The sequence below is a fragment of the Helianthus annuus genome, chromosome 4, assembly GCF_002127325.2.
Source record: "Helianthus annuus cultivar XRQ/B chromosome 4, HanXRQr2.0-SUNRISE, whole genome shotgun sequence".
NCBI lineage: Eukaryota > Viridiplantae > Streptophyta > Magnoliopsida > Asterales > Asteraceae > Helianthus > Helianthus annuus.
Window position 1 is genome coordinate 86,477,594 of NC_035436.2, and position 72,089 is coordinate 86,549,682.

A 72,089-nucleotide genomic window follows, 5' to 3' on the forward strand; every position below is an offset into this window, starting at 1 on the left:
AGCTTATAGATTAAACCTGCCTGCAGAGCTGAGTGCAGTGCACAACGTTTTTCACGTATCTAACCTGAAGAAGTGTTTGTCGGATGAAACACTTGTGATTCCTTTTAAGGAACTGACGATTGATGAACAGCTACACTTTACTGAGGAACCGATTGAGATCATGGATCGAGAGATCAAAACCCTCAAACGTAGCCAGATACCCCTTGTGCGAGTTCGTTGGAACTCACGGCGCGGCCCAGAGTTTACCTGGGAGCGGGAGGACCAGATGAAGTCCAAGTATCCCCAGTTATTCCCAAACGAAAACCCCAGCACTGAAGCTACAACCGAATTTCGGGACGAAATTCCAAACTAACGGGGGGATGATGTGACACCCCGTTGAAACACGCTAGCTTGGCAGTGGCTGCTTCAACTTTCGGGACGAAAGTTCTTAAAACTTGGGGATAATGTGACACTTGAGGTTTTTCCGAACGAACACCTTGTAATATTTCGTGTACATAAATATTATTAAATGAAAACGTGACCTTTGTGCATGATATGTGATGTATGTATGTATTATATATATATATAAGAGCCGAAACCACGACCCGAGACCATGACTCGCAACCGGGCGGTTGCGAGTGGGCCACTCGGTCTCGAGTGGGCCGATGAGCCGAAACCGGTTTGGGCCGAAACCCCAAGCCCAACCCGAAACATCCCCTTGTATATATATCCCACCTTTCCCCCACTTCTTCCATTTTACACACACAAACACTCCTCAAACTCTCTCTCTACTAGAAACCCTCAACAACACACCCCAATCCCTTCCTATTTTCGGTTCAAGCAAAGATCCCGGACAAGAAACTCGGTCAAGACTATCACTCGGACATTCCATCTTCTCGGTTCTCTTTTCTTTGTTTTCGGCTCCTCCTTTCATAACCGGTTAGTGCTATCTTGTGTGTTATCTTTTGTGTATAAGATTATGTGGGTTAAATGAACTAGAAATGTTTGGTTAGTAGTTTTTGGTATGACTTTTAGGTTGATTTGTAAAAGTTTGACACCATGTGGTTACATGTTTAGAAATGGTAGTGTAGGAATGTTCATGCCAACCAAAACTATGTTCAAGATTATAAAAATGAATGCTTCATTGTTCTTGCAAAATGATGTTGTTAAATATGAGATTTCGGGTATATAATGCATGATTTCTTATTTTGCATCATGATCTTGTTGTAAATATGAAATTTTTGGTTCATAAATGTGTGATTTGTTATGGTGAAAACCCTAGAAAAATATGAAGATAGGATGAACTTGTTTGAATATGGTTTGAAGATGCAAAAATGGCAAAGTTTGATCTATCTTTACTAATGTTCAGATTAGGCAAAGTGTTAGTGAAATATTATTGGTTGTTTCCTTTTATGGGCCTGAATTCTTGGTACAATTTGGACTGTCATATCTGCATCATCACGTGTATAGGAAAGTGACAGACTACGACTCGCAACGACAGCATTCCGACTCGAAACCGCACCGTTGCGACTCGCAACCAAAGCATGACAAGTCGAAACCACGTGATTGCGACTCGAGACTACGTCGGTTGCGACTCGCAACCACAGTATGATGACTCGAGACCACGGTTACGACTCGCAACCACAGCGTGACAAGCCGAAACCACATGGTTGCGACTCGAGACCAGCCGGTTGCGAGTGGGCTGTTCATTTTGGTTACTGGGCCCATATGTGTTTAACTTGGACTATCTGTTGACTGGATTATGTGTTGCTGTTGACTGCTTAATTTCTTAGGCCGGCCCAGTAACCCACTGTTTACTTATATATGCTTGATACGTGCCTATATGTGTTTTACGTGAATGCTTGTACACCGAACCTGACCTATACCGGTAACCATGTTAGGACGTGGTGACCAACGTGATTGACAAGTAACCTAAACCTACCGAGCAACCCAAGGTGAGTTCACAACTTAAAAGCATGCGTCCCGGTGGTTTGGGACACGAGACTAACAACCCTATCCCCTGGTAAAAGGGGATACCATTTACATACCTTCCCTAGTTATTGGGAACAAAACCTACTTTTTCTTCCCGGGTATTGGGAAACCTTTTGGTTAATTACTGTTTATACGGATTGCAACTAACGGCACTAAACGAAACTCTATCACTCAAGTCCCTACTACAAATACCGATTAGTCGCCGGGTTAGGCGAACGGGTTATTAGTTGATAGCGCTATTTAGGTGTTTACCAGCCTCACACCGTGCCCTGGTTTGGGACGGGCGTGAACTAATGAACTCAGAAATCCGTCAATGATGATAGAACATTGACATCGGGGCATCCTGCGGATACGCAACGGTTACCTAGTGTTCGGTATTGGAAAAACAGTTTAGTCGCTAACTTTTGGGGTAGCTCCCCAGGGCATGTATAAACGGATAAATTAACCGGTGAAACAGGTTTTTGGAAATTAAAACTGGACAACTAGTGAACTCACTCAGCATTATTGTTGACCCCTTACTGCATGCTCTGCAGGTAACCAGTGACGAAGGAGCTTGCAGCTTGGGAACGTGTAGTGTCTGTTCACCCTTGTGTTGGGTGTTACCTTATTTTGAATCATGAACTTTGTTTTAAACTACCGTACTTATGCTTCCGCTACTTATTACTGTTTTGAACTTAAAACTTTAAACTCTGAACTTAATATTTGCTAAGCTTATGAATAGTAAGTATTACTTTTGTTATCAACTTAAGTTTTCGGTATAATTGGTGGCTGGATCCTGGTCAGTCACGCCCTCGAAGCGGGTGTTATCCGCAGGTGGATTTTGGGGGTGTGACAAAGTCGTGGTAATCTTAATCAATTGCTAGTGGGGTATTGTGCACATTACTAATTTCTCACGGGTTAGGCTAATAAGCCCTAACACAGGTTAGGCTAATAAGCCCTAACAGTGATATATCATCACTAATTGGGTGACAGGACTCAATAGTGGTATGACCATCGTCACCAGAAGGTGACACGGCGCCATATAACAATAAGATAGAAACCATTGTAATCGCTCTTATGCTGTAATTTATAACTAAGGATTATTTTATAAAAACATGAATGAACTCACTCAGTATTTCCTGCTGACAAAACCTTTTTAAAACGCGTTTCAGGTAATTACAGTAGATCGGAATAAGAGTTAGATACGGCACCAACAAGGCTTACAGAAGTGGCTTGATTTTATCAATTGAATTAAATTAAGAATTTTCATTTTATGTAATCAAATTATCTCATATTAAAAGCTAACTTTGTAAAAACATGGGTTTTATCCCATCTAATTAATAAATAAAATCCGGTGTTTTTAAACTCTGATATTTTTCCTAACTCACGGTTCTGGTGAAATTTCCGCTGCAATGTTTTTTTCTAAATAACCACCGGTACCACTTGGATGTTCGCGGCTCCCGATTCCATCCAGGGTGGGGTCGGGGTCGTGACAGCAAGTTAGGGAAAAACTGATGAGAGAATAAAGATAAAAAAAATAAGGAAGTGTTTTGGCATCATCTGTTCTAGGGGGAGATTGTTGGCCCATGCATTCAAGCCCAGAAGAACAGATGATATGAAAAGCCAAAACTGGTTCTCAACAGTTGATCTTCATAAGCAGTGCATGTCCTAGACTTTCCCCATGACAGTGGTTATCTATAGCTGATGACTTCTAAGTGTTTGATCCTTCTCAACAATTGTTTGTCAAAGACCTGATCTGGTATAAAGACTGAAGCCTAACAACTGCTGTCTCTCAAGTACTGATGAAGATTAAAGCACTGCTGACTCAAGGTCTGATCATCCTTTGAAGAAAGCACTGATCCTTAACATCAGTTGTCACGCCCCAAAAATCCACAAGCGGAGTATCACCGCAGGGAGCGTGACTGACCAGGATCCAGCCACCAATCATATTGAACAATATAAGTAAATAAATAAAAACCCAAACCAAACAATATAATTGGTGTCAAAAATAGTTTAACCATGTCTAAGTTATCAGCGGAAGCATTAAGTTCAAAACCTAAAACATAAGTTTAAAGTTCATAAGTTTAACATGAACACGCAATGGTCCATGTTCCACAATGACTCCTCCCGCACAAGCTCCTGCTGAGTACCTAATGACCTGCAAGGGATGTAACAACGAATCAACAACAAAGCTGGGTGAGTTCACAGTTGGTTGTCCATTTTAATGTTGTTCCAAAAACCATAAGTTATTTCGAAAACCATAAGTTAACCAGTTCCTTGTTTCCCAAACCATAAACCGTGGGGGCTACCCCATGTTGTAAACCACTAGACCCATTACCATATCGACTACTGACTGGAGTTATGTTTATGTGCCCTGCATCAATGTCTATCATCATTGACTAAGTGCCCAAGTACATTAGTCCACTCCCGTCCTTTGCGGCACGGTGTGAGGCTTGTCAAACCTAATAGCGCTATTTAACAAATGACCCCTTCACCAATGGCCCGCGATTAAGTCGATATAAAAACGAGGGACTTCATGATAGAGTTTTGTCTAGTAATTTATATGTTGTCATCTTTCCTACGGAGGATGGAGGTACGTATTTTACCCAAGGAGAATACGCAGGATTTCATGTTGTCATCCTTCCCATGGAGGATGGTGGTACATATCCTACCTAAGGAGAATATGCAGGTTTCATTTTAGTTCCTTACCCCGTTCCCAAACCACCGGGAATCCCATGCCTTGTAGAAAGTGTGAACACACCTTAGATTAGCTCGGCAGATAAATAGAAAGTCACTTGAGCTAAGTGTGGTCAACCACGTCCTAACATGGTTACCATACAAGTCAGGTCTATGTTCAAGTAATTCACATAGGTTTCACATATATACTAGCAAGTTACATACACAGAAGGATCATGGCGTACACGTATTATCATGGCAACTGACTGAACATCACTTAGCATGTTAAACAGTAATAATCGTGTTCACAGAAAAGGTCCAATTGTGCGATTCAAGTGATTGGGCTAATGAAGGTGTGCGAGCCCAACAGTGTTGTGCGAGTCTACCTTATACAGCTCAATGGGTGCCCGGCCCACAATCAAGGATTGTGCGATCCGTCCTTGATTGTGCAATCCGGGTTGTGCGATCCTACCATTACCCAGCCCAAATAAAATGCGCGGTCCAATAACATCCAACTGTCCCATTACTTGTGCGGCCCAGCATGTTGTGCGATCAACACTGATTTGTGTGACCCACAACATGTTGTGTGGTTATGCATAAACGAGTTGTACAGTGTGCCTCAACAGTGGTACTATATGAAATTCTAGCTTGTGCGATTGAACTTGTGCGATCAGGAGCTTGTACGGTTGCTATTGTGCGATCGGTACTTGTGCGATCAGTTATGTGGTGCCATGAATTTAGGAAATCAGTTACCCCATTCTAACAGTTTCCATCTTTCTAACTAATCGATCAAATCAAGCATTTACCAAATTAATTCTCATGAACCCTAATTAACCCTAATCATAAACAATAACCTGTCATATAATTCAATCACATTATCAGATTCATGATTTCGTATTCTAACATGCAACCTAAATCATCATACAATTCCTCATGCCAAAATCAACTAATCAATTAAACATTCAATCAAGATCAACAACCCATCAACATGAATTCAGTCCTAGATCAACACAGATCATCATACAGTCCATCAACAAAACAGTTCCATTATATATCTATATTGAAATCGAACATATACTTCCAATTCATGATCATAATTTCCATCAACATATCTACTAGCATGAAACCCTAGTTTTCATATAGAATCATAGCAATCACAACACCGTGTATCATAAGAAACTAACAACAAAAGAACACTAACCGTGATGTCCGAGTAGGTTGGTTGGATCGATGGAAGGGACCTCGAATGGAGATGTCGTCGCACAAGGAGGAGAGGAAAAGAGAGAGCTTAGGGTTTGTGTGTGTTGAGTATTTTGTAGAATATGAGGATAATACACCCATCTCCATAATGTTATGCAGAACAAGGAGGGGGCTGAACCCATACTTGGGCTGCCCTTTGATATCGAGTACAAGACAGGCAACATTGGGCCGAGAAGAGTGTGTGCGACTAGGGACAAGATGTGTGGCCCAAGTGCTTGTGCGATCAATCATATGTTGTGCGACCAAGCTTAGTTGTTATATACACATACTCACAATACATTCATATAACACCTAACATTCAAACTCATCATATTCCATAAAATCAAACATATCAATCAGTCACGTAATGTTCATACAAGTTACATCAAGCACAAATGAAACGTTATAAAATACAAGTTGTCACATCATCCCCAAGTTGAAAGAAATTTTGTCCCAAAATTTAGCATGTAGTCACTGAGGAAGCTAGTTAGGTTGCGTGGTTTCCTGGGGTATCACATTATCCCCCCGTTGGTTTGGAATTTCGTCCCGAAATTCCGCAGTAGCTTTAGTAGTGGACTCACCTTTCTTAAACAACTGGGGATACTTGCGTTTCATTTGGTCTTCATGTTCCCATGTGAACTCTGGGCCATGACGGGAGTCCCAACGAACTCGAACAATGGGTATCCTGGTACGTTTGAGAGTCTTAACTTCCCGGTCCGCAATTTCCACCGGTTCCTCGACGAACCGCAACTGGTCGTCGATAGTGAGTTCCTTGAAAGGAACTATGAGGGTTTCATCTGACAGACACTTCTTCATATTCAACACATGGAATACGTTGTGAACACCATTGAGCTCTTCGGGCAAATTCAGTCTGTACGCCACTTTGTCGATCTTCTCAGTGGTTTAGCTTGTACTATAAATAGAACAGTACCTGTACTGTTCTATTAGATCTTTCTCAACAAGTCATCTTGTACGAACAAATCAGTGAGCTCAGGCTGAGGGGGAGTTTAGTTGCACACATGAATTGTTGAATTTTGTAATAGATACAATCATTCGACTAATGGAAATCATGTTTGCTGAAAACTATTCTTCTTTGATTATGTGTTAAAGTTTATTTCCATTTCCGCTGCACATTAAATCTCTGTTTCATCTTCCATTTCTATTAAACAACATCATCTAAAGAAACTCATATCCTAATATGCGTGATTAGGTTTTTATCTCATTGTAACACCTCGAAAAAATTTCGTCCAATAATGTCTTGACACGTGTCATAAGGGTCCGGTATGTGAAAACATACCTTAGAGGGACTAAAAGTGACAAACAGTGAAAACTATGGAACGTAAGGGTCCAAAGTGTCAACAATGGATAAATAGGCTCTATGATAACCCCACATAATGTTTATAACCTTAAACGGATGGTTCATGGATCATACGACGCGGAAATTGCACAAAAGTGATGTATTGCAAACTACAGGGGCCAAAAGTGTCAACATGTTTAATTTATACCTCTAAGTGAACTTTTGGCAGACCCGAAGCTTTGAGAAGCTAAAATATACTCACTAGAATATGTGGTTAAAATTTCATGAAGTTTCGTCAACGTATGAGAAAGTTATGGCCAAAACCGTACTTAAGGGACTAAAAGCGTCAACGTCGAATTTCATGGCTTTTCGGTTGAGCGCAAAGTTATCCGAGGACATTACCATGTTGGTAAATGTCCCAAGGTTCCTAGAAACCAAGTTTGGGGGTTTACGAGTCAAGAAAAGTTGCCAAAACCTCGTAACCAAAGTGCAGGGACCAAACTGCAACCTTTAACAAAGTTTTGGGGATCAGACAAAGCCAGGCGGCCCGCCTGGCACCCCCAAGCGGGCCGCGTGAGACCCCCAGTAACAGAAAAATGCGAATTTTGCACTTTGGGTCAGTTTGGTGAGTGTATAACAGCTTGCAACACCTCCGTTTGCACCAATTAAATCCCTTGCATGCCTAGGACTATAGTAAGCTCTCTATAACCTCTGATTTCATCCATAAAACAAGATCAAAAGCTCATTTCTTTGAGCTCATACATTGTGATCAAGAACATCTAACTTGTAAAACTCTCAAGACAACTTCCTGGAGCATTTCTGAACATTAAGGCCGATTCCTAGTAGTAACTAAGCATCTATAGGACCTTTGTAAGCTTCCAATTCGTTCTCTAATCCGTTCTTGCTTTGATTATTGCTAAAAGTCAAAATGTTTGTTCATAAGCTTTGACTTTCTGATTAAACGGATTTCTTTCAGTCATTTCTCGAATTGAAACCTGATATAGGTTGGTATTTATGTGGGAAACAAACCCTCTAAAGGGTACTATCTGAATCCCACTATATGCATGCTAATTGCCGAGTCAAATATGTTTCCAAAAAGTCAACAGAAGTGATTTTTGCAAAAATAAGCTTAAATGTTAATATATTAGACATGCAATCTGATTGATCATCATAAATAACTTGTAATACATATAAGAATGTGTTTTACCATCATCAACTCGACAATATATAGTATAGACACGAATCGGAACCGAAAGTCTTGTAAAACGATTATTTCGTAGACTATCGATTCGGATTCGCACATGCATGTTCGAGATCTGTATTGGAAAGTATTTTTGACCATTTTTATTTTGGTAAAACTTTCTTAAATTTTGTTGATTGAGTCTATACTTAGCCGATTCAAATGCATGTTTCCGATTTATACATAAAGTTGACTATTTTGCCCTTTTTGAGATAAAACGTGATTTTTGGAAAAGTGAAAGAGTAGAAATCTTTATTTCTAATATATAAACTTGCACCGAAAATTTCGGATCAGTTGGTGGTCCAGATTTTGAGTTATGGCCATTAGCGTAAAACTATATCTTAAAGTTACATAGACGGCCCTTTTCGCGTATAACCCATTTCTGGCCACGTTTTGATATAAAACTTTTTACCCACTGATGTATTATAATATTTTGGGATTTTTGGTGATTTTTAATTAATTTTTGGCTGAACGGATCTTAGATCGCCTAGTTATTTCGGGTTATGTCGGTTTTGACCGTTTAAGCCATAAAATGAGTTTTATACATTCTTTTGACCCGAAACCTTTTCCTACTGTTTTTATTTGTTGAATAAAGTATATTAAGTATTCTGGAAATATAAAAAAAATCTCAGCTTTTCTTTGAAAACCCGAAAACGCCCTTAAATCGCATTTTTAGCGTTTTAAGCGCATAGTAAGCGTTATACTCGTTTTAAACATATAAGACTTATACCTACTGATGTAATTAGTATATTTTCATATAATAACAGTAAGTATAATTATATGAACTCAGATTTCCAGTTTTGGCATTTTTAGCCCTTGTGAATTTACTAAAATACCCCTACGGTGCATAGTTTGATTTTAAATGTTAAGTTTGGTATATGGGTCATACCCTACTGTTATAACATGCTAAATGAAGTATATTTACTGTATAAACCAGACCCGTAACTCAGATTTACAATTTTGCTCTTTTATAATCTTTTAAATAACCAAAATGCCCTTCTAAGGCATAAATTGAGTTTAAAACTATTCGGGGCATAATAGAACATAACTTACTGATATTATGTCATATTTAAGGCATATTATCTCAGGGAACTTGCATTTGACTCTTTTGGCTACCCGTAACGCCCTTTTTGCGTTCGGTTTGGTTTACGTAACTAGTTTGCGTAAATTGACCGAAACGGGTCAAACGTTATCATTTTTGTCTCAAAAATCCAGAATGTATTTAGTATACCCATATTATACAAGTATTCAAGCTTTTCGGGTCTAAATCACATTCTATCCGGTCTTTCGCTTAATCGTGCGCTTGAACCATATATTTCCTTAAAACTAACCGGTCTAAGCTTAGGCTTAATTAAAGACCCGTTAGTATCCTAATTGGTGATTTATACCATCGTTCCAGACTAGAGCTTTCCGGTAAATTGTACCTACGCTTACTTAGGAATACGACTGAGTTATTATTCTTGCTATTTAAGACAGGAGCTAGCTCAGGTAAATACTTTTAACTTATTTTCCCTTATACGGGCTTGGGATACGGTATTATAAAAATACCGCTTGGTCGGGTGTAGAAACTGTTTAATCGGAGATGATTAAATTGCATAATCCCGTTTTAATCTGTGTTGATTGATAACAAATAACATTGGGGGTTAATGACCGTGTCCTGGATATCCTTGGCTCATTTTAAAAAGTGAATGACCACGACGTAAGCACAAGGTGTAGGCAGAACACCTCCTGTTGCATATGTATAACGTATACTCACTCGTGAGATTATCTTCTTGTGAGATTATATTTGTGGTGTGTCGATTAATCTTGTCCGGCTTGTATTGTATAATCACCGGCCCTAAATGTTGGACAACCATGTAAATCGGATACAAGATTTTTATTAATAAAATTGTCCTAAGTATAAAGATTAATTTTGCCTCTGTGCATTTTAATCGATGTGTCAAGATATTTTGTGTCGTTTGCACTCGAATCACTTTTCAAACTCTTTTTCCAAAATGAGTCAGTTAATTGTATTTACCAGTGTAAACTGACGTATTTTCCAAAAGGTTAAGTGACAGGTACTATGCGTAATTGGCTGGGAGCTCGGGGCGTCACTAGGGAATCTTGCAAGTCCTAGATGCCTAAAGTCTATTGAACAGTTTTCTATTATTGATCCGCCTGTGGATCCTTTACCTTCCGTTGTAATACTTTGACATTACTTATATTCGAAATGTAATATATTTATCTTTTGCTTCCGCTGTGCATTATTATATTGTGTTGTTTGTCTATGATGACGCCAACTACGTCACTATACTCCCCACCGGGCCCACCGGTGACACGTGGAAAATTGGGGTGTGACACTCATGCGTGATTTCTGATTTTGTACATGCGTTGTTCATGCATGATTACGGTTTTCAACATGCGTGATTTATGGTTTTTCACCATACGTGATTAGTGTTTTGAGTTTTATAACGTGCGTAATTTCATCTCGTACGTTAAAAAATATTGTATGTTAACTCACCCTTATATATTATAATTTTTTATGTTTTTTATTTAAAAAATTTAAAAATTAAAGGATAAATAGGTAAACTGCCAAAATCGTACATGTGATTTGGGAATTGCCAAATTGTCCATGAGTTAATGATACATTTTAACTGAATTAGTGATTTGGATGATGTGACAACTCGTATTTCGAACCTTTCGTTGTATCTTGATATAACCAGTGTGAACGTTATGTGATTATGTGACACGTTGATGTTAATGGAATGTTATGGTTATTATGTTATGTGGTTATGTGTGTTGTATGTATATATGTTATGTGGTCGCACAACGCTAGTACAATCACACAAGCTCTTTTGGGCCACACAACTCGATCTTACACCTGTTACTCTTGGCTCAGCATGTGTTCCGAATTCATGGCCCAAAGGGAAGCCCAATATGGGCCGGCCCCTATGACTTTCGCATAACACACCTAAGAGGATTGGTATAATCCTCATAACTCTCAAAACACTTAACAAACACCAAACACCAAACCCTAAATCCCTCTCCCTCTCTCTCGAAGCCGACGACAACATCACCTCTTCCTCGAAGACTTTCTTGCTCGGATCAACCCTTGTCCTACCTTCTAACCGGTTAGTGATTCATGGTTATTGTTTGTTAGATGATATTGTGCAGTATGTGATGATTTACGAATGATATGTGATTGATTATGATATGAAATCGGCCCACATGTGTAACGTGTTAGTTCAATATAGGGTTGATAATCATGTAATGAAAATAACGATCTAGAACTGAATGAATGTAATCGGCCATATGTGTTTGGATTCGGATGGTTTGGTTGTGTTATTATGATTAGGATGTCTGATAGTAATCAAGAACCGAAACCGTGCAAATGTGTTTAATTGATTCTGGTTGTTGTATATGTTGAATGATGAATTAAGGGTCTTGATGTTAATTAGGCTAGTTGATTTGATGTAATGATGATAAGTTGTTATATGATTAATTAGGGTTCATAAGAATGTGATGTTGAAACTCTAATTGGATCGATTTTTGTATAATTGGAAACTGTTAATTTGATCAAGCGAATTAATTGGAATTAGTAACTGAGTTGCATGATTTAAGGAGATGTATTACGAGTCGCACAAGTTTGTCGGTCGCACAAGATCAGATCACACAAGATTTGATCTGAACGTACAAGCTCTGGTCGCACAAGTGTAGTCGCACAAGCTAGGTACAACCGATAAAGCATAGTGTACAACCTAGAACTGAATGATCACACAAGACAAGTGGATCGCACAAGGTGGTGCCGATCGCACAAGTCTTGGGCCACACACATATATTGAACCTTATTTTGCTGTTGGGCCTTAAAGCCCAAACCCAGCCGCACAAGATATCTCGGGTCGCACAAGGCCAAGTGCACCGCACAAATTGAACAATGTTTACTTGTTTGGGCCGTATACATGTTGGATTGCTTAGGTTATTTGGGCCGGGTATGTTTGGATCGCACAACCCATTGTGAGTCACACAAGGATGTGCTGGACGCACGACAGGTTGGGCCGGATACAATTGGGCTTCATTTGGTGAATCGCACAAGGCTTGTGGGCCATAAGATTGTGCGAGCCCAATCATTTGAGTCGCACAAGTGCGGATATGAAATGTACTTGACTGTTAACGTGTTTGCCATGATCATTACGTGTTGTAACCTGTTAGTTTATTATGTAACCTATGTGCACTACTTGAACCTAGACCTGACTTGTATGGTAACCATGTTAGGACGTGGTTGACCACTAGCAGCTCGATTGACCTTTTCGTTTATCTGCCAAGCTAACCTAAGGTGAGTTCACACTTTCTATAAGGCATGGGATTCCCGGTGGCTTAGGAATGGGTTAAGAAACTAAAACGGAACCTGCATATTCTCCTTGGGTAGAATATGTACCTCCATCCTCCATGGGAAGGATGACAACATTAAACCTGCGTATTCTCCTTGGGTAGATTACGTACCTCCATTCCTCCGTATGAAGGATGACAACATATAACTTACTAGACAAAACTCTATCATGAAGTCCCTCATTTATATATCGACTTAATTGCAGGGCCAATGGCGAGCGGGTCATTAGTTGATAGCGCTATTAGGGTTGACAAGCATCACACCGTGCCGGTAGGACGGGCGTGTACTAATGGATCTGGGCACTTAGTCAATGTTGATAGACATTGACGTAGGGCACAACTTACTTCAGTCAGTTGTCGATATGGTAACGGTCTAGTGGTTAACATGGGGAAGCCCCCACTGGTTATGGTTTGGGAAACAAGGAAATGGTTAACTCATGGTTTTCGAACGAACTTATGGTTTTTGGAACAACTTTAAAATGGACAACCAACTGTGAACTCGCTCAACTTTGTTGTTGACTCGTTGTTATATGCCTTGTAGGTCGTTAGGTGCTTAGACGGAGCTTGCACGAGAAGGAGAGGTTGTTGTGGGACATGGACTGTAGAGTTCCATGTTAAACATTTGAACTTTTAAACTTAGGATTTGGTTTTACACTTTATGCTTCCGCTGATAACTTGAGTTTGGTTAACTTGTTTTGGACACCAATTATATTGTGGTTGGTTTTATCTTTATTATTATACTGTAGGATCGTTTGCACGACCAAACAAGTCGTTCAGAAGAGTTATTTCTCAATACGAGAGGCGGAAACAAACGTATCGAGTTGATTCAGCTTGTGTAACAACTCTCACTAAAAACATTATGTATTATATTAATTATCTAATAAGGAAACCCTAATTGAGCAACCCAAGTAATTCTGCATAAACCCTAAAATTTTCAAAATAATCAGAATCAGGATCAGGGCCCCTAAAACTCAGGGGGGATAAACCCTAAATGATATTTATCCTCCGAATTCGTTGTCTAAGTAGAATTTTCATTGTACGACGACTCAGCAGGGCTACCCAGGTGACAAGCCTACCCTAGGCTAGGGGGACTTGCCCCGTGATACGTGACAGGAGTCACGTATTCTTCCGCGACACACGGGAGGTACAAAATTCGGGTATATATAGGGGGCCTTGGGACTTGAAATCTGACACTTGTTCGACGTAAAACTTCGAAGTATACGTTAAATTATACACTGTTTATTATAAAACACACACTGCACGGAACGCTGCTGCAACAAACAGGGTAATAACTAGATCGCTATTACGATTCAACGTCCGATCGATTGAAACTATCCAACGAAAGTGCCGTGAAGCATTACCTGCTTAGAGAAGTGGCTCAATGTAAATGAATAAAAGAAACATGTTTTGTAAAATAAAGATTTCCCAGTGAAATCACCTTATTGTAAATTACAAGGTTTTATCCCTAAATTATATAAACGGGCAGTTTTAATATTACAAGATCCGGTATTCAAAGACTTCCGCTGTCACTTAAATTAATACCACGGGATTTCCTGCCTCGCGGCTCTGGACCGGGTCAAACCGGGGCTGAGGGCCGTGACAGGAAAAGGTGGTATCAGAGCCACTGATATAAGCTTGCCACTGATTTAAGTCTAAGAATATTTAAATTGCCATTTTGTGATTATGTGTTTTATTAACTAGTCATTTGTTAGTTACAGTATGGGTAAACAAAGACTTTCTGCTATCTACCACAAATTAGATACTGCACCCAAAGAAAAAGGAACCTCTTCCTCTTCACATAATCAGGATCGTGACCTGGCTCTCTCTTCAGGCATCAAAACCTGGCTAACCTGCACAATCTCTACCTCACAATAAATTTCACAAATTTAAAATTTGACAAATTTATATATCACACGTAAGTATTATTCAATCAACGAATGATTTTACAATTTTAATCTCTGATGAACCACTTGTAAGAAAAATATTCTTTTAAACACACTCTCCCAAACCTGTTCATCATGTTTAGCACTTAGAATTTTGAAGATCAGCTTTTAAACATCAGTTGTCAAAAATCTTTTTGGATTTTTCATAAGTTTATGTTAAAGCACACTGAAAATCTTTTTGGGTTTTTGTTTTTAAAGAAATGCAAAAATATTTACAGATAATATTTTTGTGAGTTTGTGTAAGTGGATCATATCAGTTTTTGAGACAACTCACTAACACCGTTAAGCCTTAGACATTTTAAGTTCTAAACGATTCACGTAGATTGTCAGTATACTGATCCACTTAAATTTTTACACAAAGTTCAACTGTTCCGAGATACGAAATTAGTGTTTTAAGCACTTAAACTTATTCGCGTGTTCCACCTCAGAATATACTCCTGTATCCAGACTTCTATATTCAGTCTTACAGGTGAATGTACACTAATGATATCTGTAAACGGGTAAATGCGAAACCATGAGAGCTCAGGTTAGAACTTCCGTTCAGACAAAGAGATGATGGCTCGACTTTAGGTGTGTCCCGTTTGAGGATATTTTCTTCAACAACACATGATTAGCATTTTTCAATGTTTCATCATTTTTTTGGTACTGAGGGCTGGCTTTAAGATTAAAGCTATGCAAAGTATTATACGAGGACTAGGCTATTGCTCCCACAAAATCAGAAGTCCTGGTATAATACCCCAGATATCATCACACACAAAGACCTAGAATGTCAGAAATAGAAAATCTTTCAAACAAGATTTCGGGGGTTACCCATATATCCGAGAGTGTTCCCCACGAGATAAGTAAGTAATGATATTTATGTTTATATCTCGAAAACAATCTACTGAATGTATAAAAACCTACTGACATATCCTCAGTGAGATCGTTTATCACATTTTTGACTTTACAATTCTTTAGCGTGTTGTGATAGTCCACTGATGTACTATCATTTCCTCTTTTTCACAACAAAACTCTTTTTCATTTTTTGATGTTTTTGGCTTTTTCTGATTTTATCATGTTTTTGGCTTTTTCAAAATTTTCTAATGTTTTTAGATTTTCTTGAAATTTCTTTCTCCCCCTAAAATTCAAAATCATTTAAAAAATTTGAAAACAAACTGTACAAGTAAAGTGACAACTGAGTTTCAAGCTTCAATTCGCCATCCACTTGGCATAAACAATCAGAACTCCCCCTACAACAAACTATTTTCCCATTAAGATTTCAAAACACTTAAGTTTGTTTTAATCAAAATGGTTTTTCGGAAAATTAGTTTTGTTAATTTTACCACTTGTAGGTTGGGGATAAACTCATCACATTGTTTTCAACCACTTGTAGGTTTATCATAAAAACAATTCCAATAATCATACCATTTGTAAAATAGTTAAATCAAGTACAACTTAATGACCTTGATTAACCACTTGTAAATCAAAATATCATTTAACAACCATCATTCACATCTGTGATATTTTTCAAGAAAGATGCTGATTCCTACTCCACACTTACCAACCTGGGAGTTCCGGCAAGTCAGGTTTTTCAATTAAAGAGATTCTCCCAAGCCTGATAGACCTTGGGAGATTCCGAGTTATCAACACTCGGTTTCTTTCCTTTCATTTTCTTCTCATAAAATTCCTTTACCCCTTTGACCTTTCCATCAATCATTTTTCCAAAAATACGTTTCACTTTGGGGTTAAAGGCTTTTTCAACATCAAATTCTTTCTTTTCAGAAAAGAATTGATTTGAAATTTCAATTTTTCCAACCTTTTGTTTAAAATTCTCAGCCCGCAATGGTGGAAAGTTTGCATCATCCATTGGCGGTACTGATTTTTCAACTTTTGAATCAACATGTGGCTTCTCTGATTTTGTGGAATCAGATTCATCGCCAGACGACAGCTCCTCTAATTTTGATGAATCAGAATCATTGCTAAAACTATCATCGGATTTCTTAACAACCCGCTTTTGGTTGTCAAGATTTGCTTTTCTCTTGTAAAACCTTTTTGAACATTCACCAACCTCAAATTTTGAGTTTTTGAAAACTATAAAAGGTTTGGTTGGCGGTTCATTTTCAACTATCTTCTCTTTTAGTTTATGTGACACTTCCTGTTTTGGTTGAATTGCATTAGGACAATGCTTTGCAATATGACCAACTGTTTTGCATTGAAAACAAGTTCTCGTATTGTGACAACCGGTAATTTACGCCCTTAATTACGTGATTAACAGACAATTAACGTGGAAATAAATAAGGTTTATGACGCAAATTAACTTGATTAGGCCTTTGGAGTGCCTAGGAACGGCTATACGACTTTTCAATACGCGAACGATGGTTTACAGAGAAACCTGCTGAATATTACGCGACAACAAACTGATACCGTACAAGATACTGACAACGCCGACAAATATTAAATTTTCTTTTTACGATATATTCTAGCTTCGTAATTAAATTTTAGCAGTCGTAACTGAAACTGGCTCGAAAGACGGTTCAAAACAGCGAACGACGTAATTTTACACAAATTCCTATCGTAAACAACGAACAAAAGCGCGAACGTCTACTAACACTGTGTTATGTACATTTAGCCCAAACATATTATTTTACGATCTTAGATAATGATCGGGTTTTGAAGACGGGCTCGTAGGAGAGACAGGCCACTAAACACGGGGATTAGGCTTGTGGGCCTTGGGCCCAAGCCCAAAGCCCACTAATTAAAAGAAATTCTATATAAGCTGACCAATCCTTCATCATTTCTCATTTGTGCAACAAGCAGACAACAACAACAACACACACACTCACAATCGTTCACTATCTATCTCCGGTGTTTATTCCGACGACGAACCGGCTCCGATCGGAGCTCCGGCGAGCCACACCCACACCGGTAAACCCTCACACCAACACCCCTGATCCATCTTCCTCTCGAGCTCCGGCGATCGGAGCTAAATCCGACTGTTTTCCGGTCGTTGACTGTCACACACACACCCCCTTTCTTCTCCGGTGAACCACACCTCCCCTTCTCTCTATTTTTACAGGTCGTACACCCCCACCCACCCCTGATTGAGCAGAAACGACCACCACCACAGTCGGGTGGTGGTGAGCGGCGGCTGAAGACAGAAGCGGAAGAGAGAGAGAGAGAGAGAGAGAGAGAGACGAGACGGAGAGATAGAGGCAGGGAAGGAGAGAGAGAGAACCGGCGGTCTGGCGGTCGGTGCCTTTGACCGGCGGACATTGCTTTTATCCAGCGAGTTCACCGGTTTCGGGTTCAACTTGGTTCTGGTTCGAGTCAGTTTTGGGGATTCAAGCAGCAGAGAACGAGATGGAGACTCGGACCACCGGTCAGTTTGGTTATCCGGCGGTCCTCGACATTATCCGATGGGTTTTATGGTGGGTGGTTCAACGGTTCGGCTTCGAGGTGTATTGTGGCTCGGTCCAGTTTCAGGTGAGTGGTTCAAGTTCAGTATTAGTTGTATCAAAGTTTGGTTCGGGTGATGTTTGACTCGGGTTTTCAGGTTCGGGTTCTAACAGATCAGATTTTAGTTCAACTCAGTTCGACTCGGTGCATTTCGGCTCGACTCAGTGCATTTCGGCTTGACTCAGTGTAGTTCGGCTCGACTCGGTCTGACTCGGTCAACCGAGTCAACTCAGTCAGACCCGGTCAACTCAACGAGTCAACGCGGTTGACTCGGTCAACTGTCAAGCGGCTCGATATGCGACACGAAGACTTGGTAAAAGTAAACGATGCGTTTAATATTTATGATTTTATAAAGTTTGATTAAATACACGATATCGAGCTCAAACCGAACGAATTAGTGTTTAAGTTATATTTTGTCGCCTTTACAAGAATTATGTATATTGGTGGTTTGAACATTGATTGAACGTTGTAAAAATAACGACAACCTGTGTTGTCGAGGGCGTCCAAAAACAGAGGAAACTCTGCCCGTTTTTCAAGAAAAATCCGTAAACACGACACGTATTATAGTTTCAAAAACGACACTTAATGGAATTCGAGTTTATAATATTTCAAACCTTGATATTTCCAAACGCTTTTACAAATGAATATAATGTTATATTTACTTCAAACGTCGTTAACTCGTATCCTTTTATAAAAAAATAAAAATACAGTTTATGTATTTATTTCGAACATCAAACAAAACGACAATTTGGATATTACTTCGACAATGCTTTTATGAAATAAAACGTGAAATAATATTTTCAATTCTTTTATTTCTTTCGACAATCCCTTCGAATATCAAACAATACGAAATCGTTTCGTAAAAACAAATATAGTTTATATTTATTTCAAAAATCGAACAATACGAGATTGTTTCATAAAACAACTATAGTTATATATTTGTTTCAAATAGCACACTACACGACCTCTTTCTATAAAAATAAATATAGATTATATTTATTTTCAAACGACAAACAACACGACTCCTCTTTATGAAAATAAATATAGATTGTATTTACTTTCAAAAGCAACTAGACGATTCTTTTGTAAAGCAAATATAACTTTTCAATATTTATTTAATACGCCTAAACGGCGTGCACATATCTTTGACGAATATATAAAGACACAATATATGTTGCGAAATTGTTATATGTTATTTTCATATAAACAATCTTTTTATACGCGTACAACTTCTCGGGGCGGCTAACATTATTTTGTCGATATATTGATATTTTTGTATAAATATTTATATATGTCGAATTTCTCAAAAACTAAGTACTTTCTAGACTTAGTAAGCTATTAACGGTATCAAACGAGACGTAACGCGTATAACTTAGTCATTTTCATCAAGTTAACCAGTTACCATCGAATCGTTCGATTAACGGTTCGGTAGAGCTCGGTAACACGTAGATTAGTTACCGCATTAATTAGAAACTTATTAGATATTCCATGATTAGGAATATTGTAGAATGCACGCTAGCAAGTCAAGTCTTGGAAACGACATCATAAAGTCGTATATAGCTAGCTTTGCACAGGAATATCCAGGTGAGTTCATAACCCCACTTTTTCACTATTTTACATTTTTCTAAATGTTTTCGGGGTGGAAAGACATGCACTTTTTGCAAAACATACATGAATTACATATTTCTAAACCATTTTACAAGCAAGTTTTAACATACACAAATGGTTTTACGAAAAGCTTATGTTTTATACCGGTTTTTCAAACAAGCGTATTTTTCGAAATATGCATACACACAAATTCTAGTTTTCTAAACTACGGGAAAATACAAATACAAGAGCTTACAATACATGTGTTATGGTATGATGGAGTACAAAAACATTCAAGTGAAACATTCTAGATCATGTCTCGAATAGGGTACCATAAGCACCATTAATCAACGTATACATTCAGACCGCCGGAACAAAAGGTTAGATCTAATGGGTTTCAGGCAACCCCACTCTTGGCCTACTTCTACCAATGAGTGCTTCTGTGTCTCAGTCAAAGTTGACAAAAATGCCTAGGTTTGGTGGCTTCCTATGTCGTGACACATGTTAGTGGCCTTGCAAACCACTAGCGATCTCAAACATTCATAATACTCAGTTACAGATACGTTTTACAAGTTACATTCAAACATTCATACATTTTACAAGTTACATACCATGTTTTCATTCAAGTATGGGAATATGCCACAGAATAGTAATGAAGTTTTAGGAGTGTTCCAATTAGGTCACTAATAAAATTTATTGTTCCAATTAGATCATTCTACTTTATTTTGTTGTTCTAATGCTAGATATTTTACCTGAATAGCAGGTCATAGTCCTACATGGCATTTATTTAACTTTTTTTTTTAAACATGATGAGATGAAATCAAATAAAAGAAATATAATAAATAAAAAAAATAAAAACCCAAAATGATCAAATATTACAAATCGTAGAATCAAATCAAATCAAACAAATAACAATTGTAAACCCTACCCTCATTCGTACGTGATTCTACGTTATTCGCTGCCGGTTTGTGTTTCGCACGAGATTCAGATCTCGTTTCGGCAATTTGCGTGGAGAGGGAAAGCTTTAACGATGGCGAATCAAGAACAATCGTCAGCAACCAACGTTGATCAAGCGTTCGATTGTTCAGTACCAATCGAACAATAGGTAATCTAGAATTGAAACTGATCATAACTTCATTTACACTTAACATGCATACTGAGGACGGGTTCTTCACATGTTTTATAGTTACAAATGCATCATTATTATACAAATATAATCATTTATGATGATACAGCATGTGTGAATGCTTTGCTCCAATAAATTGTTTCTTGGAAAATACATATTGATATAACTTAAATAGGAAAATACATAACAAAGTACATGGTGAATGTGTGAATGCTTTGCTCCAATAAATTGTTTCTTGGAAGCAATGGCAGTGAGTTATGCAAGAAGTTAATTAATATCAAACGTGCAGTCTCAACGGCTCACCACGGTGACCGCCACTCGTGTATCTCCGTGGTGCCGATGATCGTCGGCTTAGCAACAATTTTCTTTTTTATCGGGGCATGAGTTGCTTGAGTTCTTTTTTATCGGGGCATGACCGCCACTCGTGTATCTCTGTGGTGCCGATGATCGTCGGCGTAGCAACAATTTATAACTTTTTAGAGATTTTGAAAAAAAATGACATTTTTTAAATTTTTTTCCGCACTTTTTAAACTTTTCTACAATTTTTTAAAAATTTTTAAACCTATTTCGCATTTTTTTTTCTAATCCATTTGGTATTTATATGCCATGTCAACAAATTTTTAAATAAAAAACCTAAAGAAATGCCATGTAGGATGGATGACCTTCTATTTAGGTAAAATATCTAGAATTGAAACATCAAATGAAACTTGAATGACCTAATTGGAACAAAAAAAATTATGAGTGACCTAATTAGAACACTCTTGAAACTTTGTTACTATTGTACAAAGTTAACCCTTCAAGTATTTAAACATTCAACAATGCAACAAAAACCGGTCATTCAAAAAGATTTATTTCAAATCTTTTACAAACAAACTATGAACTCGCTCAACTTTATGTTGATTTTTCGCATGTTTCTTTCTCAGGTTGCATTTCAGAAAATCATGGCACGGTTGGAATAGGAGGACCATGAAGAGTCGAGTACTTAGTGGGCGTTCACTTTCTAAAAGACTTAGATTATTTGCTTCCATTGTGCAATGAAGATACCAGTCCAGTCACGCCAATGCTCTGATAATTTCGGGGTGTGACACGTATCTTTCTTTTGAACAGCTTCATTCTTCATTTCTTCTTGCTTCTTTCTAGCAAGGAACTCCTTGTTTGATTGCTTTCTGAACAACTGCTCCTTTTCTTCTTCCGTTGATGTTCCTAAAACAAATACTATTTTTGTTTCAAAAATTTTCTCATTTTTATAATTTTTAGGTGGAATAAAACCAAGTCCTTTCTTTTTAAAATTACCGTTATGGTTGGGTTTCTTTCGATAACCAGAACCAGAACTGTAACCTCTTTTCTTATTTTTTCTTTGTTGAACTCTTGAGGTGTATTTTTTAGGTTTTTCAGAAAGATTTACATCTTTTATTTCAGAAATATTAATTTCTGTTAGTTTGAAAACCTTTTTGATCATTTCAGTTTTGACGCCTCTTATTGGAAATTCTTCATCAGTATATAATTTGTCTAAATCATTCAAAGTATATGCCACTTTGAACATTTCATCATTCAAATTAGATTTTGATAACAAAAATTCTTTATTGTAAACCCGTTTGCCCTTTTTGACGGTTTGACTTGGAGTGCCGGACTCAGACTTTGACTCTGACTTAGACTCCTCCGTTTCATCGTTATCTAACACATGATCCACCACTTTCTTCATCAATTGAGATTGTTGATCAGTGTCAGACGATGTGAAAATGACATCAATATTTTCTGGCAAATTATCTGATAGTTTAGATTCCCACTTTAAGTTGGTTGGCTTTTCGACTCTTTCAGGATTTGGATTTCGTGGCGAATATCTATTTTCAAGCTGGGGCGGAAAATTTGTATAACTTGCACTATGTTTCTTACCAGAATGCTTTTCTTCAGTATTCTCTTCTTCAAATGCCTTCATGCCTTCAACGGTTGGATAAATCCTGTCAATAACATACGAAGTACATGAGTAACTTTTCAACAACCTGTTTACCCTTTCTGCTTTAATTCTTTGGGTTTCCAGTTTCTGTTTAAGCACAACACCCCCAATGTAATTATTGACGATTTTCTGCTTTGTCATGAAAGCTCCGTGAAGTGTCTTCATAGCTGTTGCTTGTTCACTGCTTGATTGATTGTACCGATTCATTGCTTTGTTTAGAACATCATAGGATTCTTTCAATCTGTTCATATTATGAATCAAAGTACTGTTTTGCTTCTTCACTGCTTCACAATTTTCACATTTCACCGGAATCTTTTGTGCATCAGCTTCTGCTTTAACTTTGAAAGCTGGAACTTCTTTTACCTTTTTCTTTATCACACAAACTTCTTCATCATCACTGCTAACTTGTTTTTTAACTTTCTTCTTTTTCTTTCGAACTTTTCCATCATCACTGTCACTCTCTTCTAGCATTCTTAAATGTTCTTTCATTCTATTTGCATAATAATCATCATCATTATCACTATCTTCAGCAACTCGAGCAAACAAAAGCTTTATGATTTGAAGTTTTATTAGGATCATAGTCATCCCAAGTAAAATTTTCCCAACTAAACCCTTCTAGTAATTTTTCATCATCTTGATCTATCAATTTGTTCATCAAATAAGCTTTCTTTGATTCTTCAATCTCTTTCCTAGCATGAGCAGTTTGTGTTTGTTGTTGAGCAACTTGATGATAGATCGCTTTCCGATAATAATCATTGTTATTGAACGGATTTTGAGCTCCACTTGTTTCGCGGTTTGTACACTCTCTTTTGAAGTGTCCTTTTTCCCTGCAACGAAAACAAGTAACTTTAGATTTATCAAAACCTAAAGTAGAAACATTAGCATCACGGAAATCAACACACTTGCCAAACACCACTTTATATCCATCAACTCCATCTCCTTAGCATCAATTTGATCGTAATCCTCTTTTGTCAACATTGGATTCCCGATTCGACCTGCAACTAAACTCTCATATGATTCTAACACAGTCACCAATAAAGACATGTGACCTTTTGCAACCTCTTCCGAGAAATTTTGACCATTCTCAAGATCTAAAGCAATGTTGCATTGTAGAACTTTGCCTTTCTTTGTTGTTGAAAAATTTGTATCAAATGATGGATATGAAGTGTGACACCTGTGTCACCGCGACCATCAAACAAATTCCAAGCCGATGAAATATCGTATTTCATACTTGGGATCTTGTATAAATATGTGTATCTATTGCACATATCAATTCTGGTTCAATTTCAAACTTTACATCGCTTTCTGGAGAATTATACGCAACCTGGTGCGAAAACGTACTCAGTTTAATGCGACAAATACTCCGGGACATCAACATATACTTAACATACCTTAAATAACCTTTACATAACTTAGAAATAAGTTTTGAAGGCTTTGGTATGGCAAAAACAAGTTAATTCGCTTACAGGGACTAAACTTGACAAACTGCGAAAGTATGCCAATTTGAACTATAACGAACATTCCGGAACATGTCCATAAGTTAAACATACCATAAATATCCTTTACATAGCTTAGAAATAGGCTTTGAAGGGTTTGGTATGCTAAAATAAACTTTTGGATCATTCAGGGACTAAAAGTGTCAAAAAGTGCACAAGTTTGCACTTTCGCGCATAACTTACGTTCTGAATACATCCGGACATCCAAAAATTTATGTAAGCATCCGAATATTATGCCTTAGTGTTAGGCATGAGAAAAATCCATTCGTCGCATCATTCGGATCATTTTTCGCGCTTATGCGCATTCCGTCGTAATTAACCGAACATCGCGATCGTACGGCCAAACGAGCCAACATCCGACATATTTCTGAGCATGTTTCATGTCCACAATGTTTAGGCATCATTTTAGGGCCTTAAAGTTGGCTTTACGGGCCTTAGAAGTGTCGGAAATGGCTTAAATACGCAACAGGGACCAAAACTGCCATTTTTGAAAGTATGTGCAGACCAGACAGGCCCAGGCGGCCCGCCTGAGTTTTGACAGATCCTGATGCGGGCCGCATGGCCCCTTCAGTAACAGAATTTTGTCTTTCTTGCACAACTTGGCCTTTCAAACAACCCAAAGGCCAAGGGTCACATTAAGCCACCACAACTTTGTGACAAGTGTATGGCTTGGATCGTGGCACGATATTCAAGAAACGATCCTAACGGCTCTACTTTTCCTATAAATACCCCCCCCCTTTGATGTAAAACCCACACAAATCTGATCAAAATGCTCTAAGTTGATGCCATTGCTTCATACCTGAGCTCTTTGATCTAGATTAGCATTCGGGGACCCTCCGTAAGTATTCTTTCATTCTTTTATTCGCTTTTCGAGTCCGAAAGTCAACGTTTTGTTGACTTTCTGCATTGACCAGCCTATGGTCAACACGAAGTTCATGGAACTTCATAACGTGAGCGTGATCACGATGGTTATAGTCCGTAGTGACTATACCTACTGATTACCACGTTATCTAGGCTCAGTGACGAGTCGTAGTTTCGGCCAAAATGTGCATTCTTGCATATTTTGTAACCAAACTACTCGTGAGCATCAAAGCTGTTTGTTTTGGTGCCAAACCTGTTTTCTAAACTTAGTTAAGCATGTCCTAACATGCTTAGCTCGTCACTTTTAGTTTAGTGCATATATAGGGTCGTAAGGTAAGCGATCTAAACCATCGCTTATACTTTCGAACCCGACCCATTTGGTCAATCAGTAGGATCCAACCAAACACATTAGGTGACCATAGCTATAACCTTCCGAGGTTATACCTTGTGGTCACGATGTTAGGCGTTCCAGACACGTTCTACGCGAACGACGCGTAAGGTAGCATAAGCTACCTAAACGGGTCGTAATGGGTCGCAAACACTTAGGTTAGGTTTCATTTTAGTATGTAGGCTTTGTTAAACCATATTACACGAGTCTCCGTACTCGTTTGGTTTATGAACCCGCATACTATCCGATCCTTCCGATTTTGGTCCGGTATATTAATGTAGCTACCTATTAGGTGCCGTTTGATATTCCGTGATCTCTAGCATTATCTGGTTATTATACAAGAACTCCGAAGCAATCTCAGGTGAGTACATAGAACCCCATCTTTTACATGTTTTCGAGGAGTCAATGTGAGTACATTGAACCCCTCTTTTACTGTTTTCCAAACTGTTTTGGGGTGAAACACATGTGCCTACTTGTTACTTTCATGCTTTCCGGTTTTCACATCATATACTTGCTATGTTCGATAGTACATATTTAGTACATCACTTTACAATACATTTCATGCTATGTATGCCCATTGTGTGCGTACTTAGTACATTGTTTTACATACATTTCATGCTATGTATGCCCATTGTGTGCATACTTAGTACATTGCATTACATTACATGCTATGTATGCCCATTGTGTGCGTACTTAGTACATTGCTTTACATTACATGCTATGTATGCCCATTGTGTGCGAACTTAGTACATTGCTTTACATTGCATTTCTGTTGCATATGCTCATCCAGCATATGAACACATTATGCTACATTTTGAACCGTTGTAACCATTTGACTATGAGAACCGTCTTACCCCTTTGATTACATGAACCGTCTGTAACCATTGAACCGTGTGAACCTGTTGTATCCGTTGACATGATTTACATGTTGACAGTAGACATTTGACTATACATAAACATTTCCACAATTGTTAAACATTTCATCTTGATGGTTTGGTTTGAGTAAGTGATTAAGTAACGAGGCGTGTGTAATATGATACAAGCATGGTGGATACGCCGCTGGTACTTCCTATATATAAGTGTTTGTATGGTATTACATATCGTAGCGTTATTTGAATCATTTCAATTTGAGACATATGACATTTTATACAAATAACACACTTTTCACGAGACATTGTTTTACAAACGACTTATCTTATACAAACACATTTTACATGGTTATCCATTTAACCATACAGTGTCTTCTTATTTATACATATCATCTGATTTTATCGTTTTTCAAATGATTTACAAGACAAAGCAAATTACAAGGTTCATGACTAAACATTTTCTCAAACATAAGTCATGAATTCCGTTTTCACAAAACCAATGTATCTCACAGGCATTTTTATGCTGACGTACCTATTTTCACATGTGTTTTCAGGAAATGATGCATAGGACTTATCAAGACATACTTAGGCGGACCTGTGCCTTAGTGACTTAAAACGAGACAAGAACTAGTTAATTTATGTTATGTACTCTTTGGTTCTTGGTTAAACAATGTATACTTTCATATTTGATTAATAAAACGAAACTTCATTTGCCATGGATTTGAAACAATTGATTCTGTTACAACACTCCCCGACGTTCCGCCACGTTTTGTATGTTCTACGTGGTCGGGGTGTGACATGAAGAAAATCCCGTTTTACTACTTGATCCTTGAGAAGATCCTCCAGAAGAACTTTTAGCATTGAATGCAGTTTCGATCTTTGGTAACATGTTTGTCTTATCATTTATACCTCCTTTGTAATAAAGCCCAATATCTTGTTCACCATCAAAATCTTTCATTCTTGAGATCTTCCGTTGTTCCATTTCTTGAGCTTCAAGTTTTTCAATAAATTTACTCAATGTTAGAGTGTTAAACCCTTTCTTATTCCTTAACATCATAAGGTACGTGCCCCAAACCTCATGTGGCAACGCATCAGCCATTTTTTCAATCAATTCTTCATTATCTTTTGTGATGCTCAATCTCTTCATGTTCATTACTAAATTGCAATATTTTTCGATAATCTGCTTGGTGTTTTCAGTTTTTAAACCACGAAATAGATCAAAACTCCTTTTTCAAAAGTGATTTTTTGTTCTTAATCATCTCTTGACTTCCAACAAACTTAGATTTTAATGCTTTCCAAATTGAATATGCACTTCCGTTGTGTTGCAATAGAACCAAGATATCTTCTTTAACAGCTTGTTGCAATAAACTGATCATCATCTTCTCATTTTTGTATTTCTTTTTCTCATTAACACTTAGGTCTTTAATAGCAATCTCCTCTTCGTCATCATTCACCGGTCTAACATATTTTGTTTCAACACATTCCCAAGCATCCAAGTAATTTGCTTTAACCCAATTTTCAAATATCTCCTCCCATCCTTTATACTCCTCGATATTCATGAGCTTTGGCGGTTTTTGCATGGTGCCCGTTTCATTTTCCAACAATGTCTGTTGTGCAATAGTAATCAGAGTAGCAAAGGCGTTGTAAAATTCCTCTTCCATGATTCGGTATCAAAATTTCAAGAACAGATTTTCAAACGAAACACTGATGTGAAATACCCTTCAAACGAAATGAACAGACTGATACGAAATAAATGATTTCGTACGGAATAGCACACTTTCAAACGAAATGAGCTGCTGATTTCGTGCGAAATGACAACCTGATTTCGTGCGAAATGACAACCTGATTTCGTGCGAAATAGTAATCTGATTTCGTACGAAATGACGTAATGTTCAAATGAGTGCGAAATGAAAGTCAAACAAGCTATTTCGTGCGAAATCAATGTACTATTTCATGCGAAATAGATAAAACTGAGTGATTTCGTGCGAAACCAAATGTTCAATTCGTGCGAAATGTTGCTGATGTCATCATCTCGGCCATATTTATATCAAATTGATCAAGTTTTAGTCCGATTTTAGGTCCAATTCTTTCAAGGCTTTGTCAAACCACAATTTCGCATATAATGTGTGAAAATCAAGTCATTTTAACCGTGAAAACTTGTTAATTTTGAAAAAGAAGGTGTAGAAATCAGATTTTTGAGCTGAATCGGTAAGCACTCTTCCTCCTGAGCTCTGATACCACTTGTAGGATCGTTTGCACGACCAAACGAGTCGTTCAGAAGAGTTATTTCTCAATACGAGAGGCGGAAACAAACGTATCGAGTTGATTCAGCTTGCAATTCACTTTAAACTATCTTTTGATTGATATAACAACGATTTACAGCGAGTAGACACTTCGGCAGCAGTTCGACACTGAAACCGAAAAAGTTACAAATGACTTGGCACATCAAGTATTTATAGGGCTAGCTATTTCGCACGAAACCGTTCAAGCGAAAACAGCTTCACACGAAATCACTATTTCGTGCGAAATGACAGTTAGTCATTTCGTGCGAAATACCCTCCAAACACATGTTTGACATTTTTCTCGAACTACGTGCCATGATCTATCCATATACATACAAGATTTCATACAAGATTTGATACAAGACGAAGTCGACAGACATATGCACCAACATATACATTGTTCAATATGATTGGTGGCTTGATCCTGGTCATGTCACGCCTGCTGTGGTGATACTCTGCTAGTGGAATTTGGAGGTGTGACAGATGAAAACAACAATAAAAATAAAATCTTTAAAACCAAATATAAAAAGTTTCATTTTTAAAATAAAGTAATAAAAATACCTAACCTCCGATACCATTTTAGCATTTTACTCTTAGACGATGTGTATTGGGGCGGTATGAGGGGCTATAGCGCCCCATCGCGCTGCCAAACACCGGGACAGAGGGCGCCATGAAGAAGAAAGAAGAGAGGGGCGCGAGCTCCATAGCGGCGGTATGGGGTGTTAAGTTTGAATATTTATTTGTTTTTTTATTTTCTGGGTTTCTCCTCACTCACAAACATATATACATACATATTTTGTAAGAAGGAAGAAGGTTGTTGCAGGTATTGAAGAAGGTTGAAGGAAGAAGAAGGTTGTTGAAGGTATTGAAGAAGGTTGAAGGAAGAAGGAAGAAGGAAGAAGGGTTTATTAATTGGTCCTTACAAAATTGGTTTTTTTAACATATTTGATCCCTACAAATTATGAAAACTTATTTTATTTAATATATTTGCTCCCTACAAATTATGAAAACTTATTTTATTTAATGTTTTTTAACATATTCTGTTTTTTTTCTGTTTTTTTGCAGTTTTTTTTATTTATTTTCTGTTTTTATTTATTTTTCAGTTTATATATTCTGTTTTTAATTGTTTTCTGTTTTTATTTAGGCAAATTGGATTTAAATAATTCCAACTCACTGTTATTGGCCAATAATAATCCCAACTATTCACTTTTGTTTGTAAAATACTCCCACGTTAAAAAACACTAACTAGGTTAAAAAATTGTTGATGTGGCTTGACATGTGTGCACTGACGTGGCTGGTTAACATCTTACCTGTGTATATAATCATTATCAGCCTTATTTGCACACACAATCGCACTCTCCATCAAAACCCTAATTCTACAAATTGGGCAAATTCAGTCGATCCCCAAACGAAAACATGAGCTCAAACTCTTCATCTCCTTCAATTCGTTCACAAAACCCCAAAATTTTTAGACTTGGCACCGATGGTAATGTTTATTGTAACCATGAATTGCTTGCAATTCGTAGGGTGGCTGGAAATCGAAGCTCAAGGCAATGTGAAGAGTTTTACGGATGCCCTCTATGGCCTGTAAGTTATTGAATCTGATTGGCAATTTGATTTCATCACTTTCCAGCAACGTCAGTGCACACATGTCAAGGCACATCAGCAATTTTTTAACCTAGTTAGTGTTTTTTTAACGTGAGAGTATTTTACAAACAAAAGTGAATAGTTCGGATTATTATTGGTGATTAAATGAACTGGGATTATTATTGGCCAATAACAGTGAGTTGGGATTATTTAAATCCAATTTGCCTTTTATTTATTATCAGTTTTCTTAATTAATTTGCTGTTTTTATTTAATTGCAGTTTTTTTATTATTTTCTGTTTTTATTCTAGTTTAATGTTTTTTTATCTTATTGTACTCTTTTTTTATTTTAATGAAATGATTTTTAATTTTAAAAAAGTTAGAAATTAATTAAAAGAATTGAAAATTAATTAATTGAATAATGATGACAAAAGGGCTTTATAACTACGGCCTTAACTTACATAACGCCCCATAAAAGCCCGTGGTGACATGACATGCCACATCTAGCATAACCCCTCAAAGAGGCCTTATGACATTTCCTTATTTCCATAATATAAATTTGCAACAAATTGTTGTATTATATGTTGTACCCCAAGCATTGGGGGTTTTTAAAAAAAAATGTGATTTTTCTTTTTTAACCCAAAAGTTTTAATCATTTGTATTTTAACACTTTTAGTTTGTTTAGTTTTAACTCAAAACTTTACATCTTTTGTAATTTAACCCAAAACTTTTTTATTTACAACTTTGGTCCCCATACTTTTTATCTTTCGCAAGTTTTTCGTTTTACGTTTCGTTCTAAATTTTGCGAGCTAATACGTCCCGACGTGCGTGTGTGGTTCAACGTTTTTCGTCTATTTTTTCACATTTGACAGGTATGTCGCAATGTGTCTATTTTCCCCCTTTGGCAAGTTCGCTGCAACAGGCGGATCCTATATTGACTTAGTTATTCTTCTCTACGTTATTTTGCAAGTCAACACGGCGCAACGTGCGTGTGTGGTTCAACGTTTTTACGTCTATTTTTTCCATGTAACAACTTTGTCGCAACGCGTGTGTCCTAAATCGACATAGTTATTTTTTCATGTTATATGCTTCGGTCTTATATTTCCGCATTAACACGCCGCAACTTCAGTGTTGATGGTCGCTACCAGCGGTGTGACATTGATGTTATTTGGCATAGTTTTAGGCCCCCGCCGCAACGCGGGGGTGCTTAATCCTAGTTAAAATCTTAATTTTCAAAATTTTTGCCGTACTAGAAAACGACTCCTTTTATAACACCTTTTCTGTTTCCCACCCAGTTGAAATCACAAAACTTAAAAAACAAACTACTCCTACAACCGTCGATCTATACCAGTTGCATCAAATCTCAATCGTCCATTATTTCATTTACCCCCAGATCGAAATTCAAACTCAAATCCAAAACTTTTCTGGAGCCCCTTAAACACAAAACCCTTTTCTAAGATTAGAAACACTAAACCCAAACCATAGTCCCAAAACCACTTGTACATCACGCAATACTAACAAAACAAATCCTGTATCCAGTCATTTTAGCTCTGAAAAAATATTAAAATATTTTCCAAAATATTAACACAAAAACCACTTTCCAGATTATAAAACATTAAATCCAAAATATTAACACAAAAACCACCTGTACGTTACGCTATAGGAAGCAAATAATTCCTGTATTAAGTCATTTTAGCTCTGGAAAAGTTATTAAAATATCTTTAGAAAACGCTATATAGTAACCACTTTTACTCACTGAGCCCTCGCTCATTTCTCTGAAACCCTAATCTCTCTCTCTCGATTCTTCTACAACAGCCTGTGAAAATGAGAGAGATTCTTCACATTCAAGGAGGCCAATGCGGAAACCAGATTGGAGCAAAGTTTTGGGAGGTTGTGTGTGCGGAACACGGCATCGATGTCACCGGAAAGTACACCGGTGACTCTGAACTTCAGCTGGAGAGGATCAACGTCTACTACAACGAGGCCAGCGGCGGAAGGTTTGTTCCACGCGCCGTGCTGATGGATCTGGAGCCTGGAACGATGGACAGTATCAGATCTGGCGCCTACGGTCAGATCTTCAGGCCTGATAACTTTGTGTTTGGTCAGTCTGGTGCTGGTAACAATTGGGCGAAAGGACACTATACTGAAGGCGCTGAGTTGATTGATTCTGTTCTGGATGTTGTTAGGAAGGAGGCTGAGAACTGTGATTGCTTACAGGGTATGTATTCGCATCTATTGTGTCATGATTTGGTTTAGAATAGTGTTAGAACTAACAGATCTGAGTTTTATATTGCGTTGACGGTTATGTTTACATTTTGTTGTTTGTTTTGAAGGTATATATGTGAGTTTTAGTAAGATTTGTTCTGTAGATCTGTATGTATGCAATTGATGATATTGTGTAGAATGTATGTAGATCTGTAACCGTTTATTGATATTTTACAGAACGCGTGTGAAACAAGTGATGGTTAGTGCATTAGCTAGTTTGTACTGTTCTGTTTTGAAATGTTGTGCTAGAAATGCTAGATCTGCATCTTTTGTGTATTGATTGTCGATTATGTCCAAGTCACGAGACCGTCTAGATTTGTTTTATTTTGAATAATATTGTAGATCTGCAACCGTTTATTTATTTTTCACTAGAGCACACGTGAAGCAAGTGATAGTTGTTTTATTAGTTAATTTGCTTTTGAATTCTTTTGGTAGAAATGCTGTTATTGCATTTTTCATGTATTAAATACTGATTGTAGAGTATATGCAGTTGACTAACAGTCCAGATTTGGATATTTTTTTTGATCTGCAAACTGTTGATTGATTTTCATTAGATGGTAGTTTATTACAGTCTGTATCTGTCATTGTTGGGTTAGAAATTCTAGATTTACTTTCGGTGTTGGTTCTTAAGGTTTTATATTTATATTTGTTTATGCAGGTTTTCAGGTGTGCCACTCTCTTGGTGGCGGCACAGGGTCTGGTATGGGAACTCTTTTGATCTCAAAGATCAGAGAAGAGTATCCTGATAGAATGATGATGACTTTCTCTGTGTTCCCTTCACCCAAGGTGTCTGATACTGTTGTGGAGCCTTACAACGCCACATTGTCGGTCCATCAGCTTGTTGAGAATGCTGATGAATGTATGGTTCTTGATAACGAGGCTTTGTACGATATTTGCTTTAGGACTCTCAAGCTCACAACCCCTAGCTGTAAGTTCTTACAACCATTCTGATCTATTATGTATGTTCTATGTTTATATTATTTGATTCTGATGATTGTGAATTTTATATGGCAGTTGGTGATCTTAACCATTTGATTTCTGCAACAATGTCTGGAGTCACATGCTGTCTAAGGTTTCCAGGACAGTTGAATTCCGATTTAAGGAAGCTTGCAGTCAATCTTATCCCATTCCCGCGTCTCCACTTTTTCATGGTTGGTTTTGCTCCTCTCACCTCACGTGGCTCCCAACAATACCGTGCCCTAACCGTCCCTGAACTCACCCAACAAATGTGGGATGCCAAGAACATGATGTGTGCTGCTGACCCAAGACATGGGCGTTACCTAACCGCATCTGCCATTTACCGTGGTAAGATGAGCACCAAGGAAGTCGATGAGCAGATGCTCAATGTCCAAAACAAAAACTCTTCATACTTTGTGGAGTGGATCCCAAACAATGTGAAGTCGACTGTTTGTGACATCCCACCTACCGGTTTGAAGATGGCATCGACTTTCATTGGTAACTCGACCTCCATCCAAGAAATGTTCAGGCGTGTGAGCGAGCAGTTCACTGCTATGTTCAGAAGGAAGGCTTTCTTGCATTGGTACACAGGTGAGGGTATGGACGAGATGGAGTTCACTGAAGCTGAGAGCAACATGAACGATCTGGTGTCGGAGTATCAGCAGTATCAAGATGCAACTGCAGATGAGGAGGGTGAGTACGAGGAGGAAGAGGAGTATGATGAGGCTTGATAAGTTGGTGCTTGTTCTAGTTATGTTGTGTTTGTGGTTGTAATCTCGACTACCGTAATTCTCAGGATTTCTTGTTTGGATTCATTGTTATTTTATATTTCAAGTCTTGTGTATTTGCAGTTTAGACCTCTTACGGATCTTGAAACAGTATAATCTCTAATTTCGTTAAAAAAAGTTTGTGATTTTGCTTTTTAATAGGGTATTTTTGTAATTTTACACCCATTTAACTGAATTGTTAAATGCCCATCCATTACAGGGATTATGCGATTATACATGCTATTTTGAAAAGGTAGGGACTAAAGGTAAAAAAATAGTAAATCACAGGGACTATCCGGACAATTAACTCTATCAAAATTAGATAGTTTTCCAAATTAGAAAAACTTATGTATTAAAGAGATATGTAGTTTTGTAAGTTTCAGAAGAATTTCATATGTTTTCTCAAAAGCTTGTGTATTAGGGAAAAAATTATGGTCATGGTTTCATATATTTTCTCTAAGCTTGTGTAACTAAATATTTTTCTAATACATAAGTTTTCATCTTTAAGCATGATTTAGAGAAGTATCTAATAATGCAAGTTTAAATAAATTTCGGTTTTATTAATAGTTTTTCAGGTTGAAGCTTGAATTTGGCTCGTTTAGAACTCTATTTCTATAGCCGAGCTCAGTGGCGGAACTAGAACTTCTCACCTGGGGGTCGTAATAGAAACTTTTACATTCGGCCGTAACAGTTCAACTCCTTTCGAACTCTTTCATTATTACAATTATTATATATATATATTGATTATTAAGGACGATGAATAGTAACTTTATTTTTATAATAATATATACGTTTTTATTATTCTTTATTTAATACAATAGTTTATTATTATATTTACTTTTAATAGCCATATTTTATTTACCGTTTTTTATAATTCTTTTTTAGAACATGTATTAATTTATCGATTAATTTGATATTTTTTTAATAATTTACACTTATAACTTTTTTTTTTCTAAAAACTTAACTACGTAGTTGTGCTTAATCTTTTTCACTGACATTCCGTTATAAGTTTTGTTAAAAATGAAGTTGTATTCAAAATAAAGTATTTATTTGGTATCATAACTATACGGTGATAAACCAAACCACTCTAATGGCTTGTCTTTCTAAACAACATGTTTTATTTTTAAAACACGTTTGTTTTACATTATCATTTGCTCGGTTTCGCCGCAACGCGCGACGTCAAAAGAAACTAGTTATTATTATTAAACAAATTTGATGACCCATTATGTTGCTTTTAGATGTTGTTTACCTAATTATCTTCCTAAAATATATCACTGCATTTTGGAAAATAATATCATCTAATTACATTTTTTTAAAAGAATATGATAAAAATAATATGATATTACTAAAAGAGATTAATGATTCATATATATATATATATATATATATATATATATATATATAAAATAAAGTAATCAAATTATAAAATAAAAATTAGAAAAACTAACATTCGGATATAGATAGACGCATAATTAATTTTTCAAACTCACTAATAATAGAATAAAGAAATAAAGGGATTGGTTATTTTGAATGAAAGGAAGTCCAGTGAATGGTCATGTCAAAAGGTATAAAAAAGGGGTAAATTACACTTTTCGTCCTTTATTTATGTTTGTATCAGATTGCAATGAATAATCTTTAACTTTAATAATTACAACCAATGTCCTTTTTATGATAAAAGCATTACACCTTAGGTCATTTAGCACTAACCTAATTAAAATTTCCAGTTAAGTATAACATGTGCAAGGCACATGAGGTTACTTTTGTAATTTTAACCTTTGACCTAAAATAAATTTATAAATAAAACACAAAATCAGATCCACCACACTACATCACCGCCTCTATCTCGATTGATACCTCGATTGAACACTTTAGTAGCATGTTATCTTCAGGAATCAATGCAGGTCATCTGCAGGAATCAAACAAACAAGTGCTTGAAATTTAAACCCCCCCAAATCCTAGCGTGTTCTTTCTCTCTTTCTCTCTCTCTCTTCATCTTCACCACAATCCCTACCATCAACCATCGTTGTAACACTCATGCATATCAACAAAGAGACCCACACTCTGTTACCGGCGGTAGACTCTTTTCCGGCAATAGACAAAAGATTCAGATGAAGGGGAAACCAACGGTGTGACCTTCACATTTCCCCCATATCTCTCGATGAAGGGGAAACCACTGGTGTGACCTTCAGATCTATAATTTTCTCCGGCTACGAGACACGTGTCGATAAACACGAAGACGGATTAGCGGCGGCAACTATTTCTTCCGAGCGTGATGTGACGCCAAATGAACTGGTGGCTTCATGATAGGTTTACGGAGAAAACCTACAAACTCACAAAATAGATAACCCTTAGAGGGGGTCAAGCTCCAAGAACAAAGATAAAGAAGAAGACTTGTTTTGCAACAATTTTCTCTTCTTTCTCCATTATGCAGTACATCGAAATAAATATGCAAAACTATCCGAACTTACTACTCCACTACTCCCTCTTTCAAGGGACATGCATGCAACAATAACTCAACATGACTACGTGACCTACAAATTGCAATAATAGAAACTGCTTTGGTAATTTAACTATTAATATTATGCAGTACTAGAAAACAAATGCATAAATGGCCTAAACATGGGTGACATGGCATCTTTGTGTGATTAAGCACGTATCACTTCATCGGTTGAACTAGGGTTCTGGATTCGGTTATGTAACCGTCGCTTTAATATTAATTTGAAGACGATTTGTCACATTGAATTAATATTATTTCTTTCGGATTGTTGAGTGATGAATGTTATCACAGATACTTGAATGGAGGATGAAGATGTGGGTGAAAAGGGGTAAATTTGCGTTGTGTCATATTTTTGCAAATTTTGGGATTTATTTTTGTTTTTTTTTTTGAGAAAGAGACATGAGAAAATAAGATATACTTTAAATATAATAGGTAAAATTACTAACATACCATCATATGCAAGGCACATGCTATAGTTAACTGAAAAATTTAACCTGGTTAGTGCTAAAGTACGTAGGGACTAGGGTGTAATAGGTTTTCCATATAAAGGATTGTGACTGTAATTATTGAAGTTAAATGTTATCCATTGTAATCCGATACAAACATAAAGGACGAAAAGTGTAATTTACCCGTAAAAAAACCTACCTTACTAAACAGTAAATCCAATTAAAACCTATAGTTTTCATCTTCTTTCTTTTGCTTCTCTTCACCGGAAGTTGCAGAGTTTACTTCAGCTCACCGGAAAACTCTAAGTACACGTTATTTTTACTCTTTTTTCTTGACTTTAACCGTTATAGAACGTATATGATACATTTTGAAGGGTCAAACTAATAAATAAAGGTTTTCATTGGACATACTAGTTAACATACACAGGGTCGGCCCTGAGAATTTGTATACCCTGTTCGAGCTCGAAAAAATGTGCCCTTAGGCGTTAAAGAAATTGGGTGTTGGGCTCACTAAAGGTCTAAACCTAATACTAAAGGGGTTAATAACTAATCTAAATCATAAGAATAGTTTTGTAAGGGGGCCTATGTTGGTATTTGTATGGGTGTACCCTATTAAAAAAATATTTTACATATACACATCGGGTTTTTTTCATAAAAAAACGTGCCCCTCGAAATATCGGGGCCTGGCTGATGGTCCTCCCCGCCCACCCCTAGGGCCGGCTATGAACACACACTCAGCTGGCCGGAGGGTGAGGGTCAGCTGACCCCCCTGACCCTCCCGTGGTTCCGCCTTGGCCGAGCTCGGCTCACGAGCTTTTATATATATAAGCTCATTTAGACTTGCAAGCCGACTCAAACTCAATATGTGAAGCTTGTAGTCAAGTTCGTTTATTAAATGAACCTAAATAAAAGTTTGTGAGCTCAACTCGATTTAATTACTTGATGACATGATCTTGTGTGTAATACTAACTAGTTATTCTGAAAGTATAAAATATCATTACCGGCACTAAACCGTTGTAGGATAAAATATTTGCATTATAAATTTTTGTGCTCTTTGTTCCCGACATATTATAGTTTCATATATTACACATAAGTTTAGATTATATTGTAACTAGTGTTTTTCAATGACGTGTGTTGCGCGAAAGCTGAAAGGCATTGGTGTTTTCGACCGATATCATTCTTCAAACGATTCGAGATAAACGATGCGTAACCAGTCATATCCGGCATCGTGGAGTGTATTAAAAAGGGAGCAATTGGACGATTGGATGCTGGGCTAGGTGTTTCTTGGAATACCCACGGATTGTTCGGGTCAAAACCATGATTATGAGGATTCATTTTTCGTATTGTGGTTGGATGAGATTTTTTTTTTTAAATAAGATAGAGATGATTATAGAAGAGGTGGAGTAGTTGTGGTAAAAAAAATGAATAGAAGTGTGAGTATTTATAGTGAATAATTTTTTTTAAACACATAGCCGTTGGCCAACGGCTAGCCCAAACGGCTACTTGTCTTGGCCAATGAGATCCCGCCATGTCATCTTGATAGCCCCGTCCAACGCCCGGGCTGAAACCCTCGCCCAAGGGGCCACGCCGAAACCCAAGCCCACCCGGGGTGGTGACTTAAGCGTTTGTACCCAACCCACGCCACAACCCCCTGTCCCCGGGCTGAAACCCCCGCCCAAGGGGCCACGCCGAAACCCAAGCCCACCCGGGATGGTGACTTGAGCGTTTATACTCAACCCACGCCACAACCCCACCCCATACCCCATATTCTAATATACCCTAAAGTCACTGTTCATTTAGCACCCCATACTCTATATTCTAATATAACCTAAAGTCGATGTTTAGTTTGATTTTTATCATATATGAATGTGAATGAATTTCTTTTCAACTTCTTAGTTTTTTAGTAAGTTTTATGCTTTCGTCTTGAACGTGACAACACGTGAGGGTTCCAGCTTCAAGTTTAGAGATCCTTATTTTATTCTAAGACGTTTATGTTTATTTATTTATTTATTCTCTTTTGCTTTTTACTCCATAATAATTATGTAGTAATATTTCACCAGTTATTGAGATGACTATATTATGCCTTACAAGGCAAAAAATAAATAAAAATGGTAAGATTAGTTTTTGTGAAAAGAAAATAGTGAAAGAGTTATTTTCTTTTTCTATATGCAAAACACATATCAATTACCTATATCAATTTAAAACTTTCATAACTTTTTTATACGATATTTATTTAAAAAAATCATCAAAATAACGAGCGTTTTTTTATCTTTAATACGAGTATAATATTGCTATATAGAAATAAAATAAAATTTTCATTTTTACTGGGTTTTCTTTTGTATTTAGTTAAAGGTTTTGGTCATTATGTCTTTCAACTGAGTTTTAGTCATTACGTTTTTATTACATTGTCCATACATTGTGTTATTGTCAAAACTTATAACACAATGTTAATTTTGGTTCTGTCCATTGCGTTTTTATAAGAATCTATGACACAATGAAGATGGTGTTATATTTGGGTTTTCTATATGTTGTGTTATTGGTTCGATTATTGTGTTTTTCATCTAGGTGGGCTTTCTACACATTGTGTTTTAGGTTTTAGTCATTGTGTTTTAATTTGGTCTCAATTGTGTTTTTGTTTTTTTTTTGTCCATTGTGTGTCACACCCCCAAAATCCACCTGCGGTGTACCACCGCTTGGAGGCGTGATGTGACCAGGATCAAGCCACCAATCATATCGAACATAGCATCTAATATTAAAAGTAGTTAATGTAATTCATCACGACATGATTGATGTTCAACAAAACGTAAATTAAGTAGCGGAAGCATAATATGAAAACCCAAAGTAAAGTTATAAGTTCAATTGTTTCTCATAACGTCTACGATCCATATCCCACAACGACCTGCTCCTCCCTGTGCAAGCTCCATAAGTACCTAAGGTCCTGCAAGGCATGCAGCAGAGAGTCAACAACTAGTTGAGCGAGTTCACAGTTAACAGTTCAGTAATAGTATAGTGTGAGTAGCATTATGTTCGTTTGTTAAGTCATGTATCGTATTAGTTTCCATCGCGGCCTCCCAGGCAGGTATGCGAAGATATTAGGGGATGTTTTTCCCACGTATTCTAGACTAGGTTTATTCGTATCGCGGCCCCCAGGCAGGTGTGCGAAGATTAGTAAATTTAGTTCGCGGCCTTCCTAAGGCAGGTATGCGAAGTCAGTCATAATATCGCGGCCAACCCTTGGCAGGTGTGCGAAGATCAGTTCAATAGGTGTTACTAGTCTAGCCGTATCTTGACGTTAGGTTTTATCATCCGAGTATATACAATAGGTCATCCAATCCCATTCCCACCCGGGAACCCATGCCTTGGCTGTGTGAACTCACCTTGGTTTGCTCGGCAGATACACAGAAAGTTCGAGTAAGCTATAGGGTGATCAACCACGTCCTAGCATGGTTATCATACAAGTCAGGTTCGTATTCGAATATAGCACATAGGTTCTTCACGTATTGTGGCAAATATAATCATGGCATACACAAGTATTCATAGTAGTCCAATAGCAATCACGTAACCAGTCCAAGTATCCGGCCCAAACAGTTGGGCTCGTAACAGTGCAAGGTCCAAACAGTGTGCATGCGTAGCCGGTCTCGAGTCGAGACTAGAGATCTCGAGTCGCAACAAAGGAGGTCTCGAGTTGTCATGGTCTGGTCGAGACTTCACGGTCTCGAGTCGCAACGGGACTCGCAAACGCTGGTCTCGAGTTATGCTGTTTGTGTGCGAGTGTTGTGGTCTCGAGTCGAGACTAGGAGTTCTCGACTCGCAACCCGTGTCGAGACTAGCAGCTTGTAACAGTTTCCTTATTATCAGCTCAATCAGTTCCGTAATATCAGCAAACAGATTTGGCAGTTTCACAATTCAGATCAATCAACAAATCAACAATTTCAAACTTAATTACCATTCGATCAAACAAGGGTTTTATCCAGGAATCATGCATATTCATACTCGTTCATATCATTAACATCAAGGGCAATCACAATCGGATCATACTCATACATGTAACAGCCGATTTATTATCCATTCGGTTCTAAATCATGCAATCCTATTAATATGTATGTGAGCCGATTAACATGAACACTAAGAAACATCATAGTCAATCATGCTAATAGAAATTCTAGATCATGCAATCCGATTAATAACAACATCATCACATAAAGCATGCTTATCACAACATCCATAAACATGAAATCGGTAAACACACACTAACCGGTTAGAGAAGGAATGATCCGAAACAAAACTTCGAGAGAGATGGGGTGTTCGGCTGCCTTGGTTCCGAGTCGAGAGAGAGAGAGAGAGTGTGTTCTAGGGTTTGTGTGTGTGAGGATGTTTTGTAAAAGTGTGAGATAGTTACCACATCTCAAAGTTTATGCGATTAGGGGATGGGCCGAACCCTCTCTTGGGCTGCCCCATGGTCTCGAGTCGGATGTGTGTGGCCCGAATGGGCTTGTGCAGTCGAGTGGGTCATGCAAGCATATAAACAAATATTCATAATTTCCCACAAAGCACGTATAACAAGTTTTTCAAATAGAGTTCACATAATCACGTAACGTTACACAAAAAATAGGTTCGAAATACGAGTTGTCACATTATCCCCAACTTAAAAGAAATTTCGTCCCGAAATTTGGTACGCACTCACTGAGGAAGCTAGGTAAGTTGTATCGTTCACTGGTTTTCCTGGGGTGTCACATCCTCCCCCCGTTGATCTGGAATTTCGCCCCGAAATTCCGCAGTAGTAGCTTCAGCCTCAGTAGTGGTTGCATTGGTTTCGAATAACTGAGGATACTTTTCTGTCATTTGGTCTTCGCGTTCCCAGGTGTACTCTGGGCCACGACGGGAGTTCCAACGAACTCGAACAAGAGGGATTCTCTTGTTTTTGAGGACCTTAACATCCCGGTCCGTGATTTCAACTGGCTCCTCGACGAACTGCAACCGCTCATCGATAGTGAGTTCCTTAAAAGGAACTATGAGGGTTTCATCTGACAGGCATTTCTTCAGATTCGATACGTGAAAAACATTATGAACTGCCCCGAGTTCTGCTGGTAGGTTTAGCTTGTAGGCCACTTTGCCTATTTTCTCAATGATCTCGAACGGTCCGACATACCGCGGATTTAGTTTGCCCCGTTTGCCAAAACGTACCACACCCTTCCAAGGTGAGACTTTAAGTAAAACCCGGTCCCCGACCTGAAATTCCAAAGGCTTCCTACGCTTATCCGCGTATGCTTTCTGACGGTCGCGTGCTGCCGCCATGCATTGTCGTATTTGTGCAATCTTTTCTGTGGCGTCCACTACAATCTCCGGACCCGTGATTTGACTATCCCCCACCTCTGCCCAACAGAGAGATGACAGACATTTACGTCCGTACAATGCCTCGAATGGAGCGGCTTGTATGCTGGTGTGATAACTGTTATTATACGAAAACTCCACCAAAGGGAGATGCTTTTCCCAGCCGTTGCCGAAATCAATAACACATGCCCGAAGCATGTCTTCCAGAGTCTGGATCGTTTGCTCAGACTGCCCATCCGTCTGAGGATGATATGCTGTGCTCATGTCTAATCGTGAGCCAAAATATTTATGCATCGCTTGCCATAGCTCTGACGTGAATCGTGCATCCCGATCCGAAATGATGGAGGTGGGCACTCCGTGCCTTGAAACAACTTCTTTAAGATAAACGTCTGCGAGGGTGGAGAACTTATCCGTTTCCTTTATAGCCAGGAAGTGTGCAGACTTGGTGAGTCGATCCACGATCACCCATATAGTATCATTCCCACGCTGAGATCTAGGTAAGCCTGTAACGAAATCCATGGAAATTTCTTCCCATTTCCACTGTGGTATCCTGGGTTGTTGAAGTAGTCCCGCTGGTTTCTGATACTCCACTTTGACCTTTGCACATGTCAAACACTTGCCGACGTAAGTAGCGATGTGGGCCTTCATACTAGGCCACCAATATGTCGTTCTGAGATCGTGGTACATTTTATCCGACCCTGGATGTACCGAGTAGCGAGACTTGTGTGCTTCGTCCATTACCAGCTCTCGTAAACCGCCATAAAGTGGGACCCAAATACGCCCTGTTACATAGTAGGCGCCGTCTTCCTTTGGTTCCATTCGTTGCCTTGAGCTGCGTAAGGCTTCAGCCTTGACGTTTTCGGGTTTCAATGCTTCGATCTGAGCAGTTCGTATCTGTGCAGGAAGACTAGACTGAATCGTAAGCTGTAGCGCTCGCACGCGCTTTGGTAGGGTGTCCTTTCGACTGAGGGCATCAGCCACAACATTGGCTTTGCCTGGATGGTACTTGATAGCGCATTCGTAATCGTTCAGCAGTTCAACCCATCGTCGTTGACGCATGTTCAAATCCTTTTGCTTAAGGATATGCTCGAGACTCCTGTGATCGGTGTAAATAGTGCACTTGGTACCGTACAGGTAGTGTCGCCAGCTCCCAGCTCTAAATCGTGCGTCGTGTAGTTCCGTTCGTGAACCTTAAGTTGGCGCGAAGCGTAAGCAATGACCTTGTCGCGCTGCATTAATACACACCCAAGACCCTGGATGGATGCATCACAGTAAACCACGAAGTCGTCTGTGCCCTCTGGCAATGAGAGGATAGGTGCACTGCAAAGTCTATCCTTTAAGTGCTGAAAAGCAGTTTCCTGAGTATTACCCCAACGGTAGGTGACACCCTTCTGTGTCAGTAGCGTAAGCGGCTGTGCAATCTTTGAAAAATCCTTGATGAATCGTCTGTAGTATCCTGCCAAACCCAAGAATTGGCGTATTTCCATTGGTGTACGTGGTGCAGGCCAGTTCCCGATCGAATCCACCTTGGATGGATCAACATGGATCCCATCTTTGTTTACTACGTGGCCTAGAAAGTGGACTTCACGAAGCCAGAAGTCACATTTCGAGAACTTGGCGTACAGCTGTTCCTTTCGAAGAAGTTCCAAGATAAGATGCAAGTGCTGCTCATGTTCCTCCTGACTCTTGGAGTAGATCAGAATGTCGTCGATGAATACAATCACAAACTTGTCTAAGTAGGGTTTGCACACCCTGTTCATAAGATCCATAAATACGGCAGGCGCGTTTGTTAACCCGAACGGCATGACAAGAAACTCGTAGTGACCGTAGCGAGTTCTGAATGCTGTCTTGGAGACGTCCTCCTCTCGGACTCTCAGCTGATGGTAACCCGACCTTAAGTCTATCTTGGAGTAGTAGCACGACCCTTGCAACTGGTCGAATAAGTCGTCTATGCGTGGAAGAGGGTAACGGTTCTTCACCGTCACCTTGTTGAGTTCACGGTAGTCGATGCACATCCTGAAAGTGCCATCCTTCTTTTTCACGAAAAGTACTGGAGCTCCCCAAGGCGAAGAGCTTGGACGAATAAAACCCTTTTCCAAGAGCTCGTGTAGCTGCTTTGACAGTTCTTCCAGTTCAGTTGGAGCTAAACCTGTGACAACCCGAAATCTAGAACCTTTCGTTGTAACTTGCTTGTACGTTATGTGACTAGTTAAAATGATAACGTGAACCTTTTTATGTGATAAGTGCTTTGTTATGTGTGCATTTGTATATATATGTGTACGTGTTTTATGTGAACCGAGAACCCAACCCGAGAACAAAGAACCCGACTCGAGACCATGAGGTCTCGAGTGGACTTGGGCCGAGAACCTAGTGGCCGGTTGGGCCTTTGGGCCGTGAACCCCCACTCGAAACCCACTAAGGGTGCACACTTGGAACTTGACTATATATACACCACCTTAGTTAGTTTTTACCATTTGTTGAACATTAGAACACACACACACCCTCCTACTTCTCTCTCTAAACCTAAGAACACAAACACTTCATCATTCTTGGATCTTTGGACTTGGATCGGCTCACACACACACACCCGGTTGGAAGCTTTACACACACCCTCGAAACCCATTAACCGGTTAGTGTTTTTAAAGATTATGGTTGAATGCTTAGTGTTAGTATGTTCATGTTATGTTTGTATGATGAGATTATGTGATAATGTGGTAGTTGAGTTATGCATGATATTTGAAAGGAAATCGGTTCATGAATGATCTTGTTATGTGTGGAACTATGCATAAATGTTGATGTTGAAAATAGATTCATTGTATGTTAAAAATGAATGATGAAATTAGGTTGCACTTGTGATGAAATCGGACCTATAGGGAAACCGAGTTGTATGTTATGCTAAGTGTCTTGATGATTATTCATAGTTGTGGTTGATATAAGTGTTGAAAATGTTATGAACTTGATGAATATGCTTTGAATATGTGAAGAACACTTTGAATGATAGTTGAAGATTGAAAACCCTTGTGATTTTGATCCATCTTTGACTAGTAACCTGATTAGGAAAACTGTTAGTGGAATGCTATTGGTTATTTCCGGATTTGGGCCTGATTATATTGTACCACTAATCTGACTACATCTGCATCAACACGTGAACTTGAAAACGACTGCTACCGACTCGCAATCACGCAGTTGCGACTCGCAACCACAGCGTGATGACTCGAGACCACGCGGTTGCGACTCGCAACCATAGCAGGACAAGCCGAAACCACAGGTTACGAGTCCCGTTGCGACTCGAGACCTTAGCATGATGAACCGAGACTACGGTTGCGACACCGGTTGCGACTCGCAACCATCCATGATCAACACACAGCATGACTCGAGACCATGCTTGCGAGTCCGGTTGCGACTCGAGACCACACTTTGGGCCTTAGTTAGTGGGCCGGACTTATGAACTTCTGTGCTACTGTTGATGAGTTATTTGGGCCTGTTATCACGAGCCCAACTGTTTGGACTTTGAACATGTGATTAACTGTTACCTATGAACTGCTACTGATTAAACGTGTCTGCCATACGTGTTGAACATTTGTGCACTACTTGGTTCGAATCTGATTATACGTGATAACCGTGATAGGACGTTATTGACTACTTGCGACTTGATTGACTTTCTGTGATTAACTGCCGAGCAAACCGAGGTGAGTTCACACCCTCTACAAAGCATGGGATTCCCTGGGTTGGGAACTGGGTTAAGGAACGTGGGTTCCTCGTCCTCCTTGGGCAGGACGTCAGTGGTTCAGGAATGTGATTCCTCGTCCGGATGGACGGATAAACGTACTAGACTAAAACTCTATCACGAAGTCCCTCCTTTTTGTATCGACTAATCGCCGGGCCAATGGCGAGCGGGTCATTAGTTAGATAGCGCTATTTAGGTCTGACAAGCCTCACACCGTGCCGCAGAGGACGGGCGTGAACTAATGGATCTGGGGCACGTCAATGATGATAGACATTGATGTTTTCAGGGCACATAAACATGACTACAGTCAGCAATCGATACGGTAACGAGTCTAGTATACACATGGGGTAGCCCCCACGGCTGGAGAGCCAGATGATGTACATGGGGTAGCCCCCACGGCCGAAATGCCTGATAACTACATGGGGTAGCCCCCACGGCCGGAGTGCCGGAGTAACTGGGAACGAACTGGTCACGTTTTTAAAACTATGGGGTAACCCCCACGGCAGGATGCCAGATAAAGTAAACTGTTTTCGAAACAACTAAAACGAACGCCCACCCGTGAACTCACTCAACTAGTTGTTGACTCGTTACTACATGCTTTGCAGGACCATAGGTACTCAGTGGGAGCTTGCATGGAGGAGGATCGTTGTGGGACAGGGATTGCTACAAGACTATGTTAAACTTGAAACTTTTGGAACTTATGTTATAACTTTAAACTTATGCTTCCGCTTGCAACTTAAACTTATTTGTTTTGGAACACCAATCGTGATGGTTAAACTTTTATAACTACTTATATGCTTGTTCAGTATGATTGGTGGCTGGATCCTGGTCAGTCACGCCTCCAAGCGGTAGTACTCCGCAGGTGGGATTTTGGGGGTGTGACAGATTGGTATCAGAGCCATTGGTTATAGTGAACTTGGTTTTAATAAAGGAGAAACGTTTTTGTTAAAACCAGACTATAACCGGTTTAGTGCTCAACGGTCCACAACGACACTTCGCTCCTCATGCAAGGCTCGACGTTCTAGGTAATATAATGTATGTATATGGCCTACTTGTTAGTTGCGTAGTACATTGCTCATGGTATGCTTGACTAGTATAACTACTGTTGTTTGAACACATGCGTACTTACTCTGTCCTACTATCATGCTTTCGCGAACCTCTCTCACACGTATTGCTTTTATTATGAAGAACCATGTCTGGACGCGTTAACATGACACAAGCCCAGTTGACGGCTTTGATCAACGAGCGAGTTGCCGCAGCGCTCGCAGCTGCACACGCAGGAGGTATATCCTGCAGTCCGAAATTGTTCTAGGATCATTTGGATCCTACTCTCGTGAACCAACCTTTGTGTTAAACTCTGTCTTTTCTTTCACCTACCTTAGGTCAGTATGCTCAGGCACCGGTGTGCACTTTTAAGACCTTTATGGACTGTCGACCCACTACTTTTAGCGGAACTGAGGGAGCAGTAGGTCTCCTACACTGGTTTGAGAAACTGGAGTCTGTGTTCGAAATGTGTGAATGCCCTGAAGCGCGCAGGGTGAAGTATGCTACTGGTACTCTCGAGGGTTTGGCTCTCACGTGGTGGAATGCTCAAGTGCAGATGTTAGGGTTGGTTGCTGCCAACGCCACCCCATGGGAAAACTTCAAGGAAATGATCAGGGAAGAATACTGCAGTCGTGACGACATTCACAAACTGGAAGATGAGTTCTACAATCTCAAGATGTCGGGGTCGGAGATTGAGGCATACACTAAGAGATCGCATGAGCTTGCCTTGTTGTGTCCTACTATGGTGGATCCTCCCTACAAGCGAATTGAACTCTATCTCAAGGGCTTGGTGCCAGAGATCCAAAGTCATGTGACTTCAGCGAACTTGACTACTATCCAGCAGGTTGTACAGTTGGCTCACCGTCTTACTGACCAAGCGGTGGAGCAGAACAAGTTACCGAAGCGCATAGGTGCTGCAACTACTTCTGGTGCTTCTAGTGGGGATAAACGGAAATGGGATGGAACTTCAAGCAGGGGTTCAACTTCGGTGCAAACTCAGTCTCAGCAGAGAAAGACGGACGATCACAAGAGCCCCAGTCAGCAATCGTCTGGTGGTCAAAGTCATGGTGGGTACAAAGGAAATCACCCCAAGTGCAATCGTTGTAGCCTACACCACAGTGGGCCATGCACCAGGGGCAACTGTCATCGATGCAACAAGCCTGGTCATGTTGCAAAAGATTGCAGGAGCGCATATCCCGTCAATCAGAATCGTCAGCAACCTCAGCAGAACCAGCGACAGCAGCAGGGTAACAACAAAGGGTGTTTTCAGTGTGGAGCTGAAGGTCATTTCAAGAAGGATTGTCCCCAACTGAACCAGAACAACAACAATAATCAGGGGAATGGTAACAATGGGAACAACAACAATGGTGCTAGGGGACGTGTGTTCGTGATTGGCCAAGGTGAAGCAAGGAATGATCCCAACGTGGTGACGGGTAAGTTCCTTCTCGACGACTTTTATGTTACAGTCTTATTTGATTCGGGTGCCGATACTAGTTATGTGTCACTAGAAGTTAGTAAGATGCTTAAGCGTATTCCTACACCCCTGAGCGACAAGCACACTGTAGAGCTAGCTAATGGTAAGAGTTTGGAAGCCTCTCACGTAGTCAAGGGTTGCCAGCTTATTCTCGCTAACCAGACTTTCTCTATCGATCTTATTCCTATTGTCTTGGGTAGTTTCGACGTTGTCATTGGGATGGATTGGTTATCCCAACACCGAGCAGAGATTCTTTGCAACGAGAAGATCGTTCGTATTCCTGGTTTTGGTAGTGAACCTCTCATGATTCGTGGCGACAAGAGAAGTGCTGTTGAGAACATCATCTCTCTTCTTAAGGCCCAGAAATGCTTACGAAAGGGCCACACTGCGATTTTGGCTCTAGTTACTGATACCACAGAGAAGGAGAAGAAGCTAGAGGATTTTCCGGTTGTACGCGACTATCCTGAGGTATTCCCTGAGGAATTACCTGGTCTTCCGCCCCATCGCCAAGTCGAGTTTCAGATTGATCTAGCTCCTGGAGCCGCGCCTGTAGCCCGTGCACCTTATCGTTTAGCGCCATCAGAGTTGGAAGAACTCTCCACGCAACTACAAGAACTCTTGGATAAGGGTTTCATTCGTCCTAGCTCATCGCCTTGGGGAGCTCCAGTGTTATTTGTGAAGAAGAAGGATGGTACCTTCAGAATGTGTATCGACTATCGCGAACTCAACAAAGTGACTGTGAAGAATCGTTATCCTCTACCGCGTATTGACGACTTGTTCGACCAGTTGCAGGGGTCGAGCTACTATTCAAAGATCGATCTGAGATCGGGATATCACCAGCTGAGAGTTCGGGAAGAGGATGTCTCTAAGACGGCCTTTAGGACTCGATATGGGCACTATGAGTTTCTGGTCATGCCGTTTGGGCTGACGAACGCACCGGCAGTTTTTATGGATTTGATGAATCGAGTGTGCAAACCGTATCTGGACAAGTTTGTTATAGTCTTCATCGACGACATCCTGATCTATTCTAAGAGCAAAGAAGAGCACGAACAACATCTACGACTTATTTTGGAACTCCTTCGGAAGGAACAGCTTTACGCAAAATTCTCGAAATGCGACTTCTGGCTTCGTGAAGTCCATTTCCTAGGGCATGTGGTGAACAAGGATGGGATTCACGTTGATCCATCCAAAGTGGAATCTATTAAGAACTGGCCTGCGCCTCGCACACCAAAGGAAATTCGCCAATTTTTGGGATTGGCAGGTTATTACAGGAGATTCATTAAGGATTTTTCTAAGATCGCGCAGCCCCTCACGTTGTTAACACAGAAAGGCGTTGTTTATCATTGGGGAAATGCACAAGAGTTAGCTTTTCAGCATCTAAAGGATAGACTTTGTAGTGCACCTATCCTTTCACTGCCAGAGGGCACAGAAGATTTTGTGGTTTACTGTGATGCATCAATTCAAGGTCTTGGTTGTGTATTGATGCAACGAGATAAAGTCATAGCTTACGCCTCACGACAACTTAAAGTTCACGAGAAGAACTACACTACGCATGATTTAGAGCTGGGAGCTGTTGTTTTTGCACTTAAGTTATGGCGGCATTACCTGTACGGAACCAAGTGCGCCATCTACACCGACCACAGAAGTTTAGAACACATATTCAAGCAGAAGGAACTGAATATGCGGCAGCGACGATGGGTCGAGCTGCTGAATGACTACGAGTGCTCTATCAGGTATCACCCGGGCAAGGCCAATGTTGTGGCAGACGCCCTGAGTCGGAAGGACACTACGCCTAAGCGCGTAAGAGCTTTACAACTCACGATACATTCTAGTCTACCTTCGCAAATACGAGCTGCTCAGATAGAAGCACTGAAACCAGAAAACGTTAGAGCTGAAGCTCTACGCGGGTCAAGGCAACGCTTAGAACAGAAGGAAGACGGTGCTTATTATGTAACAGGACGCATTTGGGTCCCACTCTATGGCGACTTACGAGAACTTGTGATGGATGAAGCGCACAAATCTCGCTACTCGGTACACCCTGGTTCGGACAAGATGTACCACGATATTAAAACTACGTATTGGTGGCCTAGCATGAAGGCCCACATAGCAACCTACGTCAGCAAGTGTTTGACTTGTGCGCGAGTCAAGACAGAATATCAGAAACCTTCAGGCCTACTTCAGCAACCAGAGATACCACAATGGAAATGGGAGCAAATTTCCATGGATTTCGTTACTGGCTTACCTAGATCACAGCGCGGGAACGATACTATCTGGGTGATCGTGGATCGACTCACAAAATCCGCACACTTCTTGGCAATCAAAGAAACAGATAAATTCTCCACTCTAGCGGAAATATACCTCAAGGAAGTTGTTTCGAGGCACGGGGTGCCCACTTCTATTATCTCTGATCGAGATGCACGTTTTACTTCGGAACTGTGGCAGGCAATGCACAAGTCTTTTGGCTCACGTTTAGATATGAGCACAGCGTATCACCCACAGACGGACGGGCAGTCCGAGCGAACTATTCAGACATTAGAAGACATGCTTCGCGCTTGTGTAATCGACTTTGGCAACAGCTGGGAAAGGCATCTGCCACTCGTGGAATTCTCGTATAATAACAGCTACCACACCAGCATTAAAGCTGCTCCGTTTGAGGCATTGTACGGACGTAAATGCCGGTCACCCCTCTGTTGGGCAGAAGTGGGGGATAGTCAGATCACTGGTCCAGAACATGTGGTAGACACTACTGAGCGGATTGCTCAAATACGACAACGCATGGCGGCGGCTCGTGACCGTCAGAAGGCCTACGCCGATAAGGGCAGGAAACCACTTGAGCTCCAGGTTGGGGAGCGGGTATTACTCAAAGTCTCACCCTGGAAGGGTGTGGTTCGTTTTGGTAAACGCGGCAAACTCAACCCACGGTACGTTGGACCTTTTGAAATTCTTGAGAAAATAGGCAAGGTGGCCTACAGACTGAAATTACCAGCAGAACTCGGTGCAGTTCACAACGTTTTCCATGTGTCGAATCTGAAGAAGTGTCTGTCAGATGAGACGCACGTAGTTCCTCTGAAGGAACTTACGATCGACGAACAGTTGAAATTCGTCGAAGAACCTGTCGAGATCACGGACCGGGATGTTAAGGTCCTCAAGAGCACTAGAATACCTCTTGTACGAGTTCGTTGGAACTCACGTCGCGGCCCAGAGTTTACCTGGGAGCGCGAAGATCGGATGAAACAAAAGTATCCCCAACTGTTTGAGAACAGTACAAACGCTACTGAGGCTGAAGCTACGGAATTTCGGGACGAAATTCCAGATCAACGGGGGGTGGATGTGACACCCCAGGAAAACCGGGAAAACCTTGCAACCTAACTAGCTTCCTCAGTGAGTGCCATCAAATTTCGGGACGAAATTTCTTTCAACTTGGGGATGATGTGACAACCCGAAATCTAGAACCTTTCGTTGTAACTTGCTTGTACGTTATGTGACTAGTTAAAATGATAACGTGAACCTTTTTATGTGATAAGTGCTTTGTTATGTGTGCATTTGTATATATATGTGTACGTGTTTTATGTGAACCGAGAACCCAACCCGAGAACAAAGAACCCGACTCGAGACCATGAGGTCTCGAGTGGACTTGGGCCGAGAACCTAGTGGCCGGTTGGGCCTTTGGGCCGTGAACCCCCACTCGAAACCCACTAAGGGTGCACACTTGGAACTTGACTATATATACACCACCTTAGTTAGTTTTTACCATTTGTTGAACATTAGAACACACACACACCCTCCTACTTCTCTCTCTAAACCTAAGAACACAAACACTTCATCATTCTTGGATCTTTGGACTTGGATCGGCTCACACACACACACCCGGTTGGAAGCTTTACACACACCCTCGAAACCCATTAACCGGTTAGTGTTTTTAAAGATTATGGTTGAATGCTTAGTGTTAGTATGTTCATGTTATGTTTGTATGATGAGATTATGTGATAATGTGGTAGTTGAGTTATGCATGATATTTGAAAGGAAATCGGTTCATGAATGATCTTGTTATGTGTGGAACTATGCATAAATGTTGATGTTGAAAATAGATTCATTGTATGTTAAAAATGAATGATGAAATTAGGTTGCACTTGTGATGAAATCGGACCTATAGGGAAACCGAGTTGTATGTTATGCTAAGTGTCTTGATGATTATTCATAGTTGTGGTTGATATAAGTGTTGAAAATGTTATGAACTTGATGAATATGCTTTGAATATGTGAAGAACACTTTGAATGATAGTTGAAGATTGAAAACCCTTGTGATTTTGATCCATCTTTGACTAGTAACCTGATTAGGAAAACTGTTAGTGGAATGCTATTGGTTATTTCCGGATTTGGGCCTGATTATATTGTACCACTAATCTGACTACATCTGCATCAACACGTGAACTTGAAAACGACTGCTACCGACTCGCAATCACGCAGTTGCGACTCGCAACCACAGCGTGATGACTCGAGACCACGCGGTTGCGACTCGCAACCATAGCAGGACAAGCCGAAACCACAGGTTACGAGTCCCGTTGCGACTCGAGACCTTAGCATGATGAACCGAGACTACGGTTGCGACACCGGTTGCGACTCGCAACCATCCATGATCAACACACAGCATGACTCGAGACCATGCTTGCGAGTCCGGTTGCGACTCGAGACCACACTTTGGGCCTTAGTTAGTGGGCCGGACTTATGAACTTCTGTGCTACTGTTGATGAGTTATTTGGGCCTGTTATCACGAGCCCAACTGTTTGGACTTTGAACATGTGATTAACTGTTACCTATGAACTGCTACTGATTAAACGTGTCTGCCATACGTGTTGAACATTTGTGCACTACTTGGTTCGAATCTGATTATACGTGATAACCGTGATAGGACGTTATTGACTACTTGCGACTTGATTGACTTTCTGTGATTAACTGCCGAGCAAACCGAGGTGAGTTCACACCCTCTACAAAGCATGGGATTCCCTGGGTTGGGAACTGGGTTAAGGAACGTGGGTTCCTCGTCCTCCTTGGGCAGGACGTCAGTGGTTCAGGAATGTGATTCCTCGTCTGGATGGACGGATAAACGTACTAGACTAAAACTCTATCACGAAGTCCCTCCTTTTTGTATCGACTAATCGCCGGGCCAATGGCGAGCGGGTCATTAGTTAGATAGCGCTATTTAGGTCTGACAAGCCTCACACCGTGCCGCAGAGGACGGGCGTGAACTAATGGATCTGGGGCACGTCAATGATGATAGACATTGATGTTTTCAGGGCACATAAACATGACTACAGTCAGCAATCGATACGGTAACGAGTCTAGTATACACATGGGGTAGCCCCCACGGCTGGAGAGCCAGATGATGTACATGGGGTAGCCCCCACGGCCGAAATGCCTGATAACTACATGGGGTAGCCCCCACGGCCGGAGTGCCGGAGTAACTGGGAACGAACTGGTCACGTTTTTAAAACTATGGGGTAACCCCCACGGCAGGATGCCAGATAAAGTAAACTGTTTTCGAAACAACTAAAACGAACGCCCACCCGTGAACTCACTCAACTAGTTGTTGACTCGTTACTACATGCTTTGCAGGACCATAGGTACTCAGTGGGAGCTTGCATGGAGGAGGATCGTTGTGGGACAGGGATTGCTACAAGACTATGTTAAACTTGAAACTTTTGGAACTTATGTTATAACTTTAAACTTATGCTTCCGCTTGCAACTTAAACTTATTTGTTTTGGAACACCAATCGTGATGGTTAAACTTTTATAACTACTTATATGCTTGTTCAGTATGATTGGTGGCTGGATCCTGGTCAGTCACGCCTCCAAGCGGTAGTACTCCGCAGGTGGGATTTTGGGGGTGTGACAAAACCATACGATGCTCGAGCTATGGGTGCTGCTCCAGGAGCTAACTCAATCTGGAATTCGACTTGGCGGTGAGGCGGTAAACCGGGTAAATCTTCAGGAAACACCTGAGGAAAATCACGTACAACTGGAATATCCTCCAGCTTCTTTTCCTTCGCTGATGTATCAGTAACGAGTGCCAAAATAGCGGTGTGACCCTTCCGCAAACATTTCTGAGCCTTCAAGAAAGAGATGATGCCAACCACAGCACCACTCTTGTCGCCTTGAACTTCAAGAGTTTCTTGACCAGAACGAGGAATACGTACGATCTTCTCGCTGCATAAGATCTCTGCCTGATGTTGGGATAACCAATCCATCCCTATAACGATATCGAAGCTTCCCAAGACTATGGGAATGAGGTCGATGGAGAACGCTTGACCGGCTAAGACAATATTACAACCCCTGACTACATGCGTGGCTTCTAGACTCTTACCATTAGCTAACTCTACTACATGTTTGGCGTTTAGAAGTGTGGGTGTACGTTTTAACATTTTACTCACTTTTAATGATATATAACTTGTATCCGCACCCGAATCAAATAAAACAGTAACATAAATATCGTCGAGAAGAAACTTACCCATAACCACATTGGGATCATTCCTTGCGTCACCCTGACCCAGCACGAAAGCACGACCCCTAGCTTCGTTGCCGTTGTTGTTGTTTCCCCCGTTGTTGTTGTTGTTTCCGTTGCCCTGGTTATTGTTGTTGTTGCGATTTTGGTTCTGGTTCAATTGAGGGAAATCACGTTTGAAGTGGCCTTCTGCCCCACACTGGAAACACCCCCGGTTTCCACGCTGTGGCTGCTGCTGTTGATTCTGTGGAGCTGGCGGTGGGAGTTGCTGGTTTTGATTTGCTGGTCACGCACTTCTACAATCCTTGGCCTCATGACCCATCTTGAGGCATCTTTGACAACGTTCCCTGCGACATCTTCCACTGTGGTGTTTGTTGCACCTACTACACCATGGGTGAACTCCCCGATATCCACCCTGTCCCTGACTGCCTGATGATTGCTGATTCGGACTCTGGTAGTCATTTGTCTTGCGCTGCTGTGCCTGAGACTAAACAGAAACTGATCCCTTGCTGGAATCCCCCTCCCATTTTCTCTTGTTGTCACTGGGAGTAGCAGAAGTAGTGACAGCAGTAGTGGTAGCACTGATGCGTTTAGGCAGCTTGTTCTGTTCCACCGCCTGATCCGTAAGGCGATGAGCAAGACGCTGAATGTCTTGGATGTTGTCGAGGTTTGCCGATGTAACATGGCTCTGAATCTCCGAGGCTAGACCCTTGAGGTACAATTCAATACGCTTGATTGGAGGGTCCACCATGGTTGGACACAAGATGGCCAGTTCGTTCGACCTTTTCGTATAAGCTTCAATCTCTGACCCCATCATTTTCAAATGATAAAACTCATCTTCCAACTTGTGGATGTCATCCCGTGTGCAGTATTCTCGTTTGATGAGTTCCTTAAAATCGTTCCAAGGTGTGGCGTTAGCAGCTGCCAACCCTAGGATCTGAACTTGCGCGTTCCACCAGGTTAGCGCGATTCCTTCCAACGTACCAGTGGCGTACTTGACCCTGCGAGCCTCAGGGCATTCACACATCTCGAATACTGACTCGAGCTTCTCAAACCAATGGAGTAGTCCCACTGCTCCTTCCGTGCCACTGAATGTACTTGGACGACAGTCCATGAAGTTCTTGAAAGTGCAAACTGGTTGCGGTGCGTGCTGACCTCCTGCTTGTGCGGCGGCAAATGCCGCAGCAACTTGTTCGTTAATGAGAGCCGTCAACTGGGCTTGAGTCATGTTAATTCGTCCAGACATGATCTTCATAGCAAGGATAACATCGGTAAGAGAGAGGTTCGCGTAAAGTGCGATGACAGAAGAGTGTAAGCACATAGGTATTCTCATGTAATAGTGTCATGTGTATCTACGCATACTACGAGCAAAGTTCTACGAAATTCTAGCAAGCAGGTAATAAACATAAACCATATTACCTAGGATGTCGAGTCTTGCACGTGGAGCGAAGCGTCGTTGTGGATCGTTGAGAGCACTGTTCTGGTTATAGTCTGGTTTTAATAAAAACGTTTTCCCATATTAAAACCTAGTTCTCTATAGCCAATGGCTCTGATACCAATCTGTCACACCCCCAAAATCCACCCGCGGTGTACCATCGCTTGGAGGCGTGATGTGACCAGGATCAAGCCACCAATCATATCGAACATAGCATCTAATATTAAAAGTAGTTAATGTAATTCATCACGACATGATTGATGTTCAACAAAACGTAAATTAAGTAGCGGAAGCATAATATGAAAACCCAAAGTAAAGTTATAAGTTCAATTGTTTCTCATAACGTCTACGATCCATATCCCACAACGACCTGCTCCTCCCTGTGCAAGCTCCATAAGTACCTAAGGTCCTGCAAGGCATGCAGCAGAGAGTCAACAACTAGTTGAGCGAGTTCACAGTTAACAGTTCAGTAATAGTATAGTGTGAGTAGCATTATGTTCGTTTGTTAAGTCATGTATCGTATTAGTTTCCATCGCGGCCTCCCAGGCAGGTATGCGAAGATATTAGGGGATGTTTTTCCCACGTATTCTAGACTAGGTTTATTCGTATCGCGGCCCCCAGGCAGGTGTGTGAGGATTAGTAAATTTAGTTCGCGGCCTTCCTAAGGCAGGTATGCGAAGTCAGTCATAATATCGCGGCCAACCCTTGGCAGGTGTGCGAAGATCAGTTCAATAGGTGTTACTAGTCTAGCCGTATCTTGACGTTAGGTTTTATCATCCGAGTATATACAATAGGTCATCCAATCCCATTCCCACCCGGGAACCCACGCCTTGGCTGTGTGAACTCACCTTGGTTTGCTCGGCAGGTACACAGAAAGTTCGAGTAAGCTATAGGGTGATCAACCACGTCCTAGCATGGTTATCATACAAGTCAGGTTCGTATTCGAATATAGCACATAGGTTCTTCACGTATTGTGGCAAATATAATCATGGCATACACAAGTATTCATAGTAGTCCAATAGCAATCACGTAACCAGTCCAAGTATCCGGCCCAAACAGTTGGGCTCGTAACAGTGCAAGGTCCAAACAGTGTGCATACGTAGCCGGTCTCGAGTCGAGACTAGAGATCTCGAGTCGCAACAAAGGAGGTCTCGAGTTGTCATGGTCTGGTCGAGACTTCACGGTCTCGAGTCGCAACGGGACTCGCAAACGCTGGTCTCGAGTTATGCTGTTTGTGTGCGAGTGTTGTGGTCTCGAGTCGAGACTAGGAGTTCTCGACTCGCAACCCGTGTCGAGACTAGCAGCTTGTAACAGTTTCCTTATTATCAGCTCAATCAGTTCCGTAATATCAGCAAACAGATTTGGCAGTTTCACAATTCAGATCAATCAACAAATCAACAGTTTCAAACTTAATTACCATTCGATCAAACAAGGGTTTTATCCAGGAATCATGCATATTCATACTCGTTCATATCATTAACACCAAGGGCAATCACAATCGGATCATACTCATACATGTAACAGCCGATTTTATTATCCATTCGGTTCTAAATCATGCAATCCTCTTAATATGTATGTGAGCCGATTAACATGAACACTAAGAAACATCATAGTCAATCATGCTAACAGAAATTCTAGATCATGCAATCCGATTAGTAACAACATCATCACATAAAGCATGCTTATTACAACATCCATAAACATGAAATCGGTAAACACACACTAACCGGTTAGAGAAGGAATGATCCGAAACAAAACTTCGAGAGAGATGGGGTGTTCGGCTGCCTTGGTTCCGAGTCGAGAGAGAGAGAGTGTGTTCTAGGGTTTGTGTGTGTGAGGATGTTTTGTAAAAGTGTGAGATAGTTACCACATCTCAAAGTTTATGCGATTAGGGGATGGGCCGAACCCTCTCTTGGGCTGCCCCATGGTCTCGAGTCGGATGTGTGTGGCCCGAATGGGCTTGTGCAGTCGAGTGGGTCATGCAAGCATATAAACAAATATTCATAATTTCCCACAAAGCACGTATAACAAGTTTTTCAAATAGAGTTCACATAATCACGTAACGTTACACAAAAAATAGGTTCGAAATACGAGTTGTCACATTGTGTTTAATATGTTATTAATTGTGTTTTAGTGTGCTGTTTATTGTGTTTGTAGTCTGTTGTCCGTTGGGTTTTAAGTCTGCTGTCCGTTATGTCTGTTATCTGTTGTCATCAATTTTATCTTTTATTTGTTGTCAATAATTGTGTTTTTAGTCTAGTACTCTTTGTGTTTTACGTTATGTCTATTGTGTTTTAATCTACTGTCCAATGTGTCTTTTATCTGTTGATTGTGTTTTTGGTCTACTTTCCATTGTGTTTTAGTTTGATACTCATTGTGTTTTACGTTATGTCCATTGTGTAATGCGCAACTTGGTTTTTGATTTTTTTAAAAGTTATGGACGTTTAAAAAATTGGGGGGGGGGGGATAACATATGACTTGCATGTGCATGTTTCTAGGAATGTGCATATTCTTTTTTTCTCTTGAACAAAATTATCTTCTCATTTGAATCAAGAAACAATTGTTACTTTATATTGACTTCTTACCATTCTTATTTTTAAACTCCTTTCTACTATAACTCAACCCCTAATGTTAAAATCTTTTATTTGATTACACATATTTAAATCTCTTGAACTCATTTGCGTATTTTAAAGAGTCCATTTTGAATTTAGTATGTGCTTCCACCAACTAATTTGTTGTAATGATCACGCACTCGGTTTCAAAACTTGTATTATTTTTTTGTTGATTTCTGACTTCCAGGTCTTCGAAAATATGACACCAAACCTTGCAAAAAACAACTTCTTCCTTGTTGGTCCACTCTTGTCGTTCCGTCCGTGAGGTAAATTTTCCTTTTTATACGGGTACATTATTTTCTACGCACTCGGTTTTAAAACCCGTATTATTTTTTTTGTTGATTTCTGACTTCCAGGTCTTCGAAAATATGACACCAAACCTTGCACAACACAACTTCTTACTTGTTGGTCCACTCTTGTCGTTCCGTACGTGAGGTAAATTTTTCTTTTTATACAGGTACATTATTTTCTTCAACTTCTTGTTCTTCAACTTCTGTTTCTTCATCGTCTTCGTGACCATAAACTGAGAGTGATCGATCTTAGGTACTATGTGTGGTAAGGAATAGATGGGTTTGGAAGCGGGGGGGGGGGGACAGGTTAAATGTTTCTTGATCTAGTAGGGAATAACTGTAGTGACCGAGTACAATTTGAGTAGACATGGTTGGTACTCAAGGATACGAAATATAAAACTGTTGTTGTTGTTCAAAGATCGATTGCTATATCAGTTGTCTCGGTCGATTTTGGCTAAAACCGCCCTCTCGATCTAAAGCCTTTTCTACTTGAACCAAATCTTCAATTTTTTGGAATCCATGAATAGTAGAGAATGTGACTTTTTTTATAGGAAAGTAGTAGAGAAAATGTATTTTTTTGGGTAGAAAAATTAAAAAGTTATGTGATATTTATAGATTTTAAAAATAAAATAAATTATTTATACCCTAACGGTTATATGACCGTTCCATCGTCTCCAACATCTGAGTGTGTGTTGTGTGTGTTTTTCTTGGTAAAACAGTTAATTAAACTGGAAAATCAATCAAACAGTAATATCTAAACACGTCAAACAATCACATATGAACAGGGAATGAATGCAAATGATTCACTATTAGTTCAATATGTAATACAATCAATACAAGTACAAAGTACCCCCCCCCTCACCAGGTGATCACACTCCCACTAAATTTTTATGCACTCTGTTGGCCCATGCAATCCTTCTCTGAAGAACAGATGATTCAAAAGCCAAAACTGGTTCTCAAACAGTTGATCCACAATAAGCAGTGCATGATCTAAGTTCCCTCCAATGACAGTGTTTCTATCAGCTGATCATCCTAAAGTCTGATCTACTCAACAACTGTTCCTTTAAAGACTACTGATCCAAAGGCCTGATCAACCTATGAAGAAAGCACTGATCTGCAACATCAGTGTTTGGGCATCAACATCGGATAGGAGTATCAGTGTTTTACTTAACAGTATTTCAATGTAACAGTACTTGTTTAGTGTCAGTGTTTAGAGGTTGTTAGTCTGTTAGATGTCACTGTCTAGGTGACGTCAGCCAAGATGCTCAGTGGTTAGATTTGTACTATAAATAGCACAGTACCTGTACTGTTCTATTAGCTCTTTTGCACCAATCATCTTGTACGAACAAACTAGTGAGCTCAGGATGAGGGGGAGTTTAGTATACATGCATGCATAGTTAAACTTTTGTAATTGATACAATCTTTTGACTAATGAAATCGTGTATGATGAAAACTATCTCTCTTTGATTGTGTTATAAAGTTTACTTTCAGTTTCCGCTGCAATTATCCTCTGATCTATCTTCATTCATTATTCATCTTGTTAAACAACACAATCAAACAAACTCAGATCCTAACAATTGGTATCAGAGCATAGGACAGTCAAATTCGATCTAACAATCAATTTGACATAAAAGTTCAGCTCAAATCCATTGACACTAAAGTTGTTCGTATCAGTTGAAAAACAGAGTAAAGTGTAATCACGTCTAAAGTTGATTATTCAAAAACTTCTATAAACAACCAAGATGACATCACACTCACAGGACCCTCACAACACCGGAACACTATTCAAGCCACCTATGCTTGTCAGATCTGAGTACAATATCTGGCAACGTAGGATGGGCCATGTGTTAGCTCAGCAAAACACCGGCTGCTGGAAGTCATTCATCTTTGGACCACATGTTCCAATGGTGCCAAGCACAGAAGATCCCAAGGCCGAAGTGCCTAAAAGCTTTGAAAATTACTCAGATCAGGATTTTCATAAAATTGAATTAGATGCAAAGGCTTTTAGCATTGTGGCTTCAACTCTTCTAAATGACATATATGCTGGACTGTTACACTGTAATAGTGCCAAAGAGCTTTGGGATGCACTGAAAGAGCAGTTCGATGGAAGAGAAGAGGTTATAGAAAACAACAGGGAGGTTTTGAATCAGCAGTATGAAACGTTTTGTCATGTCAAAGGAGAGTCTCTAACCCAACAGTTTGAAAGATTTAACTGTCTCATTAGTGAACTTAAACCGGTTAATGTTGAATTTGCAAAGTCCACTTTAAATAGTAGGTTTCTTAGGTCATTACCAGACAAGTGGGGCACTATAGCTTTCGTAACCAGAAATTCTGTGGGTTTTAAAGAGCTACGTTTGACCCAACTTCATGGTTGGCTCCTCACCTATGAGATAGAACTGAACCATAAAAAGAAGTTGCAGGAATCTGGGAAAGTTGCTGATGATTACACATTTGGTAACTCAACACTTTTGGGTCAAGAAGAATCTGGTGGTAGTAAGGACCAGAGTTATGATCATTACATTGACCTAACTGTAGGTGGAGCCTTTAATAATTCTGAGCCTTACTCACCCAACTATGCTTTTACAGCAAGTGTGGAAAACTAGAATTCTGACAACTTATCCTTTGAGCTCAATGACCTCCAACACTTTGATCCCACTGATCTGGAGGAAATGGACATTTTGCACCAATTGGCTTTGCTTAGTGTAAGAACTAGCAAGTTTTACAAGAGAACAGGTAGAAAGTTTCCAGCTACTATTCAAAGATTGACAGGTAGAAAGTTTCCAGCTACTATTCGAAGATTGACATGCGTTCAGGATATCATCAGTTGAAGGTTGCTGACGAAGATGTTCCGAAGACTGCTTTTCGAACATGATATGGCCATTACGAGTTTCTATTCATGCCTTTTGGCTTAACTAATGCGCCAGCTGTGTTCATGGATCTCATGAACAGGGTATGCAAACCCTATTTGGATAAATTCGTGATAGTATTCATCGACGACATACTTATCTATTTGTGAACCAAAGAAGATCATGAGTATCATTTGAAGTTGATTTTGGAGCTGCTGAAGGAAGAGAAGTTGTATGCCAAGTTCTCTAAGTGTGAATTCTGGATTCGAGAAGTTCATTTTCTCGGACATGTCATAAACGAGAAAGGGTATACACGTGGATCCGTCGAAGATTTAGGTGATCAAGAATTGGGAAGCGCCAAAGACTCCGTCGGAGGTGCGACAATTCTTAGGACTTGCTGGGTATTATCAGGATTCATTGATAATTTCTCCAGATTAGCGCAACCTTTGACGCTATTGACCCAGAAGGAAAGGAAGTTTGATTTGACGAAAAAGTAGGAGGAAGCTTTTTGGACGTTGAAGGATAAGTTGTGTAGTGCACCTATTCTTTCCCATCCTGAGGGAAGTGATGATTTCGTTGTATATTGTGATGCGTCACGTTTGGGCCTTGGATGCGTGCTTATGCAGAAGGACAAAGTGATAGCCTATGCATCCAGACAATTGAAAGTGCACGAGAAGAATTACACGACACATGATTTGGAGTTAGGAGCTGTTGTGTTTGCCTTGAAGATCTGGAGACATTATTTGTATGGCACTAAGTGTACGATATACACTGACCATAATGTGACAACCGTCAATTTTGCATGCATCCGTACAATTAATTAATTTTAATTATGAGCTTAATGACTGTGCTTGATTACAACTGACACTTTAAACTGCTTACTGATTTAGATTACAAACATACATGTGCATTCTTACATACAGTCACTTCAATTATTTCATACAAACTCTTAGTGACAACCTGATGCACAAACCACAGTTAGTACAGTGAGCGAATAACTCAGACACATGCTGACAATGCCAGCACATAGACAGACACTATTTTTAGGCTAGTATGGGCCAGGGATAAAACACTACACCAGTATGGAGTGTAGGGAAGTGAGGACCATAAGACTATGTCACTAGGTGATAGTTTGAGTGCCGGAAAGTGCCTAAAACGCAATTTAATTACAGAATTCCGTATTTTCAGTAACAATTCAGCTTTTAACACACTCATATTATACAGAGTATTGACTAAATGGTCCTGGACACTTTCCTAAGTGTTGGAATTAATTTCGTTACAAAAAGATGCACAAAAGACGCTTTGCGGGACAATTAAACGCTTTAACGGAACGATGCGAAACCGAACAACCAGACATTACCCGGGACATGAAAATATTGTTAGAAATATTATTTTATTATTTTAAATTAATCATGGTCACAAAAATCCCCATGCACCATGCAAACATGACATACACCCACTATACTTGTAAATACCCTTAACCTTTTAATAATTACCTACTAATTAACAAAAATTTACATTTACCCCCCCCCAACCGATTTTTCTGCCATAATTAGTAATAATATCTTGTTTAGATTATGTAAGAAGTGGATCTTTGTTTCATTGGCCAAAAGAACTTTAATCATAACCTAGGGTAGGGTGGCTCCTATTCTTCCAAGAAATACCCATCATTTTGTCAAGATACACTCCTCCTCCTCTCTCCTCTCTCTATAATTCGGTCCATACAACCCCCCCTCTCCACAACTGATTTCCATCACCATCATCACCTTCACATCTCCATCTTCTTCCACTAAAAGCTCTCTTGCAAGTTGTGAAGATCCTCCATAGAAGTGGGAAGTTGGAGTGCTCTCAAGAAGCCTTGTTCAAGCTTTTCTCACCATCATTCTTTATCATCTCATCCTAAGATTTCAACCCTAGCCTTGTGCTAGTAGTAAGTCCATTCATACTCTTGTTCCACTTTGATTCTTGTTCGATTGTTGAATGTTCATCACACACAAAAGCTTAAACAGCTTGCTGAGTTGGATTTCCAGCCAACTTCAACAGGCTGTAACGGGATCATTTTAAAACGAAAAACGGAATTTCTAAAGCCTAAAATGAGTATTTTGGAATAACTAAACAAATGGCGCTGGAATCATAATTTTTCGAGACCGTTTACTATTTTTAAAAGGTTATTTTTGGACAGCAGCTCAAGCTGCATTTTTACTGCAGAAAAAGTGGGTTATTTTCGGAGTCACAACTTAAAACCTGAGTAAAATCAACTCATGAAATTTTTACAGTAGATAGACACCATTGTCAGGACAACCCTCCAACTGGAATTTCGTCAAACGGACTTACGGTTGATTTTTAGTGAATATTTCCGTAAACTGCGATCAGAAGGTAACAAATCTGATTGCAGTCGAGAAAATGATTTTCTATAAAATATGGGTAACGAATTGGACTTTGATATTTTTACACAATAAACTTTGGAACATGTGTGACATTCTGTGAAAATTTGGTAATTTTTAGAAAAGGTTAACTATTTTATAAAAATCCTCGAAAATAGTCTGGTTTTGAGTAATAAAGCTGAAATAAAGTAAGTAACGTTTTGTTTGTCGATATGTCGGTTTGATGATTGAAAATGAACTATTGGATATATATAAAAGAAAATGATATGCTATTTAAGCATGGACACCTCTATTTACAGAGGAGACTCTGCCGAAATTTTCCGAGAATCCGAACACTTAGTAAAACATTCGAGAAAATAAATACGAAATAGTTGTCTAACTATTTTTCTAATAAAGTTAAAATAATTATTATTATTTTAACAACATAATGCCAATGTAACGTAACTCAAAACACTAAACTCTAAGTCAAGGCACGGCCCGTCCGTCTAATAGACGTTAGACCATTGTAGGTAGTCGTGTTTGCTGAGGAGATTTGGGTTACGAGTACCGAAGACGCAATACTGTGAGTTCATGTCCCCCTTTTTCTCTTAACTGTTTTCAGTTTTATACTTCGGGGGTGAAATACATGTTACAATTATTACAGACATTTACAGACTTTTACAGAAATTTACAGACTTTTACAGACATTTACAGACATTTTTATACATGGTATGATTAGCTAAGGAACTTACTGTTAGATCACGTGAATGGATAGGCTATTATCGTAAGACCATTAATCCTTGTATAAGGACCGAGAGGCATGAGTGATAGATCTATTGGGTGTTGCGAGCCCCACACATGGGCCAGCGTGTGGCTGCATGTGGTGACTATGTCGTTCCGCCGGAAGGACCGGTATGAAATACGCGTTACAGGTTTGAGTGCTTCCTAGACCATGTCACTTATTAATGTATTAGCTACACATTAATTGATCTGTTTTTCCTTATTGCTACATACCAAGGACATACATTTTTACAGACATATTTCACAATCTATACAGACACACATTAATGATTTATACAGACTCACATACACATGAACTCGCTCAACTTTTGTTGACTTTTCAAACTACATGTATTTCAGGAAATTATGTATGGATCTGGCGGGCGTTGGAATTTCAAGTCATGTTAAGTATAAAGATGTCATCCATGGTTTTTGGGTTTTGGCCAGTGTGTCTTAATCTTGGACGAGACACGTCTTCCAAACTTTGATTTCAACTATTATCTTTTGATGAGTCCTTAGCGAACTTTTACACAATTCATACGGTTTGTAAAACTTAAATTTTGAAGTCTACGTTTTAGACAATGTTGTTATGTTTTAAACTCATTTTATGGATGACAAATCTTTGGTATTATCATATAGATTGTTTGATATGGTTGAATGCAATGATAACAAGTAAGTCACCCCATAATCACGCTTCCGCAAAAGTCAGGGTGTGACAGCTTGGTATCAGAGCTTCGATCGTAGCGAACTAGGATTCATTCTCGAGTCTAGACTACGATCAATAGGGCTCTCACGAAAACGCTTTTACAAACATGTTTTCATTGCATACACAAAACGCCCAGATCCAGGGAACAATCATTTTTACAAACAAAAGGCACAAATACACATTCCAAAATATATGTTTATAATTCAGTCTTAGAGACTGGGGGATTCAATCTTAGAGATTGAGGGAGGTTTAGCCTTAGAGGCTGGGGAGGTTCAGTCTTAGAGACTGAGGGGTTCAATCTTAGAGATTGAGGAGGTTCAGTCTTAGAGGCTGGGGAAAAATTTAGTCTTAGAGACTAGGAGGTTTGGTCTTAAAGACCAGGGATTTAGTCCTAGAGACTGGGGAAGTTGGTCTTAGAGACCAGGGAGTTGGTCTTAGAGATCAGGGAGTTGGTCTTAGAGACCAGGAAGTTAGTCTGAGAGACTAGGGAGTTCGGTCTAAGAGACTGGGTGAGATAGTCTAGGGAAGACTAGGATGATTACTTGCTTACATTGCTATCGCATACATGCTTAATTGTTGATTATTGATAAATGTGCATATGTGGAAACTGTTTTAATACATACTATGACTACCATGCACCGATACACATGTCGCCTTGATCAAAAAGCGAGTTGTCAAGCATTGACGACCCTACCGCCACCGCCACAGATGATGAGACTGTACCTGCGCCAGAGATATTTACGTCAGACACTGCGAGTGACCCTGACATGTTGACCAAGAACGAGGACGACTGCCAACCATCCGCGCTGCCAGACTCTGGTGATGAATTACCCTTGCTGATGGCTTCCTTGACAAGAAACTTCCTGTCATCCTTGTTTCGGTCCACGACCACCTCATCATTTGGACACTTCGATGACGCGTACATCGTGGCTCCGATTCTCGACACCGTACCCCTCATGATTATTTTCCCCAAGAATCTACCCCTTTGACAAATTTTTTTTTTGATGACAACGTTAATTTGCTTATTGATGATCCTTCCGTTGATACCCAGGATGATGGAAAGTTAGATGAGGACGTTGTTACTAACTCTACGTTTTGAGATCCCTATTATCAAACTATCCTCTGATTCTAGTATACACTCGATTTCAGACTCCTTTGAGTCTGCGACATTTACGACTTTACCAACAGGCAGGTTACCACTTTTGCTCCCGACACGGACGACGATGCCGCTTTGACTACTGCACTAACACTTACTCAAGATCATATACCCTCACACTCCACAGGACCTGCCCCTGAGGCAACTCCAGTTCCTTGCAGGCCAGCTTGATGTTGCACCTGCTAAACCTGTTTAAACGTGACATTATTTCCTTTGGACTACTATACCTTGCACTCCTCTTACCAGACCCAGTACCTACGCCTATTGAATCTCCTTTTGTTGAGACATTTCTACCGCACCTGCACCCGCTGATGTTGCATCTATGAAGACCGACGTCCATTGCACCGACATGCCTACCGTTCTCTTTCAAGACATACCCGCACCCCGGGAAGGCGCTCCAGGTCAGCACCCGCATAACGATTCTTCAGCTACGGCAACATTTTTCCTAAACTTAACAAGATGCACCGTTTGCTACATTCACCTCTACAACGCTGGACAAGTCATTTCGATGGATCCCTATGCTACACTATGTTGATTTTAGACCCTTGTCATCCCTCGCATTATGAAGGCTACACACGGGATGAGTACACCTGTCACATGAACTACAGTTTGAGGATATGATTCGTAGAGTGTTGGAGCTTGAGCTGACACCACATTTGGTAACTTCAAATGCAAAAACATTGCATAATTGAAAACATGATTTAAGTATTTACATCACAAAACAGCATATTGCCTGAAAAGTTTATGTAAGACACCACGCCCTCCACCCTGTCTATTGCCAGTATACATTTAACCTCCACATATATCAAGGTTCCTTTTTGCGCTCTCGACCGTTGCTATCACACCGTTCCCAGGATTCTGATACTCATTTCTTTACTATCGAGCAGCAGAGCAGACAATTACTTCGACGTGTACACAAGCCCGAGGAGGAAGTCCACGCGTGTTGACGGTTTACTTTCTTTTCCTCCTCTTCCTCAGTCACCAGTATAGTTGGTTTCTGGATTCATGCGGATTGCATTACACTTTGGTAATAAACACTAATGATAAGCCGGGTTTGCGGAGACTTTAAAGACCACTTCTGACCTACGTAATTTTGATGCACTAATATACTTGTTGGACAAGGGTAGGGTGACCCTGCGTTCCTTCTGATATGACACGTTTTGTAAGACACAGTGATTGTGGTCGGAGGATGACGAAAGCCCAATCATCTTTAAACATGCGACAACACTTATGACTAATAACTAATGAAAAACTCGGTCGCTATGTTCCCACTAAGCACGCTGTTGATCAGCATATTTGTGCTACAACTATAATGCTACATGTTTACTTGTTACGTTCCTAATTACAAATTGTGCAATAATTGTGACGATATGTGATTGATTGTTATAACAACTACGTATATACGTATATGTAATACACCCCCTGGGTTTCAGTCGTTAAGTAGATGCTTTTGTGCTTATGTTCTTAAAGAAACCTGACCTATCCAATCTTCCTCTTAGAAGATGTCAATTCAAGGAAACACCGATACCAACAACCCTCTGCCGACTACAGAGGCGGAATTTCAAGAACGCCTCTTACAGGTCATCGCGCAGTACGAGGCCCTTCGCTCTGAGCGCAGCGGAGGTACCTCGGGAAATAACCCAGCCAACGGCTGTACCTACAAGCAGTTCTTAGGCTGCCAGCCCCTACATTTCGACGACACTGGGGGTGCTGTAGCTTTCGTGCGTTGGATTGAGAAAACGGACACTGTTTTGCGTGCGAGCAAATGCGCCCCAAAGCACCAGGTCACGTACATTTCCGGACTGTTCCAAGATGGGGCTTTGTCATGGTGGAAACTCCAGGTTCAGACGATGGGCGAGACTACTGCGTATGCTTTATCATGGGACGAGCTGAAAGAGCTAATGCATAAAAAGTACTGTTCGAGAACAGAAAGCCAGAAGGTGGAAACTGAGTTCTGGAACTTGAAGATGGAAGGTCCAAAAATAGCTGAGTATGTGGAGAAGTTCCAAGTTCTGTCGCGTATCGTTCCTTAAATGGTAGACCCAGAGTTTAAGAAGATTGAGCGTTTCATTTGGGGATTGGCACCCCAAATCATGAGCATGGTGACGACATCGAAGCCTACAACGATCGCTGAAGCCATTAATCTAAGTGTGGCCTTGACTGAAGAGGCAATCAGGATGAACAAATTTTCAACCTCTGAGGAGAAGAAGGAGACTCATGTAGAGTCATCTGGAGATAACAAGAGGAAGTTCGCAAACTTCAAGCAGAGTACTCAGACGAATAGCAACAACAAGGTCAAAAAGAGGAAAGAGTACATGGGTAAACTACCTAAATGCGACAGGTGCCGACGTCATCATACCGGGCGATGTAAAAATGGGAAGTGTAACAGCTGTGGCAAAGTGGGACACAACAGGGAAACGTGTTGGAGTGAGACGAAGCGTGGAAAGAAAGGAAAGGGGAAAGATAAGGGATGTTATACCTGCGGGGATATGAGGCACTTTAGGAAAGATTGCCCAAGGGAGATTAAACAAAGTCATGGGAAGAATGTCTAACACTGGAGCTAGGGAAGCACGCCAGGATCCAAACATGGTCATTGGTACGCCTCATAGTAATCAATGTTATGCGCCTGTGTAATTTGATATGGTTGTCAAATTTTAGCTTCAGAATATACTTGTTTTAATAGTAAGTAAGATAGATATCCAATATTCGATCAAACTAGCTTAAGGGAAGCTTCGATGTGATGCTTGGGATGGACTGGTGGTCGAACAACTAAGCGAAGAAGGTTATCCGCATCCAGATGACGAACGGAGAAACGACCGTGATTCATGGAGCAGGATACGCTCCTACGGATTATCAGGCATTGAAGATACGAAAGCTTTCGCACAATGGGTGTGTTGCCCTCTGGGCTCATGTCGTGGACAAGGGAGCCGAAGAACCAAAACTCGAAGATATCCCTGTGATAAAAGAATATCCTGAAGCCATCCCTGAAAACTTGCCAGAATTATCTACTCAATGACAAGTCGAATTTTTCATCGATTTGATTCCCAGGCGCCGCGCTTGCAGCCAATACACCTTGGCAATTTACACTTTCAGACATGCAAGGATCGACAGTGTAGCTTCAGTAGCTGGTAGAGAAGGAAGATAACAGACCAAGTTTCCCATTTTGGGTAACCCCAGCTCTGCTCATCAAGAAGAATGATGTGACTTTCAAATGAGCATCAATTACTAGGAGCCGAACGAGCTAACCCACGAGAGTCGGTGACTCTAGCTAAGGATTGACGAATTACGTATTTAACTAACTGTGAGGATCCAACTACTATTACACGACTGTTTGACGATCGAGTGTCGTTAGCGATGAATTCAGGGAGAAAGTATACCGGGGAAATCGTGGGACGACAACTTGTCTTTAGACGCACACAAGATGGTGTTTCCTACATAATGCACAAAACCGAGTTACACAGAATATGAAACCTTGAGGATCTAGAAAACATATGATTAAGACCCTTGGGAACCCAGGTCCAAACGTGTAAAGGTTGTTACTTAGACACCATATCTATTGACTCAATCGAACACCACTAACCTGACATATATGCCATTTCAGTTAACAGAACAGAAAGTACTTGAAATTCTTTTGTTTAAATCTTCATTTTTGCTTCTAGCCGAGTAGATGTTTGCATCTCTACTCCCCTTAAAGTAGTTGTATCACTTTGATTTTCTTCGCTAAGAGCGAACACACATTTGCTTCGATACATGGTCATTACCTCATACTCATTGTTTCATCACCTGGAAACTCACATAATACGCGTGCACCATCTGCTACGCATACGGTTTCATTTCGAACGCTTCATTGAAATTCGAATATTATGTTGCTAAATCTAACTACTGGTTTGTGATTCGAATGGCCTACATTATTGTAACGGTTGACTCTTCTGCTATCAAGTCAACACACTTTCTCGAAAACTTCTTTTGTTTCAAGATACATTAACCATGCTGAGATTTCCCTTATTGGTACATACGTTTATTGTCGCGTTATGCTAAAAATAAGTTCAATTGCTTGAACTTATCCATTTCACATGTTTTAATATGAGACGCCATGTGATGTATTGGGAACATCACATTCAAATATTCTTGCAAAGGTTCTTTTGTTTCGAGACATAGTGGACTCGATTGGCCTACGACTCCACTAAATCATATGTTGATTTCGATACCTTGCGGTGATACTTTCACGGAATTGAAGCTTGTGCTAAGTTCGTTACGCACCTCATACACGGATTTGATTATTTATTGACTTGCACTAAATCCGTTTTGTTTATCATGATTAAAGCAGTCTCAACACAGTTGTGTGTTAAGGCAATGGTACATAGATTCATTTCATAAGCCCAATGTACCTCCTGACGATACTTTCATTGACAAATCGAATACCTTGTGGTATTTAATATTTTTTTTCACCTTCGATCAAAAACAGTGGCTCTTTGATATTCTTTGTTCAACTGGAAACTTTACGACATTGTGTAAATCAAACCTTCTGGTTGTCTTTGTACACTTTCATTTGATTTCAGGCACGATGAACTTGTTCAGTCACCATTATTATCTCTCGTCATT

The 72,089-nt window shown here is 39.9% G+C and overlaps 1 protein-coding gene and 1 long non-coding RNA gene across 2 annotated transcripts; both read left to right on the forward strand.

The window, feature by feature from the left end:
- The first annotated feature begins 17,488 nt into the window (after positions 1-17,488).
- LOC110903100 lies at positions 17,489-18,604 on the forward strand. The gene is made up of 2 exons (XR_002571668.2): positions 17,489-18,172; positions 18,243-18,604. It is a non-coding gene; the product is annotated as an uncharacterized LOC110903100 (long non-coding RNA).
- A 13,442-nt stretch (positions 18,605-32,046) lies between these two features.
- On the forward strand, positions 32,047-34,428 carry LOC110898952 (tubulin beta chain). The gene is made up of 3 exons (XM_022145805.2): positions 32,047-32,511; positions 33,217-33,486; positions 33,573-34,428. Exons 1-3 carry the CDS (start codon positions 32,118-32,120, stop codon positions 34,244-34,246), a joined length of 1,338 nt encoding a protein of 445 aa, XP_022001497.1. The 5' UTR covers positions 32,047-32,117; the 3' UTR covers positions 34,247-34,428.
- Positions 34,429-72,089: the final 37,661 nt, after the last annotated feature.

What these genes read in the sequence shown, in the direction of transcription:
- LOC110898952 (XM_022145805.2), top strand. Translation starts at nt 32,118, where the DNA reads ATGAGAGAGATTCTTCACATTCAAGGAGGCCAATGCGGAAACCAGATT. An exon ending in GAACTGTGATTGCTTACAGG is followed by an intron (nt 32,512 to 33,216) that starts GTATGTATTCGC and finishes TTGTTTATGCAG; the next exon opens with GTTTTCAGGTGTGCCACTCT. An exon ending in CAAGCTCACAACCCCTAGCT is followed by an intron (nt 33,487 to 33,572) that starts GTAAGTTCTTAC and finishes TTTATATGGCAG; the next exon opens with TTGGTGATCTTAACCATTTG.